Genomic DNA, 52,139 nt, shown 5'->3' on the forward strand with positions numbered 1-52,139 from the left:
CCCAGCTCTCCCCATGGAATCCCGGGGACGTTCCCCCCTCCTGTCCCCATCCCGGCATCGCCCCCGCGGGTGGGCGCGGAGCTGCTCCCGCCGCTCTGCCCTTGTCCCCCTCCACCTCCCCCCATGCTCGGGGACATCCCTGCTGTCCCCACCAGCACCCACCCCCCCTACTCCCCACTGGGGTCCCCCCCGGGGCTGTGGGCGCTCCTTTGGGGGGTGCTGGGACACCCCACAGCCCGCACTGGGATCGGGGTGCCCCTGCTGGTCCCCAGAGCCCCCAGCTGGGTGGGGACACGCTGCCGCCACAGCAGCCGGACCCCGGGGCTCGAGGGGCAGGGGGACACCCCAAGTGGGCAGCAGATGTGCCCGAGCCATGGCAGAGGTGGCCGGGATGTGTTTTCCCTGGCAGCCAGGCTCCGGCAGAAAGGGATAATGGTCCCCCCTGGAATCCCAGCGCCGCTGGAAAGCCACGCCGGGAGGGCCGTGGGTCACAGCTGTGGTTTGGGTTTAGCGGTGGCAGAGATTATCCCGAGATTATGAATCCCAGAGCATTATCCCGGCCTTCCTCAAGACTCCCCAGGGGACGGGAGGGTGGAGGTTTTGTGGGATTCACCAAAAACAAGGAGATGCCGGAATCTGGGGGTCCCCGGGTGTGACCCCATGTCCCAGCAGGCCCCAAGCAGCTTTGAGTCCAGGGACACTGAAACATTCCCTGTCCTGGCATGGATCATTCCCTGTCCTCCTCTTCCCTTTGAACCCCACACTTTTCTCCAGCGCACCCCACTTTGCTGCAGGGAGAAGAGACGGGGGACCCCCAGAGCTGGCAGTGGAAGCCCCCTGTTCCCGACAGCCCACAAGGAGAGGAATGCGCGGGATGAGCCTGGCGCTGGTTTTTTGGGATCCCGAGCTGTGCCAGAGCCGTGGCATCGGCCGGCAGGGAGAGGCCGTGGGGCTGAGGGCTGCGGGGGGCTCGGGAGGCTCGGGGGACAGGCAGTGGGGGCAGGCCGGGGGGGAAGGGGTGCAGACAGGGGAGTGCAAATAGCGGGGTGCAGATAGTGGGGTTCAAACAGGGGGTGCAGGCAGGGGGTTAAGGCAAGGGAGGGGCAGGCAGGAAAATGCAAATAGTGGGGTGCAGATAGTGGGGTTCAGGCAAGGGAGGGTTAAATCAGGAGGTGCAGGCAGGGGGTTAAGGTAGTGAGGGGTAGTACGGAGGGTGCAGATAGCGGGGTGCAGATAGCGGGGTGCAGACGGGAATACACGGAGAGAAGTAGCGGCCACCACTCTCCCTGTTACAGCGTCATATTCCGGCCGTGCGCCGCTTCGCCCCAGAGCCCGGATAGCTCAGTCGGTAGAGCATCAGACTTTTAATCTGAGGGTCCAGGGTTCAAGTCCCTGTTCGGGCGGATCTCCTTTTTCCACAGATGAGTTCCTTTATTTTTTATTTCCTGCCAGGATTCCCCGCGGGCGCAGCCGGGACCCTCCGGCGGGCAGCGCCGGTCGTGCCGCGGGTGGAAAAAGGTTTTTTTTGAGGGGTGAAAAAATTGGGCCGGCCAAAAAAAAAAAAAAAAAAAAAGAAAGAAAAGCAGATCCGCCCGAACAGGGACTTGAACCCTGGACCCTCAGATTAAAAGTCTGATGCTCTACCGACTGAGCTATCCGGGCTCTGGGCAGCGACGTTACCCACCGCACTTATCAGTGTACAGTGCGGAGCGGCCGCTCCCGGCTTTTTCCAGGAAATGGGATCCGTTCCCGGCGTGCGATTCCCTCCCCCCGGGACAAACACGGCTCGTTTCTGTCCGAGCGGTGCAGCCTGGGGTGCTCGGCCACAAACCCAGCACATCGCACCGGATTTTGCTGTTTACGCGCAGCGGTTCCGCTTTGGTCGCTTCCCAAGGCTCTGACAGGATTAGTTCGGAATTTTCCAAACATATTCCCTGATCCCAGCTTGGGCGTGAGCTCTGGAAATCATTCAGTGCAATCCCCCTGACACGGCAGGGTCACCTGGAGCAGGTGAAAGGGGGAAGTGTGGGTTTTATAATGAAGATAGATGGATATTCTAATATCCAGGTGGATATTCTAATATCCAGGTGGATATTCCAGTGGATTGTAATGTCCTGGGGAATATTCTAATGTCCAGGTGGGTATTAAAATGAAGATAGCTCAGCTCTAGGACGCAGGGACCTTGACTATTTTGCCGAGTCAGCGATGTCTCCATAGACACACATCGACATCTTGATTTATTCCATCCTTAAGGCTTGATAATTCCAGGGTGTCCTTGAGTCAGGGATGTACCTGCTGCCTGCTCCACTGAGCAGCTCTCCTTTCATGCTGATTAAGCTTGAAAATATACAAAGATCTTGCATCAAAGAGCTTGAGATAACATTTATTTCCCCCCCCTCCATTTTTAAATTTTTATTGTTGTCATTATCATTTATTACTAATTATTTATTTTTATTTATTACAATTTGTTGTGTCACGTAATATAGAATAATATACTTTATTATATACAATATTGGATCCGTATTCATGACTTAGTACTACTTTATGCATTTATTATTATTTTTTAATTTTTTAATTTTTAAATTTTTTTTTTTTTTTACGTTTTCCACCAGGGCTGAGAGGACGCATCGCCGGGGTCCTCCAACCCGCTGGGCGGCGCCACATGCCCACGACGGCACCGCGTCCTTTCCAGCAGCACGTTCCGCTCCGCTCTGGGGCTTCGCCGCCATGTTGGCCGTGAGGGGAAGCGGCGGCCCGGACCCCGCTAAAATGGAGGCGCGGAGCCCTCAGGGGGTGTAGGGGCTTCGTCCCCTCCCCGACCCCCGGCCCGGAGCCCATGGAGCGGCTGTAGGGTGAGCACGGGGCTGAGGCGAACGCGGGGGTTCCCGGGGGCGTAGGGCTGAGGGGGGCGGTGAGGGGGCAGGAGGCGGTGCCGGCGGGAGGGACCTGGGGCGGTGGGAGCGTCAGTGAACTTTTATCTCTTCCCAGGAAACTCTGGGACAATTGGGATTGCTCCGCCTGGAGAAGGGAAGCTTCGGGTTGATTTAATTGTGGCCTGAAGGGAGCCGGCGAGAAAGATGGAGAGGGAATGTTTACAAGGGCCTGCAATGACAGGAGAAGGGGGAATGACTTCAAACTGCCGGAGGGCAGGGATAGGTGGGATATTGAGAACAAATCCTTCCCTGCCAGGGTGGGGAGGCCTTGGAATGGAATTCCCAGAGAAGCTGTGGCTGCTCCTGGATCCCTGGATGCATCCCAGGCCAGGCTGGAGCCAGCTGGGATAGGGGAAGGTGTCCCTGCCCATGGAGCTGGATGAGCTTTAAGGCGCTTTCCAACCCAAACCACTCTGTAATTCCATGATCCCAGGATTTCACCCTCATAAACACAATCTGAGGAATGGATCCCACAAACACGAGTTTGGTTTACTTAAGGAAGTGTCAGCTGTTGGGGGAAAAACCCTGAGAAAAGCCCATTTTTTTTTTCCCCCTCCTAAAATAGAGATAAATGCAAATCAGGATGTTCAGGGTGGTGGAAGTGCTTCCCCACCCCAAATTCATGGAGGGATTTAGGGGGATTTGCAGAACAATTCGCTCTTTGTGACTTTAATCGAAGTGATCACTTTTGTTTTTCCTTCTCCTTTCCCACATTTCACAACGAAAGGAGCGTTGCACAACATTTTTTATTTGTTATCTGCTCTTATTTACCGAAGGTTTGGGTGGCATTTTGGGCAGATCTTTGGGGGAGCAGCCCAAAATTCCTGCCAGATGCATCATGCCAGCCACAAAACTCATCCCAGGTACAAATCAGTATTTTAAATGGTTGTGGGTTTTTTTTTTTTTGTTTTTGTTTTTTTTTTTTTTTTAATTAAAAGGTCTGAATTTGAGGCGTGAGATGCCCCCAGGGACTCTGATGGGGACAAATTTAATTATCAGTAATGTGATGATCACATCAGTGCCTGTTTAAAGCCTCCCCTCCGGGGCTGTTTTACCTAAAATTACCTCAAATCCCAACTTTGTTTTCAGTATTTTGCTTTATTTCAAAGCTGGAAAAAGCGGTCACACCTGAACCCAACCCCTGTTGTGTTTCCACTTGAAATAGAACTTAGAAACTAATTTTTTTTCCCCTTAAAACGGGACTTTCAGAAACCAAAACTGGGCTTGAATAAGTTCGAGCTTAACTTTTCAGCCACTTGAGATCTTTGCTTTCAAAAAAAGCTGCGGTCTCGTGGGGTTTTTGGTGTCTCGAGGAGGAACTTTTAGTCACAGAAGAGGCAAATGACCGCTTCCCGTGGCGGGGGTGAAGTTCTGGAGTGGAAAAATTGCTCAGCTCATGACTCCTGTGTGATTCACGATTTCCTCTCGAGACCTTGCTCTGCTCCAGGGACATTTTCTGCAGCTCCCAACGACCTGAAATCCGCCGGAGATTCATTCCCTCGGCTCCAGGTTAGGGGTTGTGAGGTGAAATATGGGATATTTCGAAATAGAGCTGGGCGGGGAAAGTGAAACTGCGCTGGCAGAGCGTGAAATTCGCCCGTTTTTTAGGAGTTTCCACCACGTGGGAGCACACGGAGCTTTTCAGGAGGCTGCATCCCTAAATTTTGTGGTGTTGGCAGCCTGGAAATGTTGTAGAACTCAGGAACAAAACCTTAATGAACCCCAAGATTAAATCGTGGTGAAATATGAGTATTACCGAGAAGCAAACTGCCTAAACCCCATCATTTATCTGTAAAACCCGGAGGCTTTGAGTGGTAAAATCAGTGCTGAAACGGTTAAAACTCATCTCCCATTGCCTCCCTCAGCCCCTGGGGCAGCAGAATCCCTTTCTCGGAAAGGGGGTGGAGAGGAAATCCGAATTTTTTCTCCTCTTTGGGGCTGATTTTCACACCAGCCCAGCCGTTATCGGCCACTTTGGGTGCCTCCCTCCCTGCCCTGCCCCGGGCGAGGTTTGAAAAAATCGACTCACAAGAGTCCGGAGCATCCTCGGGACGTGGCAGAGCCTTCCCCGGGGGCTGTCCCACCCAAAAATCCCGGGATAACGATCCCGGGATATTCCTGACAGGCAGAGAAAGTCAAAGCCGGTAAGTCTAGCTCGTTTTAAGGGTGTTTGTGTTCAGTATTTTGGTTTTATCCGCCAGAAATCTGTTAAAATTTAGGGAAATTATAATTGGGAAGTGATTGAAGCTGTTAGAATTTGAATTATTATCGGGTCGCTGTCAGTGCTGTTTAGAAATTTGAATGTTTGATAGGCTTCAATCAACTCTGTCCAGCTCCTCTCGGGAAGATTAAGAGCATTTTTTGTTCAGTGTTTTTGGTTTTATCCACCAGAAATCTGTTGAAATTTAGGGAAAATGATAACTTTACAGTTATATTTAAAGCTGTTTTAATTTGAATTATTATCTGGTCACTGTTTGGAAATTTGACTAATTGATTTGCTTGAATCAGCCCTTCCTAAATATTTAGAAGTGTTTGATTTTTGGGAATGATTTTATTCCATGTAGTGCCTCACAGAACTGCTGTAAAAACCCTCAGAAGCCTCTCCTAAAATCCCTAAAAATCCTTTTTAACAGGTGGGGCAGGGATTGGAAGTTCCCAGCGCTCAGAATTGGTGCTAAAATTCAGATTTTTGTCGTGTTTTGAGGTTCCAGCCTGTTTTGTCTGCAGCTGCATTCCTCAGGCAGGAGCTTGATTATTTTCAAAATACTCATTTTAAGCTCATCATGTGCCTCACATCCTGATAACCGCTGTGGGAATAAATTCATTTATCTGGGAAAATTCAGCAAAAGGCGATTTAGATTTTACTTTGAAAATTTTGTGGCATTGCAATTTCAAATCTCATTACTTGACGTTATAATTCAAAGAATTAAATTACTGCACGGATTAAAAATTGACTGAAAACGTCCCCAAAGCTGCAGCTCACAGGCAAATTGAGGAGTCCATTTTGGGAGTTAATTTCCTGCTTTAGCCTAAATTTTACCGAAAAGGCTCTTGCAGGGATTATTTGCAACCAGATTCTTGTAAAAACTGAGATTTTAATCTCAATTTGAGAGCTGGGAACACATAAATTCTGACACGAGGTCAAGACTTTGAGCCAGTTCAAGCTGCTTTTTTTTCCCCCACTATTTAATTGACATTAATTCCTTTCTTTTCCAAGTTTTCCAGCCCGTTTTGAGGGAGGGATGAAAGTGGATTTGCTGAGTGATTGCTGAGGTGAAGCTGCTTTTTGGGAGGATGCCAAAACTGAGAAAGGGCCCTGAAACATTCGAATTGTGCAGGACTTCCCCTTGTGGCCCTTCCAGGAAAGGTTCTGGCACCTCCTTCCCCAGAAATGCTGTTAAAATTCATTTATTCCCTGAATCCAGGTGTTTTTTTGGGAGGTTGCAGCAGCTTTGGGAGATTTTGGGTAATCAGGGAGGTGGGGGATGTGCCGATTGTGGCTTCTCCTTTGGGAATCAAATCAGGAGCTGCTGGAATGGGGAGAATTCCATTGGGTTGTGACTCAGTTGCTCATTCCCCACCTCTGAGTCAGGAATTTCACCCCGTGGAATTGGAATGTTTCCTGATGGAGATTCCCTAAGTTCCCCACTGTGTGTCACTGCCGGAGTCAGGGCATGGAATTCCAGAATCCCAGGATCATCCAGTCCCACCCCCAGCAGTGGGCAGGAACACCTTCCCCTACCCTGGGTTGCTCCAGCCTGGCCTTGGACATTTCCAGGGATGGAGCAGCCATGAATCCTCTGGGAATTCCATCCCATCCCCTCCCCACCCTCACAGTGAGGGATTCCTTCCCAATATCTCCCCTAAATTTCCCCTTTTTTCAGTCTGAACCCATTCCCCCTTCTCCTGTCACTCCAGTTCCTGTGGAATCTTTATTATCCCGACTAGGAATCCCCCTGGGAATGAGGGAATTGCTCCTGAGGTTTCACTCACATTCCCAAACCAGCTCTGAGCTCAGATGAGCCCCCTGATCCTCAGTGTTCCCTGTGATTGATGTGGATAAATCCATGGATAAATCCCTGCCCTGAGCAGGGTGGAACCCATTTGTTCCCAGCAGGAATCGGAAAATCCGGGCTGCTCCGTGGGAATGTCCCATCCCTGCTTCTCTGGCCAGTCCTTCCATGGCTGTTTGCTGGATGCAGCTTGGAATCATGGATTCTTTAGGGTTGGAAAAGCCTTTTGGGGTCAGGAAATCCAGCCCAGGGATCTTTAGGGTTGGAAAAGCCCTTTGGGATCAGGAAATCCAGCCCAGGGATCTTTAGGGTTGGAAAAGCCCTTTGGGATCAGGAAATCCAGCCCAGGGATCTTTAGGGTTGGAAAAGCCTTTTGGGGTCAGGAAATCCAGCCCAGGGATCTTTAGGGTTGGAAAAGCCTTTTGGGATCAGGAAATCCAGCCCAGGGATCTTTAGGGTTGGAAAAGCCTTTTGGGATCAGGAAATCCAGCCCAGGGATCTTTAGGGTTGGAAAAGCCTTTTGGGATCAGGAAATCCAGCCCAGGGATTCTTTAGGGTTGGAAAAGCCCTTTGGGATCAGGAAATCCAGCCCAGGAATCTCTAGGGTTGGAAAAGCCCTTTGGGATCAGGAAATCCAGCCCAGGGATTCTTTAGGGTTGGAAAAGCCCTTTGGGATCAGGAAATGCAGCCCAGGGATTCTTTAGGGATGGAAAAGCCCTTTGGGATCAGGAAATCCAGCCCAGGGATCTTTAGGGTTGGAAAAGCCCTTTGGGATCAGGAAATCCAGCCCAGGGATTCTTTAGGGATGGAAAAGCCCTTTGGGATCAGGAAATCCAGCCCAGGGATTCTTTAGGGATGGAAAAGCCCTTTGGGATCAGGAAATCCAGCCCAGGGATTCTTTAGGGTTGGAAAAGCCCTTTGGGATCAGGAAATCCAGCCCAGGGATTCTTTAGGGTTGGAAAAGCCCTTTGGGATCAGGAAATGCAGCCCAGGGATTCTTTAGGGATGGAAAAGCCCTTTGGGATCAGGAAATGCAGCCCAGGGATTCTTTAGGGTTGGAAAAGCCCTTTGGGATCAGCAAGTCCAACCCAGCTCAACCCAACCGTGTCCCCAAGTGCCACATCCACAGGGACTTTTGAACACTTCCAGGGATAACAACTCCACCCTGAGCAGCTCATTCCAACCTTTTCCATGATAAATTTTTCCTGCTGTTTAATCCAACCCCCCCCCCCCGGAACAGAACAAAGCAGGAGGGGCCCAGAACAGGATTTAAAATGGGATTTTAGGGCTGATTTTAACTCCTGGATCCATTTTTAGGGCGGTGCTTGAACAGCTCCTCACTGCCAGGATGAGCTCCCCAAGCTCTGCCCAGCATCCAGCAGCCGAGAATTCCTGCAGGATCACCCTTGGACAAGCTCATCAGGTAATTAGCAGCTAATTACCCCTCATTTCCACCACTTCTCTCTGTTATTTTCTCCTCAGAGCAGTGATTTTTATTAAACCCAAGCAATATTTAAATCAGGAGAATTGATCCTAAAGGATTGGGCTTTATCCTGAGGAGTTTGTTCTCTTTCACATCACTGATTTAGGAATATTTTAAAGGGAAAAAACAGTAAAAGTGGGCGTAAAAAAAATGGGATAATGCATATTTTTGTGCTGAATTTGTACTTAATTCCACTCATCACCCTCACAGTGAGGAATTCCTTCCCTAAATTTCCCCTTTTTTCAGTCTAAACCCATTCCCCCATTTTGTATCACTCCAGTTCCTATGGAATCTTTATTATTATCCAAATCTTTATTTATGATCCATAATAGGAATCACCCTGGGAATGATGGAATTGCTCCTGAGGTTTCACCCAGATCCCAGAGCAGATGAGCCACAAGATTTGATGTGTTTGATGTGGATAAATCCATGGATAAATCCCTGCTCTGAGCAGGGCAGAACCCATTTGTTCCCAGCAGGAATCAGAAAATCCAGGCTGCTCCATGGGAATGTCCCATCCCTGCTCCTGGGAGTGACTCCGAGCTCAGTCACCGCCCATCCCAAGGCTCTGCATTCCCAGTCTGGGCTCTGCATTCCCAGTCTGGGCTCTGCATTCCCAGTCTGGGCTCTGCATTCCCACTCTGGGCTCTGAATTCCCAGTCTGGGCTCTGCATTCCCAGTCTGGGCTCTGCATTCCCGCTCTTGGCTCTGCATTCCCGCTCTTGGCTCCGCATTCCCACTCTGGGCTCTGCATTCCCAGTCTGGGCTCTGCATTCCCAGTCTGGGCTCTGCATTCCCGCTCTTGGCTCTGCATTCCCGCTCTTGGCTCCGCATTCCCACTCTGGGCTCCGAATTCCCACTCTGGGCTCTGCATTCCCAGTCTGGGCTCTGCATTCCCGCTCTTGGCTCTGCATTCCCGCTCTTGGCTCCGCATTCCCAGTCTGGGCTCTGCATTCCCAGTCTGGGCTCTGCATTCCCAGTCTGGGCTCTGCATTCCCGCTCTTGGCTCTGAATTCCCACTCTGGGCTCTGCATTCCCACTCTGGGCTCCGCATTCCCAGTCTGGGCTCCGCATTCCCGCTCTTGGCTCCGCATTCCCAGTCTTGGCTCCGCATTCCCAGTCTGGGCTCTGCATTCCCAGTCTTTCCTCACAGGAACAGCCACATCCAAGTGTGAGGGGTTAAATCCAAATTCTTTGGATTGTTTTTTGGTGGGTTTTTTCGTCTTGCCAAGGACTATTCCTGGCTGGAATTCCAACAAAACTCTGCTCTGTGTTCCAGGTGAGACCCAAACTGCCCCTCCTGAGGATTCTGCAGGCTGCAGGTGCCCAGGGCGACACCTTCACACTCAAAGAGGTGGGGTCACATTCCAGCCTTTATCCCTGGGCTTTTTTGAGAGGTGGGATGGGACTGACTCTTTAATTTCCTCTAGTTGAACCCTCGTCTTTGAACTGGGAGAGCCCCGTTTTTAACTGGGAGAGCCCTGTTTGAACTAGGAGAGTCCTGTTTCTAACTGGGATGGTCCCATTTTTAACTGGGATAGCCCCATTTTTAACTGGGATAGCCCCGTTTTGAACTGGGAGAGCCCTGTTTGAACTGGGAGAGCTCTGTTTCTAACTGGGATGGTCCCATTTTAACTGGGAGAGCCCTGTTTTGAACTGGGAGAGCCCTGTTTGAACTGGGAGAGCCCTGTTTGAACTGGGAGAGCCCTGTTTCTAACTGGGATGGTCCCTTTTTAACTGGGAGAGCCCTGTTTCTAATTGGGATGGTCCCATTTTTAGCTGGGAGAGCCCTGTTTTTAGCTGGGAGAGCCCTGTTTGAACTGGGATAGCACTGTTTGAACTGGGATAGCACTGTTTGAACTGGGAGAGTCCTGTTTCTAATTGGGATAGTCTCATTTTTACTGGGATAGTCCCGTTTTTAGCTGGGATAGCCCTGTTTGAACGGGGATAATGCTCTTTTGAACTGGGATAGCGCTGTTTGAACTGGGATAACACCATTTTAACTGGAATAATGCCCCTTTAAACTGGGATAACCCCATTTTAACTGGGACATTTCCATTTCCCCACCTTCACCTCAATCTCCCTCCTTGCCAAGGATTAACAATTCCAAACCTTCTGCTGAAACACAACCCTCCCTTGGCTAAAAGTGCCAAAAATCACCTGTAATTTACCTCCCACAACGCAGGCCAGCAGGATATTGTAAATCCAAGGAAATTTCCCAGGATTTTGGTGGCTGAGGCAGTGTCCTGTCCCCCACAGGTGATGCATTTCCTGGGCCAGTACATCATGGGGAGGCAGCTCTACGACAAGAGGCAGCAGCACATGGTTCATTGTGGAGGGGATCAGCTGGGAGAGCTGCTGGGACTGCAGAGCTTCTCTGTCAAGGATCCCAGGTAGGAAAAAAAATTCTCTTTTCACCAGGAAAAGCTCCTGGAGTCACTGCTGGGTTGAGGGGACAGCTCTGTCCCTTTTGTTCCTGCGTCCCCTCAAGCCTTGGGTGTTAAATGTCAGTGAAAATCTTTGTCCTGCACTGAGTTTGAAGGTGAAGTTTGTAATAAGCAATTAAAAAAAAAAAAATCCTAATTGGGTTTTATGGGGGCTTTCTAGGAAAAAAATTCACTGTGGGTTTGGGGTCTCTCTAGAAAAAATTCGCTGTGGTTTTTGGGATCTCTCTAGAAGAGGTTTTTGGGATCTTTCTAGAAACACACACACACCCCCCCCCAGCCCAGAACTCATTGTGGTTTTTGGGATCTCTCTAGAAAAAAACCTCAGTGGTTTCTGAGATCTCTAGGAAAAAAAACCTCAGTGGTTTTTGGGGTCTCTCTAGAAAAAACTCACTGTGGTTTTGGGATCTCTCTCGAAAAAACTCACTGTGGTTTTTGGGGTCTCTCTAGAAAAAACTCACTGTGAATTTTGGGATCTCTCTTGGAAAAACCTCAGTGGTTTTGGGATCTCTCTAGAAAAAACTCACTGTGAATTTTGGGATCTCTCTAGGAAAAACCTCAGTGGTTTTGGGATCTCTCTAGAAAAAACTCACTGTGGTTTTGGGATCTCTCTAGAAAAAACTCACTGTGGCTTTTGGGGTCTCTCTAAGAAAAAATGTCAGTGGTTTTTGGGGTCTCCCTAGGAGAAACCTCACTGTGGTTTCCAGGGTCTTTAGGAAAAAAACCCTCAGTGGATTTTGGGATCCCTCTAGAAAAAAAACCACCTCAGTGGCTTTTGGGATCCCTCTAGCAAAAAATTCCCCGTGGTTTCTGGAGTCTCTCTAGAAGCACTTTTTGGGATCTCTCCAGAAACAACCCCCCTAGCCCACAACTCACTGTGGGTTTTTGGCATCTCTCTAGAAAAAAAATCACGGTGTTTTTTGGGGTCTCTCTAGGGAAAAAACCTCACTGTGAATTTTGGGATCTCTCTAGGAAAAACTTCAGTGGTTTCTGGGATCTCTAGGAAAAAAACCTTAGTGGTTTTGGGATCTCTAGAAAAAATCACTGTGGTTTTTGGGGTCTCTCTAGGAAAAAATGTCAGTGGTTTTTGGGGTCTCTCTAGGAAAAAACCTCACTGTGAATTTTGGGATCTCTCTAGGAAAAACTTCAGTGGTTTTTGGGATCTCTCTAGAAAAAACTCACTGTGGTTTTTGGGGTCTCTCTAGAAAAAAATCACTGTGGTTTTTGGGGTCTCTCTAGAAAAAAATCACTGTGTTTTTTGGGGTCTCCCTAAGAAAAAATGTCAGTGGTTTTTGGGGTCTCTAGGAAAAACCTCACTGTGGTTTCCAGGGTCTTTAGGGAAAAAATCCTCAGTGGTTTTTGGGATCTCTAGGAAAAAAGATTCCCTGTGGTTTCTGGAGTCTCTCTAGAAGCAGTTTTCGGGATCTCTCTAGGAAAATCAATTCCCTGTGGTTTTTGGGGTCTCCCTGGACGCTCCAAGGGGATTTTTCCTGGCTCAGGGGGTGACGGTCGCTTGTGTCCCTTCCCCACAGCCCCGTGTACGAGATGCTGAAACGGAACCTGACGGCTGCTGCCCTCTCAGGTAGGTTGGTCACAAACCCATTCCATAAATGTTGCAATAACTGGGTAAGTACTGAAATTCAGGAGCAGATCTGTGGCTGAAGGAGGAATAAACTTCTCTCGAAGGCTTTGCCAAGCAAATCTCTCGGAGTTTGTGTCTTTTCTGTGTGTCAGGAGCTGTTTGAGTGATGTGGCTGCCAAGAAAAGCCAAATTTTGGGCCAAAGCTAAATCCTGAGCGTGGCTGGAATATCCCATCCTTTATTGAAATCAATCTTCAATCAATTGAAATCAATCTTTATTGATTTCTCAATATTTTTTCAGCTTCGGAGCTGCAACTTCTTGCTCTCACCTCGTTTGATACTTTGATGATCTCTAAGAGTTGCTAAAAACTCTGCGAGGCTTTAATCAAACACTGGAACCTTTAAAGGTCATTTCAGCTTCCCCAGCTCATGAGAGGAATCAAATCAAACTCCATCAAAATGAAAATTCTCAAATTAATCTGAGCTGGTGGCTTCCTTGCAGCCAGTTCCTGTTGTAGGGCTGGGAACGTTCACTGGGAAAAAGAAACTCCACTGGGAAAAAGAAACTCCACTGTGGAGTTTTGTGCTACATTTCCTGAGGTTTTTAAACAGATACAATGGATTTAATCCTTCAGAAGGGCTCAGGCACATGGAGAGAAATTCAAAATGAAAACGAACACTTAAAATATGGCCCTAAAGGGTTTGGTTTCCTACCTTGGATTTATTTTTACGGAAGATTCTTTTCAAGAATCTTTGGATTTATTTTCTAGAAGAATTTTTTGAATTCTTTTTGGACTCTTAACCTGTAGGATAATTGTGTGAGTGCTGTTCCCTCTTCCCAAGAAAAGCTGTGTGTGTGGAGAGCAAAGGATTCCCAGCCAAACTCTGTCCTCTGCTGCCTTTTTCCTTGGAATGTGGCCATTCCTGGTCCACTCCTGGTGTCACTTTAAGCCTGGCTCAGGAAATGCTGTCCTTAGGACTGAGTTAGGCCTGGCTGTGTGTGAGTGTGACCCAAACGAAACAAGCTTGGCAGACCAGACCTTGGAATGCACAGGGAGGGAGACTCCAGCTGTTTTCCTTCCTTTCCAGCTGTTGGGTTTCCTTCAGCTCAGCACAGGAATTACTGGATTTGGTGATTTTTCCCCCCTTTTCTCTTCTAATTTTTCCCCCCTTTTCTCTTCTGATTTTCCCCCCTTTTCTCTTCTAATTTCCCCCCCCTTTTCTCTTCTAATTTCCCCCCCCTTTTCTCTTCTAATTTCCCCCCCCCTTTTCTCTTCTAATTTCCCCCCCCCTTTTCTCTTCTAATTTCCCCCCCCTTTTCTCTTCTAATTTCCCCCCCCTTTTCTCTTCTAATTTCCCCCCCTTTTCTCTTCTAATTTCCCCCCCCTTTTCTCTTCTAATTTCCCCCCCCCTTTTCTCTTCTAATTTCCCCCCCCCTTTTCTCTTCTAATTTCCCCCCCCTTTTCTCTTCTAATTTTTCCCCCCCTTTTCTCTTCTGATTTTCCCCCCTTTTCTCCTCTGATTTTCCCTTTTTCTTTTTCTTTTTCTTTTTCTTTTCTTATGTCCCCCCCTTTTCTTTTCTAATTTTCCCCCTTTTCTAATTTCCCCCCTTTTCTTAGCCAATTTTTCCCCCCTTCCTTGTCTAATTTCCCCCCCAAGTCTGTCTCCCACGAGATGCATTTAGGAATCCCTCACCTCAAGGATGTTTTTTATGGAATATATTGGCTCCTAAAGGAAGCCTTCCAGCACCTGGAGTATTTTCACTCCCTGAAAATCCAATTTTGGAAGGATGATTCTTCCCTGTTCTAACATCCCTGCAGAGCCCAAGCAGTGATGGATGGGCCAGCTGGCGTCTGTTTTCCATCAGGGATTAAAAAATCAGCAGCTGGAAGGTGATGGAAGCGGGAAAGGAAAGCAGGAATATGGGATAGATCCCTGTCGTCTCTGATCCTGGCTTTTGCTCCATTTAAAGGCCACTTGGAGGTGGAATTTTCTGCCTGTATGTGTGATTCCTGGTGGGAATCAGCCTCATCCAGCAGGGAATTTCCCTGCTAAATTGCAAGGGGAGCAGGCAGGAGCCAGCCTGGCATCTTTTGTTCTCCCTGTTCAAAGCCAGACTCAGGAAGATTCCCATTAATTGGATTGTTCCTGTTATTTAGCTTGGCCTTTTAATTAACTCCTGGGAGCAGCAGAATCAGCTGGATTCGGGTTTGTCCAGGACGTGTCCACGCTGTGTGTGCATGGAATTTTCCCTTCTTCACTCTTTATTCCTTGTGTCCACACCCTTCAGGAAGAGCTGGAATCCTCAGGATTCCAAAGAACAACCTTGCTCTTCCCTGTTGACCTTCCAGGTGGGATTCCCCACCCTCTGGAATTTGAGCAGTGCGATGTGGCCCGACTGCCATGGTGCTTTTTAGGCGACCTCAGAAGCAATTCCAAGTCCGAGGGTAACGGATCCACAGATACTCAGACTAACCAGGAATTCTTGTGGCAAGGAGCTTGGGATGGCTGTAGGAAAACAGGAATCATTTTTCCCTTTGAGAAGATCCTGACTTTTCACCCAGCTGCTTCTCCAGCAAGGCGCAGACCCCAAAATCCATAAACTCATCCCTGAGGAAGCCAGGCCTTTGCTAATAAGGAATTTTCCAAGGTCTGCCAAGCGTGGCTCGTTGGTTGCTTGCTGCAGGCCCTGCGTGATGTGAGAATGGCTATTTCCGGGGAAGGTTTTTCCTTGTGTTTTACCTGCCATCTGCAGATGCTGCACAGACTCTCCCAAAGGAGCAGAGCGTCGCTAAGCCCAGCCCAGACCAGCTGAAGGTAAACCCCACTGCCTGGTGGTTTCTTTTCTTGTACAGAGTTGCCCCTTCTCTGTACCTGTGCATGGTGGACTGCCAGAACTTTTTTGTTGTGCCAGCTCCTCACCTTCCTGAGAGAAAAAAAAAAACCAAAAACGATCCCCAAAAAGAAAAAGTTCTTGGGAGTCCACAGAGCAGGGACAGAGTGACCCTTCTCTGTTCTCCTCGTGACAGAGTGCCAGTCTCTGAGCGCGTTTCTCTGGGGTGCAGCACTTCCAGGCCTCAGCTTCTCCAGCCTGCTCCGTGTTTTCCTGCTTTTCCCCCTTCTATCCCACCCTTTCTCCGAGTAGGAATTGCCAAATCATTCACTGAGCCAGTTTTGTGTCTAGTTAGGATTTGTTTTCAGCAGCTTTTCAGGCAGAGGTGAAAACCTAGGAAAAATCTTGGCGCTTCCAAAGTTTCCTGGTGTGGTTTGGGATGAGGGCGGGTGGAGCTGGGAGGTCTCAGAGAGCCACAAAATCCCGGTTTTACTGCATGAAAAACGGCAACTTTGGGACTTTTGCCAAGCTGAAGATTTTTCCTAGGTTGGTTGTGCTGATTCCAGAGGCTTTAGGCTGTGTATGAGGTCAATAGTTTGTAGTTTTTATTCTCAGTTATTCCTCTTCCTGCCTGCTTGGTCTCATCCTGCAGCTGGTGCCTGGGAATGGAAGTGCTACATCCCCTTGTCCCTGCAAGCTCTGCTGGGTTAATTCCTGGATTTTCCTTCCTGCAGCTCAGCCAGGAGGAAGGGTCTGACTCTGGAATCGTGGAGGGTGACAGCAAAGCCTCTGCTCTGGCTACCTCAGAGCCCAAAAGTGACTCTTGTGAAGGTGAGGGACAATTTTCTGTGTTACCACAACATTTACAAATCCTGTGTGGGACACATAGCAGCAAAATGCTGGAGGAGGGAGTTGGGAGACTCCAAAAAAATCCCTGGTTTGGAATGAAATCATTCCAAATCTTCATGCTAAAGATGGAGAGATTGCAAATGTTCACCACAGGCGTTGTCTGGCTCACAAAGAACAAAATGCTCTGAGTGCAGTGGCAGGTAAAGCCCCCAAATCACATCTCTCACTGAACAATGCCATGAAAAAAACCTTCCAGACCTTGCTGGAGGGTGTTTTAAATGCTGGAATTATCCTGGGATCCATTCCCCTTCCCAAGGGATGCTCCTGAGCACACAGAACCCAGCCTGGGCTGGCTGCAGTTGTTCCCTGCAAACCAAGCAGGGAACTGAACAACAATGGGGTTTTTTTTTTTGTGGATCTGTCATATTTTGACATTTCCCCATGGGATTTCTTGCTGGGTCACTCATGGAGATTTCAAATGTTTTGGGAGCAATTTTCCTGTTTTTCCACTTTGTATTCTCTCGTATCAAGGAACCTCAGTTGGAAAAGCAGCTCTTTGCAGAATGTGGGTGTTCCCAGCTCGAATGGGAGTGGTGGAAATTCCCTGGATGTACAAAACAGCCTTGGCTGTGCCTTTGAAACTCCAGGCACTGGAGGGAGGGAGATCCAAGGTTATCCTGGAATCCGGAGCGCTCAGTTTGGGATCCCGAGCTGGAAAGGAGGCTGGAGCACAGGGAGGATGGATCCCCACTTTTGTTTGAGCCTGGCTTGAGAATTCAGGAGCTGCAAACTGAATTCAAACCGGTCCTTTCTGCATTTTAAATCACTCAAGAACTCCACTCAGGGCTGGCTCGGGAAGTGTTCGTGTTTCTGTGGTGAAACTTGAGATGAAAACTCAACCTGTCCCAGTACAGGGACACTGGGAACACTGGGATGTTTCCTGAATTAATGCAGGGATTTCTGTCAGATCCAGCAGCACAGATGGGACATCCAAACCCTAAAGCTCCCAGCCTGATGCAAGAAGGACAAAATAATCCAATTTGGGCCCAGTTTTTCTCTGCTGGCCTCTTAACCAATGACTTGAACTCTCCTTGGCTCTTCCAGACAAAGACTTGATAGAAAACCTCTCCAAAAGCAAGAAGCCGAAGCTGGACCTGGTGTTTGAGGAATGGGATGTGGCTGGGCTGCCTTGGTGGTTTTTAGGCAACCTCAGAAGCAATTACAATTCCAGGAGTAACGGATCCACAGATATTCAGACTAACCAGGTGTGGAACCACTTTAAAGTGTCCTCTCCCTCTCCTCTTTTGCCTCCAAGGCAATCAAATATTCCTGGTTTTTCTCTCTTTCCCCTTCCCACTCCAGGATTTTCAGCCTCTCCCCCTGTGTGGGCCTGTCCCAGCCTTTCCCATCGGGTGGTTGGTGATTTTTAGTGGTTTTAAAGCAACCAAACTCTCCCTCAAGGCCCTCAGAGGTCCCCGGATTTCAGGAGTTGCCCTTTTTTATTGGGATGAACGTTGTAGGGTGGTGGAAGGGGAAGCAGGACAGAGGTGGAAGCTGGAAAATGAGGAGCCTGTGAGGTGGAATTTGGAAAAAGGGAGAGCCTGTGAGGTGGAAATTGGGGAAAGAGGAGCCTGTGAGGTGGAATTTGGAAAAAGGGGGAGCCTGTGAGGTGGAAATTGGGAGAAGGGGGGCTTCTGAGGTGGGATTTGGGAAAAGGGGAGCCCATGAGGTGGAATTTGGAAGAAGGGGAGCCCATGAGGTGGAAATTGCGAAATGGGGGGCCTCTGAGGAGAAGATTGGGAAAAGGGGAGCTTGTGAGGGAGAAATTTTAAAAAGGGGGCCTGTGAAGTGGAAACTTGGAAAAGAGGAACCTGTGAGGTGGAAATTGGGAAAAGGTTGGAAAAAGAGGAGCCTGTGAGGTGGAATTTGGAAGAAGGGGGCCTCTGAGGAGGAAATTGGGAAAAGGGGAGCCTGTGAGGGAGAAATTGGGAGAAGGGGGGCCTCTGAGGAGGAATTCGGGAAAAGGGGAGCCCGTGAGGTGGAAATGGGAAAAAAGGGAACTTGTGAGGTAAAAATTTTAAAAAGGGGAGCCTCTGAGGTGAAAATTTTAAAAAGGGGAGCCCATGAGGAGGAAATTGGGAAAAGGGGGGGCTTCTGAGGAGGAAATTGGGAAAAAGGGAGCCTGTGAGGTGAAAATTTTAAAAAGGGGGGCCTCTGAGGTACAAATTGGGAAAAGGGGAGCCCATGAGGAGGAAATTGGGAAAAGGGGGGCCTCTGAGGAGGAAATTGGGAAAAGGGGAGCCTGTGAGGTAGAAATTGGGAAAACGGGGGCCTCTGAGGAGGAAATTGGGAAAAGGGGAGCCCGTGAGGTGGAAAATGGGAAAAGGGGAGCCTCTGAGGTGAAAATTTTAAAAAGGGGAGCCTGTGAGGAGGAAATTGGGAAAAGGGGAGCCTCTGAGGTGAAAATTTTAAAAAGGGGAGCCTGTGAGGAGGAAATTGGGAAAAGGGGAGCTTGTGAGGTGAAAATTTTAAGAAGGGGAGCCCATGAGGTAGAAATTTTAAAAAGGGGTCTCTCAGGGTTGTGAGGTGCCCCAGGAAGAAGCTGCCCAGAGCATTGGAGGTTGTTGGAGAGGAAAATGGGATGGTGATGGATGTGGAGCTGCTCCTAAAGGGCTTTTCCTGTTTTTTTTTTCCCTCAGGACATTGACACTGCCATAGTTTCAGACACCACTGATGACCTGTGGTTCCTCAACGAGTGCCCCTTGGAGCAGGGCAGTGCTGGGCTCAAGGTGGAAGTGCTGGACTGTGAGGAGGTTACAGGAAGTGCCACAAAGGTACCACAGTTAGGCCTGGTTTAACTCATCCCATGGTGCTCTGCTGCCCTTGGAAAAGCTGGATCTGTTCCCATCCAGAGGCTAAATCCTGTTTAGAAAAGGCTGTCACTGTTCCTCACATGTTGGGTGGTTTTCCTGTTTGGGTTTTGGTTTAAATCCATATTTTCAAGGCATAAAATTTGATTTAAAATGAATTAAACCTCTCCCAGCAAGTTAACTGGGTTTCTAACCAGGATCTGCAAGAATTACAAATCAAAAATCATGGAATTAAGGTTGGAAAAAGCTCTTAGAGTCCCGCTAAAGACTCAAAGAGGAAAATCTGATCACAGTAAAGCAGGACTAAACCAGGAAGAGTCACCAACGTTCTGCAATAAAAACACTGCAAAAAATGGCTTTTTTATTCACTTACAGAAGTGGTTTAATTAGCAGGGTGATTATATAATCGTTTAACTGGGGTGTGCAGTGCCAGGAACACGATAAATAGGGATCATTCCGACATTCCCACTCTCTGACAATGCTTCCTGGAATTCCAGGTGCCTGAGGATGTGTGCTTGGATGAGCTGGAGAATTCCCAGTGCCTGACTGATGACACGGACACAGAGGCTGCTTCTGAGGTGCGAATTCCTTGGGATCAGCATTCCCTGGGGCTGGAAGGACTCATCCCACATCTGCTGCTGGTTTTGGGGTGGGAAAAGCTGATTCTCTTGTGGGTTTCCACAGAAAAAGGGGCTGGGTGAAGTTCTATTGATATCCAGGCATAGTTTAATAAGGTTTTAATAAGGTTTTAATAAGGTTTTTAATAAGGTTTTCATTCCATGTTGCCCTCTGGATGGAAATCTAGAGGATTGTCCTTGGAAGGAACCTGGAAATCTCAGGTAGCACTTTGGAATCACTGAACCCATACTCTAAAAAAACAAAAAAACCACCTTTTTAGTGGACAAAATCCCTTTTTCTGTGACAAAATCAGGGATTCTCCAAGTCCAGTGGAGCTGCCTCCTGTTTTGTGCTCTCTGGGATGGGAGGAGGATCCACTTCTGGAAAATTCCATATTTCCATGACACTGGAATGGCCTTTGTGGTGTCATTTGTCCTCTGGAATTACAAACCACAGCTGCTTTTTCCCTGTTTTAAGGACAAAACAAGGTGGGAGGAGAACCAGCAGCAATTCCTGGGCTTTCACCCTGTTCCTCTTCCCAAATCCCAAACACCAAATTCCTTCTTTCAGCTTCTCCCAATCCTGAGGCTGCCTTGGAGGGTGGTTTGAATTCCCCAAAGTGCATCAGGGGACTTTTTACAGCTGGTGACACCAAAATAAGAATTGATTTGAGGCAGAATTTTAATAATTTTAGGCAGAATTTTAATGGTTTTAACAGAATTTTAATAATTTTAGCAGAATTTTAGTGGTTTTAGCAGAATTTTCCAGCCTGGAATAAATGGGAATGTCCCTGGTTTTGGATAGCTGACTCCTGGCTCTGCACTTGGGCAGCTCCAGCCCTTTTATGTGGGATAGTTAATTAATAAATCCATTAATTGTGCAGATTCCACAGCTCTAAGTGAGGGGTGAGCCTGGAAAACAAATTCCTGCCAAATTCCAGGAGCTCTCCCCTTGAATTTCGAGGGAGGAATTGAAAATTCTGTTGAAATTAAATGAAAATAAACTGTGCTCCAGCTTGGATTCTTCCAGGGGGCTGAGAGAGAGGAAGGAGAGGAATTCATGAGGGAGAAATCTGTGGGACACACAGGGAGAAATCAATTCCAAGCCACAAAATGTTGATTTTTTCAGCTTATAAATCACTCATAAATAAAATTTTCATCACGAGCCTTCCTTGCTGCTTTTCCCACATGGCTAAAACGAGGAATACCCAAAAATACACTGATTTTTCTGCTGGAATTTTTGCCTTAAATCCCTCAGGATTGCTGGCAATGCTCCAAGTGCAGGAAGTTCAACTCTCCAGGGAAAAGGTACTGCTACCGCTGCTGGGCCCTGCGCAAGGACTGGTACCGGGACTGCCCCAAACTGCCCCATTCCCTGTCCCTCTCCAACATCAATTCCATGGAAAACCAGGAGCAGGATGAAGGGATGGACGTTCCAGACTGCAGGAGGACAATTTCAGCCCCAGCTGGCCAACCCAAACACCTTTTCCTGGGAGAAACCAAACCCCACGTGGATCCCGGCAGCTCCATCGAGTCCTTGGATTTGGCGCGGGATGGGAAAAACCGGGATTTTGCCGAGCTGAAAAAAGAGGAGGAGATGGAATCTTTGGAGAGCATCAAAACCCTGCTGAATCCCTGCTTCCTGTGCCAGCACAGGCCTCGGGATGGGAATATTGTCCACGGAAGGACTGCTCACCTGGTGGCCTGCTTCAGGTGTGCCAGGATGCTGAAGAAGAAGAGATCTCCGTGCCCCGTGTGCAGGAAGGAGATCAAGATGGTCATCAGGATCTTCATGGGGTAGTGAGGCTTTCTGCCCCTAAAATAACCCCAAAATGAGGAGGGGTTTTTTTTTGCACTCAAATCCCAGTTCCGGGGCTCAGTGTGTGCAGATCACAATGGTCGTTGGGTTATTCGTGGGTTAGCTGAGCCTTCTGACCCTAAAATAAGCCCAAAAAGAGGATTTTTTTTTGCACTCAAATCCCAGTTCCAGAGCTCAGTGTGCAGGATCAGGATGGTCATCGGGATCTTCACGGGGTAGCAGGTTCACTTGAGCCCTTCTGCCCCTAAAAATAACCCCCAAATGAGGTTTTTTGCACTCAAAATCCCATTTCAGTGTGTGCAGGAAGGAGATCAGGATGGTCATCAGGATCTTCGTGGGGTAGCGTGGCCTTCTGCCCCTAAAATAACCCCAAAACGAGGTTTTTTGCACTCAAATCCCAATTTTAGAACCAATTGTGCAGGATCAAGATGGTCATCAGGATCTTCATGGGGTAGTGAGGGTTTCTGTCTCTAAAAGAACCCCCAAAAAGAGGATTTTTGCACTCAAACCCCTATTCCAGAGCTCAGCCAGTGAAACCAAAGAAAATCAGGATTTGAATCCCACTAAGAATCCTCTGCAGGATCCACTTTTCCATGGAAATCAAACACCTTGGGATCAAAACCCCAGCTTGGAAATTTTCCCAATTTTCCGACTTCAGCCCAATTTTGCCCCTGGGATTCTTTATCCTGACCAAGAATGGAAGATTTGGGAAAAGCTGTGACTTCTGGAATGTTTTTTTTTTTCCATAAATCCAGACCTGTGCAATTCCTTTGGAGCTGAGAGATAAAAAATAGAAATAAATATTTATGGTGGGAGGGTGGGGGGTTTGTTTTGCATCAGTTTTCCTGAGAAGAAAAATAACTTTATTCCTGATTTTTTTTTTTATTGTTTAAGGCAGGCAGGGTGAAGATTTCCTTGCTCCCAGATGGGAAGTAATTCCAGATTTTTAATCCACAGCTCTCAGGTCACAAATCCGATGGAAATAATAATAATAATAATAATAATAATGGTATATTTTGCTTTTTTTTTTGGACTCTTTAATTTCTTTTTTTAATATATTTAAATCTATTCTCGGTCACCCTTTCATAGCTCTGTCCAGCAGGATTCAATGCCAGAAGCTTTGGGGTATTTTGGGATGTTCCACCTGCCCTCACCTCATCCTTCAGGCTAAAAAAATCCTCATTTTTGAGGGAAAAATGGCTTTAAAATCAAAACATGAACCTTGAATTCCTTTAAAGCCCCGTTTGCACTCCGAGGGCTGTGTTGGGTGTTGATTTTTTAAATTTTTCCTGATTTTTTTTGAGATTTAACCTCAAATTCTCTGGGAATCTCTCCCAGGTGCAGAATCCCACTCCAAGCCCCATTTTCCCTGTGTTGCTCCCCAAAATCTCCCTCATTTTTAGGAATTCCTGCAGATCCCAAAGGATCCCCCCCTCAGTTCACTCTTTCCCAGCTGTCCGAGCCGGGTGACCTCGTGTGGCTTCACCTCTGGATTGTCCCCCTGGCCCCGTCCCCCTCTGGACACAACTTGGGATCCTCCTCATGTCATGGAATACAAAATTCCACCCCAAAAAAGGCACATTTTGAGTTAAACCCATCCCAAACCTCCCCTCTGAGTCGGGATTAAGTTTAGGCCCAACCAGGGGTGGCTTTGTCACCTTCACCACGAGGGGACAGCAGTGTCCCTTGGTTTGGTGCCCACGGCTCCCTTTTATCCCAATTTTAATTATTGACCCCAAAAAGAAGCTCCAGCTCCCCGAGTTTTCCCCCCCATCCCAAATCCCAGCGGTGCCCAGGGACTCCTCCAGGTGCATCCCCAACATTCCTTGGGTTTTTTTCCTTGTTTTTTATACAGAAAACCACAACTTCCTCCCCTCTTTTCTTCCTGTTTTTCCTCTTTTTTTTTTTCTTGTTTTCCCTTTTATAACATCCACAAAAATTTTGGGATCTTGTGGGATCCAGGATGCACCCAGCCCTGCAGGGAAGTCACCGTTTCCCATTCTTTTACCCCAAATCCCTTCCTGCTTCCCCTCAGGTGACAGCAGTGACAGAGCAGGAGGTGACACCGGGGCTGCTTTGTTTGATGATCCCAACGCTCCAAAAAAACCCCAAAAAAGAACCCAAACCCCCAAAAAAGAACCCCAAACTCCACACAGATCCCAAAGGGAAAAGCCTTTTTTTTTTTTTTTTTAGGGTTTTTTTTAGGTTTTTTTTCTTGTATTTCCAAAGCAGGGACCGGTCCAGCGAGGGAGGTGACACCTCTGGGGTGTCCCTGGGGCCAGGGGAACGCGGGTTTGGGGTGATCTGATCGTCTTTATGGCTCTTCACCCACTTAGGGCATTGTCCCCACGGGGCTCTCGGGCCCCTCCCGGCTGTCCAGCGGGGCTTTTTCAGGAGCCACGGCCAAATCCAGACCCTCCACATGGATCCAGGGCCACCAAAAGCTCCTCTCCTCAAACTCATGTCCACGACATCCCGTTTTTTCCTGCTGTCCACTTCGCAGCTCCATCGTTTTTTGGTAAAAAACACTTCCCCCCCTCCCCACCCACCCCAAAATCCCGCTGAATCCCCCCAAAATCCATCCTCCCTCAGCAATCCGGGGGGGCTGCCTGCACCTGCACGGCCAGGAGGTGTCCCCGGGGCTGCGCCAGCGGGGGCTGCGCGGGATAAACCACGCGCACGGCCCCGCCGAGCAATTCCCGCTGGGATCCGGCGCGGGCCGCGAGCCCGGCGGTGGCCAGGAGCAGCAGGCAGAGCAGCAGCGCCGTCACCAGCATCCCCTGTCCCCACGGCAGCCCCTGGGCGGCCTCCTTAGTCCTGGCGGTGACACAGGCCACCCTGGCCGGCGAGGCCACCAAGGCCACGTGCAGACACGCCCAGTACTCGGTGTCGGGGCGCAGCCGGGTGATGTTGAAGCTGTGGGTTCCCGACGGGATCCGCGCCGCTCCGGCCGCGTCCGTGCGGGATCCGAGCGCGGAGCTGGCCCAGGTGAGGTTGGAGGAGACGGTGTTGAGGCGCGGCTGCCACGCCAGCAGGATGTGGTGGGGCTGGACGTCCACCACCAGCAGCTCCAGCGTGTCCTGGCCCAGCGGGAAGGAGTGGTTGACCAGCACGCGGACGCTGCGGGTGTCGGCACCCAGCAGGTTGTGAGCCACGCACGTGTAGAGCCCGGCCTCGCGCGCCGCGATCCCGCGGATCTCCAGCGTCCCCTCGGAGTGCACCTTGAATTTTCCATCATCCCCAAACGGCAGCAGCTTCACCCCCGCCGGCGTCACCCAGTAAATCTCCGGCTCCGGCTCCGCCAGCGCCCGGCAGTGCAGCGCCACGCTGTCGCCGACCTCGGCCTCCAGGCGCGCCGGGATGCTCTGGGCCGAGATGAGGGGCAGGCACTTCTCCGTCATGTCCCGGAACGGGACGTCGCGGATGTGGCGGCGCTGGAGGTCGGGCGGCTCGGCGCAGAGCGTGGACTGGGGCTCGATGAAGCGCACGCGGGGCCGGGTGCTGTTGACCCAGCGGATGACGCAGTCGCAGCGCAGGGGGTTGCCGTGGATGCTGATCTCCTGCAGGTTGGGCAGCGACTCCACCGTCTGCCGGTGCAAGGCACTTAGGGCGTTGTTGTTGAGCATCAGCGTCTCCAGCTGCGGCAGCTGCTGGAAGGCCTTGGGGTGGATGAAGGACAGCTTGGGGTTGTTGGTTACGTCCAGCTTGGTCAGCTCGGGGAGGTTGATGAGGGCGAACTGGTCGATGGACACCAGCTCGTCCATGTTGTTGAGGCCCAGCTCCTTGAGGTGCAGCATGTTGGTGAAGTCGCTCTGCTTGACCCTCTGCAGAGGGTTCTTGTTGAGATCCAGGAATTTGAGGCCGGGCACCTGCTGCAGAGCCCTCTTGGGGACATCTGCCAGCTTGTTGTCGTAGAAGGAGAGGCTCTCCAGGCTCTTCAGCCCTTCCAGGGCGTAATCCGAGATCTCCCGCAGGTGCATCCCGGCCAGCACCAAACTCCGCAGGTTGCCCAGGGGCCGGAAATTCATGTCCAGGATGGCGTCCACCTTGTTCCCGCCGATCATGAGGATCTCCAGGCTGGGCAGCATCTGGAACCAGCGGCTGTCCAGCGTCCTCAGCAGGTTGGAGTTGAGGTGGAGCCTCAGGAGGCTGCCCAGGCCGGCGAAGGCGCGCGGGGCGATGCTGCGGAGCCGGTTGTGGTTCAGGTAGAGCTCCTGCAGGTTCCCCATTCCCGGGAAGCTGCCGTCGGGCAGCTCGGAGAGCAGGTTCTCCTCCAGGTGCAGGCTGAGCAGCTGGGGCATGTTCCTGAGCCCGAAATCCCAGACGTCGGAGAAGCTGTTCTGCGACAGATCCAGCTCCGAGAGGTTCCGCAGGTAGCCCAGCTCGCCCTGCTCCAGCCGGGCGATGTTGTTGCTCTGCAGCAGCAGGGTCTGGGTGCCCTCGGGCAGCTCCGGGGGCACGGAGGTGATGAAGAGGTCGTTGCAGTCCACCGTGGCCGCCTCGCGGTAGGCGGAGCGGGGCGTGTACCAGGGCCGGATCTGGCACACGCAGCGCGGGGGACACGCCACCCTCCAGGGCACCGTGGGCATGGCGCTGGCGGCCACCACGCACAGCAGGAGGCAGCAGGGCTGGAGGCCTCTCATTTTGGCCTGGGGAAGGTCACAGGGAGCATCCAGAGCCGGCCACGGGGTGACAGCGGTGACAGCAGGGTGGGGACGGCGCCCGTGGGGGCGGATGCTCCATGCGAGCCCCTGGAAGCGTCAGCCCCTGCCTGGCGCCCCTGAAATGGGAGCTCATAACACTGGGAGCGCCTCAGTCAGAGCTGGGCCTCTTCTGCCTCCCCAAAGGAGTCGTTCCCGCGCTCGGCTGCATCTTCCAGGCTCCTCCTTGAGGTCATTCCTGAAAAAAACAGCGAAGTTGTGTTAGGGGAGGGTTTAGGATCCTGGGGAACAAGGGGCAGGGACAAGGAATAGGTTGGAGAGGCAAAAACCTGAGCATGGGACCCCCAGGACCCTGCCTGGGACCTCCAGTGCCCTCAAGACCATCCAACAAATCCATGAATTCCATTTTATATCCATAGTTTAGCTGTGGCCTCCCATCCCAGAGGATCTGGGTGGAATTATCCCATGGAATCTGCCCAGGACCCTCAGAAGCTCCTGGATCTGTGGCTGAGCAGTGCCAGAGCTGCAGGTGTTGGGAATAATTCTCCATGGGGATAATTTTCCTGCGGGCTCTGCTCCCTGCCCTTTATCCTCCCACATCCAGGAGCTCCAGCCCCATTCGCCTCCCTCCAATAGATTATTCCTTAGGGAGAAACATCCCCCAAACAGCGGGAATGCTCAGGGAGGGGCTGGGGTGGGTTTGAACCCCCCGGATCCGGCCAGAGCCGCAGGATCCAGCCACCATCCCACCTTTGATTCCGTTATTTCCTCCGGCCCTCCCACGCTGACCCCAACCCAACCTTTTCTTCCTTTAAAAGCCTCTCACCGGGCAGGAAAAAAAAACATTAAAAGAGTGGGAAAAGAAAAGTTTGTGTTTTATCCCCACCGTGCTCTCCCTGGAAAGGGCTCCCGAGCCAAGCTTATCCCGCATCGACTCCTCCCGGATCGATCCCGCTCTTTTCCCTCCTTTCCTGCTGCTTTTAAAGCAGCTCCTGGAGAAACAGCTTGAAAGGAAAGGATGGATCCATCGATTCCCACTTCCCTCTGATGGATCCACACCTTTCCTTTTAAGTGCTCCGGCATTTTCGGGTCCATAAAACTCTCCAGCTGTTCAAATACCTTGGGAATCTTTTCTCCTTAAAAAAAAATATATATATTATGGAGGAATTGGAGGGTTTTAATTTATTTTCTTCAAGCTGTGAAGCAAAGTCCGGCTGCTCTTCCAGGCTTTTCCTCAGCTTGGGATGCGGCACAACGGGAATGACAGCAGGGAGACAGGGAGGCTCCTGCTCCTGGTCTGTGTTTATTCCTAAAATTCTGGAGCCAGGAGGCCGAAACAGTTATTCCATGGAGATGGAAAACCCCACTTTCCCATTTTTCCCCCACGCCAGGAATGCTGTGTCTCTCCCATGTTTTTCCCAGTGTTCCCCCAATTCCCTCAGGAATTTCTGCGCCATCTGGATTTCTCCCAGGTGCAAATTCCCATCTCCTCTTCCTCACAGCAGCGGGGTCGGGTGCTGCTGCCAAGGCCTGGCTTTGCTGGGGAGAGCTTGGAGCGAGCTGAGCTCAAGGCTGCTCTCCGGCTTTTCCAGCTTCTCTGGATCCTCTGGCTTCCCCATCTTCCCCAGTTTCTCCAGCTTTCCCAGCTTCTCGAGCTTCTCCATCTTCTCCATCTTCTCCAGCTTCCCCATCTTCTCCAGCTTCCCCATCTTCCCCATCTTCTCCAGCTTTCCCAGCTTCTCCATCTTCCCCATCTTCTCCAGCTCCTCCCAATCCACCGCACCAGACGGGAAGTGGCCATTGGATGCTGTGGGAAAACCTTCCCCTCACCCATTCCCATTTTTCCATCCCCATCCAGCCCGTGGGGGAAGTTGGGGTGCTGGCAGCGGGATCCAGCCTTTCCCCTGTGTGGGGCAGGAGAGAATTACCATGGAATTATGGAATCCTGGAATGCTTTGGGATCAGAAGGGACCTAAAATCCCATCCAGTGCCATGGGCAGGGACATCTTCCACTATCCCAGGGTGCTCCAACCTGGCCTTGGACACTTCCAGGGATGTGGAAGCTTCTCTGGGAATTCCATCCCAGCCTCTCCCCACCCTCCCAGGGAGGGATTTCATCCCAAAACCCGGGACTCCCCAGCATCTGCACACCCCTGGCCCTTTGTATCCCATTTCCTCAGGGAGAAAAATCCATCTTTTCCTCAAGATTTTGCAACTCCGATCAAACCCTCCCCAAACCCCCGGGGGTGGGAACGGCGCCGTTTTCCCCGAGCGAATCTCCCGGCTCAGAGCTCGGCAGGGAAAACAAACGGGAGAAATAAAGGGACAAAGGGCCCCGAATGTCGCCGGTACCGTGGCAACCGCCCCCGCCAGGGTCCCCCCCTCATCTGTATGCCCGGGCTCAGCCGGAGCTCCATGGCAACCCCGAGCTCCCGAAATCCCGCAAACGGCAGCGGGAGATGGAATTCTGCCGCTGGAGAGGGAAAACTTTGTGTCTTTGAGGCGTTTTCTCAAATTCCGGGAGGGGCCGGTGGGTTTGGTGCTCAGTGGGTGGGGGGAGGGGGGTTGGATGTTCCCGGGGTGGATGTTGTCGGAATGGGAGGGTTTTCCTGGGATACGAGGGTGTTCCTGGGATGGAAGGGGTTTTCCTGGGATGGGAGGGTGTTCCTAGGATGGAAGGGTTTTCCTGAGATTGAAGAGTTTTCTTGGCATACGAGGGTGTTCCTGGGATGGGAGAGTTTTCCTGGGATGGGAGGGTTTTTCTGAGATTAAAGGGTTTTCCTGGGATGGGAGGGTTTTCCTGGGATGGGAGGGTTTTCCTGGGATACGAGGCTGTTCCCACCTCCCTTTCCAGCAGCTTCACGCCCCTAAAGCCAACACCCCTCGAGGGTGACGCACCGTGGGACAGCGATGTCCCCCCCGTGTCCCTCACAGCAGCGCCGTGCTCCAGCCTCCAGCTGGAATTTCGGGATGTTATTCCCTGAAAAAATATTTACACAAGGAGGGGAACACCTGGCAAAGGCCCTGCCAAGGTTTGAGCCGAGATTTTTGCTCGGGAAAAGCGGCTTTGGAAGTGTTTGCTTGGAGCTTTTACCACCCCCCCTTGTCCCGGTGGAAGGAGGGTGGGTTTAGAGGGGATTTTGGGGAATAAATCCTTCCCTGCGAGGGTGCGGAGGCTCTGGCACAGCTTTCCCAGCCCCTGGAAGTGTCCAAGACCAGCTTGGACAGCGCTTGGAGCCGCCAGGATCAGCAGAATCCGCTCCAAACCCATCAGCGCCGCGCTGCTGCTCCTCCACCTTTTGCAGCGATTTCTTCCCTCACTCAATCCTTGTTTTGTGCACGGGGATGGGATTTTTTTTTTTTTTTTTTTTCCTTTTTATTTTTTTCCCCCGAGCCTCCTGCATCTCCGCCGCCAGGGAGGGCGATAACGCTATTCCTGTTGTGTTCCTGCTTGGCTGGGAGGCAGCCAGGAGATAAAAACGCAGCCGGGAGCAGCAGCAAAGAGCTCGGCTCGGGCTCGGCAGCCCGGGGGCAGCAGCGGCCGCCTCTTATCTCGGAGCTTCTCTGCCTCTCTCCGGCTGCATTTTAATGAGGAGGGCTGGGAATTCAGCCGGCTGTTCTCATCCAGGCTCTGGAATTGTTGTTTTGGCTCTGGAATTGTTGGTTCATTTGATCTTCCCCCCCCCCAAAAAAAAAAAAAAACGCTCCCACAGGTTCCCGTGGCTTCCCCGAGGTGCTGCTGGGGGATCCAGGCGCAGCTTCCAACCTGGAAAAAGGGGCAGGATTTGACCCTCTCGGCCATAAACTGCCCATCCCAGAGGTGTTTGGATCCCACAGCCATTCCCTAGGGATCGCACATCCCATCCCGCCGGGACACAGAGGCATCGGGAGCTTTGCAGATGCTCAGCTGGGTCCCTTCTCCAAAATTCAGCTCAGCAGAAGCAGCGGCCGCCTCTTATTTCGGAGCTTCTCTGCCTCTCTCCGGTTGCGTTTTAATGAGGAGGGCTGGGAATTCAGCCGGCTGTTCTCATCCTGGCGCTTCCAGGCTCTGGAATCGTTGTTTTGGCTCTGGAATTGTTGTTGTGGTTTGGTTTTTCCACACCAAAACTCTCCCACAGATTCCCGCGGCATCCCCGAGGTTCTGCTGGGGGGACCCAGGCTCAGCTTCCAGCCTGGAGAAAGGGGCAGGATTTGGCCCTCTCGGCCATAAACTGTCCATCCCAGAGCTGTGACGAAGGGCGAGCAGCTGCGGTGACAGGCTGGGATGCGCGGACACGGCCCTTAAATTAAACTTTTATCGGCTCCGGAATCCGAAACGCGCCCGGAATTAGCGGCTTTCCCGGGAAAAGGGCCGCGGGATGCCAGAGGGGCCGCGGGGCCGGGGGAGGAGGAGCGCGACGGAATCACTTAGCCTTCATTAGGGCAAATTAAAACCGGGAGTGAGATGACAATTGCAATTTGTGACCCGCTAATTGTTCTCCTCAGAAGCCGATCGCTCTGCAGATTGGGGCAATTAACTGCTCTCGCTCCCAGGTGGGGCGGCTTCGAACCCTGCCCGAGGAATTGGAAATGGAGCTCGTGCCGGCGGTGCTTCCACGCTCAGCGCCGGGAATTCTGTGTGTGCACCCCAGGAGTGCCCAGCCGGGGGTCTGGGAGACCCCCAGAGCCTTCGCTGTGCCCACATTAACACCTGGAGAGGGTCAGAGCCCACCCTGCTCCAAGGATTTGCTCATCCCGGGGATCGCCACCGCCCTGCCGCCGCACGGTGACACCGCCCGTGACCCCCCCTGTCACCAAGGAGGGGTCCAGGGGGCTGCACAGCCCGGGCTCACCCCGGCCCCGCGGCCGGAGCGGGATGGGCTTTCCCTTGGGAAAGAGAGGAATCCCTCTGCCAGCCCCTCTCCATCGGCAGGGACCTCTTCCGTCTCCGCATCCATCCCCCAGGGTTAGCTGAGAGATTCCCGGTGTCCCTCTGGAATGAGGGGAAGGCTCAGCCGGATTTTCCTGCCCCTGTTACGCCAGGCTGGGGGTCCGGGCAGGTGGGCAGTGCCGGGTGGGCAGTGCCGGGTGGGCAGTGCCGGGTGAGCAGCCCCACCCGAACCTCTGAGCCCAGCACAACCACCCCAAACCATTCCCGCAGCTCCCCTCCCTCAGGGATGCTCCACGCCGGATCCCCGGGATGCGGAGCGGCGGCTCCTTTCCCGCTGTGAAATGCCGATCCGCATGGATCGGGCGTGGATCGGGCATGGATCGGGCATGGATCGGGAAGCGCGGCAGCTGCCAGAGCTGCCAGGGGCTGCACGCGCCCGCTGAGCTGCGACAACACGACAGCGACAGCGGCTCGTCACCCGCCCGAGCGTCTGTGCCTGGCAGCGCTGGGAGGGCGCTGGGAGGGCGCTGGGAAGGCACAGGAAAAGCTGATCCCGGTTTTCAGAACGTGCCGGACCCCTCGGCGATCCAGGGAAAGACCCCGCGCCCGCAGCTCCTCGGGACAAGATGTTCCAAGGGTTCCTCTGCCCTGCGCCTGTCGGGAAGGATTTGGAGAGCTCTGGATGCTGAATCCTTTGGAAAAATCAAGTCAGTCCCGCCGAGGAGCTGGGAGTGACGAGGGATGCTGGGATCGCTTCCCGTTATCTCTGCGCGCTCTGATCAGACAGACGAGCGGAGCTGCGGCCTCTCCCAGGAGGAGAATTCCCACAGGGAATTGTCCCTCTCCCCGCCGCTCCCGCCTGCCGGGAGCCGCCAGCGTCCCCATCGCATCCAGGTGTCCCATCCCATCGCATCCCATGCCCTAAAGGAGCAGAAGGATGGTCCCAGGGCACGCCAGGGACGCTGCTGCTCTGCCGCGTCATTCCCAGTGACCTTCCCAGGGATCGGCTTCCCGGCGGGAATGATCCATAATTAATTCCTCGTTAACGCCGCCTCATTTGCAGAGCAGCTCCCCCCAAACCTCCCCCTCTTCCCACGCCAAGGGCAGCGGGATGGGGCGGGGACGCTCCCGGGAATGTCAAAGCTCCCATATCCACGTGGTTTTCCATGAACTGTGGGATCCGAAGGACACAGAGGCCGAGGAAGGGCATCCCAACCAATCCGCTCCCCGTGGGACACTGGAAACGCTGGAGAAGGCGGCTCCCGGCATCCCGGGATGCTGGATCGGATGGAAAACCTCCCAGCCCCAGCCGTGTCCCGATCCAGAGGCTGGGAATAGCCGGGGGCTGCTCCAGCGCGGCCCCTCGGGGTATTTTGGGAAGAAATATTCCTCCAGTTGGTGCGGGATTCCCTCCGGAGGGATAAATCCCGGCTCTTTAAACTCCCCCAGCCACGGAAGGGAAATCCAGGCTATTAAAGCTGGAAAAAAAAACGGGAATGGATCCCTGGGTGTGATTAAAACCCAACCCAATATGGGAGCGCTCCTGGTATTTCTCCAGAGGTTCCTGTGGTTGGAAACAACATTCCTGCGGCTCAGGATAGTGCTGGAGACGGGAATGCTGCACAGGGAATCTCACTGGAGAGCCGGGAATCTCGCTGGAGAACCGGGAATCTCGCTCAGGCCGGGCCATTCCCGCTTCCAGCTAATTCGTCTCTCCATCCATGGATGAAACTGCTCCTCTGGGAGGGAAGGGAGGCAGGGAGAGCCGGATAGGAACAGGGGGTCAGCGATTCCAGGGAATTCCAGCGTCGGGAATGGACGCTGGGATAGGGTCACGAAGAGCAGGGAGACCCCCAGGGCTGCTCCCACGGAATTCCAGCAGAGGAAAGCTCGGGATGGCACCTGTGGGATCGGAGCCGTTCCCAATCCCTGGGAAGGCTCTCCCTGTTTTTTCCCTGGAGCATTCCAGCCTCCTTGGATGCCATAAAGGCCTGGAGTGACCAAACCCATCCCGACCCCATGGAATGACATCCCAGCCGATCTCCTGGGGAAGCTGATCCCGCCCCGTGGATCCCTGGATCCCGCAGCTGCTGCTCCATGGCCGGGATACCTCTGGAATTCCACAAGGACACGAGGTCCCGCTGGCAGGGGACGGCCAGAGGTGTCCCAGATCCCCCTTCCCGAAAAATTCCAAGCCTGGAATCGCTGGCCGCAGCTCAGAGCAAAAAGCAGGGAAGCTCCAGCAGTAAAAAAGCCGGGAATGAGCAAATCCAGGCTTTTTCAAGCACGGATCCAGCGGATCCAGCCCCTCCGAGCAAGGGGAACAACCTCCAGCATCCCAAAAAAAGCCGTGGATCGGTGCGGATGCCAAGGAGTCATTAGGAATCCTAAGGAAAATGTACGGTTGCCATGGCAACTGCCAGGCACGGCTCCGGGGCCGCCTCAGCCCTCCCCGGGCACGGAGCGGATCCGTGGGATGGAGGCAAATCCCTCTGGAAGCGCCGGGAAAGGCTCGGGGAGTTGAGGAGGGGGGTGGAGCAGCGCTGTTTTTATGGAATTTCGGGGGTTGAGCGCCTCCCTGGGTTCCCAGAGAGGGATTTTCCAGCGGGATGTGGATCCTGAGCATCCCCCCCGTGCCCACCGGGTGGAAAAACCCTCCCTCATTCCCGGCAAATTCCACTTCCAGCTTATCTGGGATAAAATCATCCCACTGACGGCTGGGAGGGGAGGAAAAAGGGAATTCATCCGTGGAGAAAAACTGGGATGAGCCAGAGTCACTGGCACTGCTGGGTTTGGAGCTGGAGCTGGAGCTGGAATGGCCTTGGAGCACGAAGGAAGAGCTTTGGGGATCCAAGGAACATCCCAGTTGCTCATTCCCATCATTCCCATGGAAAATCCCTCCGTTTCCAGGGATTCTGCAACAGGAAACAGGAAAGCCTGGAAAATGCAGCAGGAAAAGCTGATCCCTGTCCTCCCATTCCCAGCTGTCGCCTGTCCCGGTGAGAATTTCCCTGCCTCGTTCCTTTTCCGGTTTATTCACGGACTGGGATCTTTGCTGTGCGGGAATGGGATTCCATAAACCAGGAATGGGATTCCACGTGCCAGGGATGGCATTCCATGAAGCAGGAATGGGATTCCATAACCCAGGAAGAGGATTCCATGTCCCAGGAATGGCATTCCGTGAAGCAGGAACGGGATTCCATAAAGCAGGAATGGGATTCCACGTGCCAGGAATGGGATTCCATGGACCCAGGGGTGGCTGCTCCATGAAACCAGAGAGATCCCAGAGATTTTCCAGAGATATCCCATTCCCTGAAAAACCCACCCCAAAGGCAAAGGCAGCTCCTGGATCCCTGCTGCCAGCCTTGGAGGGGAGATCCCAGCGGGATAAGGGGTGGATTTGAGATATAAACAGCCCTAAAACATGAGGAAAACTGGGAAAATCCAGGGAGGACAACTTTCCCAAGGAAGGATTTAACCGGGGAAAAGGGAGACGAGAAATTGTTGAAGAGCCATAAAAACAGCTGGAAAATGTCCCTGGAATCCCCTTTTTAAACAAGAATTCCATGGAAAAAAAAACTCAGAGGGGAATTCCAGCGTGGATGGAATCCCGGGACCTGGAATTCTGATGGATTCACCCTGATCCTGACCCTCGGTGCTTCCAAAGGGATGAATCCTGCCCAACGCCGGGAATTATGGAATGCGGGAACTTCCCAGAGCCAGGATTGGGACAACTCATCCCGGGAGCAGCAGCGGCAGCTCGTAGGAGTTGGGAAAAGTGACTCAGGAATTGGACCGGGAGCAGAATTTTCCATGGGAATCAAAACATTCCCGGAAAAACCGCGGCTCCGCAGCAATTTGCAAATCGGGATCAAAGCCGCCGCCCTTTTTCCTTTTTTTTTTTTTTTTTGGAGGGGGGGAATTTCAAGGCGAGGGAGAGGCTTTGATGAGACGTCAAACTCCGCTGGAGCACCCAAAATATTCCTTAAAATTTAAGCATCATCCTGGGAAGGGCGACAACCACACGATGGAAAAGCTTTGGAGAAGCTTCTCCCAGCACAGACCGAATCGGGGAATTTTTAATGGATCACAAATAGGAAAAATCCCATTTTCCCCCCTTTCCAGCTATCCAGAATTTGTATTTTTAATCCTTTTTTCCCCTCTTTATTCCCAATGGTCCTGCTGGGAATCAGGGAAGCAAAGCTGCTTTTTTCTCCCCCACTTTTTTCCTTCCTAAAAAAGCTCTGGAGCCTGTTAAGATCCAAACCCCCTTTTCCTGCTGATTACAAATTCCTCACTGACGAAGGACTTAAAATTCCTTATTAAAGCCTCTCTCTTCCCAAAAAACCCCATCTTTTCCCAGCCTGGAATCTCCTCATTTTGGCCACCGGGAAGGACAAAGCCCCGACCCTCAAATTTCATCAGGGACTGATTTTTTTTTTTTTTTTTTTTAGGATGGGCTTTAAATTCCATTAAAAAATGGGATTTTAACAGAGGTTGGGAGAGGCTTTGGATCATGGAGAGGGTCAGGAAGATCCGGGATCATTCCTGGAGGGAAAAACTGGCCTTAATTCCAAACAGAGCTGGTGAATAATTTATCCCGAATAATTTATGGATCGAGTTTGTCTGGGTGAGAAGAGCCCCAGACTTCAGTCCCAATTAAGGCCTTTGTGAATTGTCTGGGAACGGATCCCAATTTTTCCCATATTTATTTGTTATTCGGGATCGCGCTCCAAGCAGAGCCGCCACATAATTCCTGCTTTCTCCCGAGTGTTTGCAAACAGCTCCCGCTGCCAGGATGTGGAGTGGGAATGGGGCTTTTTCCAGCCCCTTATCCCATATTTTCCATGGAAATGATCCCCAAGAGCTCCTGGCTGGATGGAGAGGGGACAGCAAAGGTTCCTGGGGCTGCACCTGGAGCGATTTTCCCAAAAAATCCTAAACCCCAGCGGCTGGAACAGCCTTTTCCAAAGCCCTCCATAAATAAATTGAGGTCCTGGAATGCTGGCGGGCATGCCAGAGGCTGCCTGGATCCTGGGAAAAGGGATGCTGGAAGCGACCGGGATAAAGGGGGAGCCCCCGACTCAGGAGTAGCGATCCCGACCCCAAAATTCCACCCCAAAATCCCAGAGCGGGGCTTTTTCCACAGGAGTTTTAAACTCATCCCATTTTCCTGCTTCTCCCGGTGCCCTCGCGGGAAGCAGCGGCTGGGGTTGGAATTCTCCTTCCCGAGTTTCTGCTCTCCGTGCGGAGCCGGGAATTATTCCCTCGGGAATAATCCCATAAAACCAGAGCCACGGGGGAGAGATCCCAGCGCTCATTCCAGGGTCTGGAAGCTTGGATTTGGGAAAGGAGCAGCGGGAACAGCTCCTTCATGTCCTGGAAAAGGGATGGGAGAGCAAAAGGAGGAATGGTGACGAACTCCCGTGTCCTGGAATGGCACTTTGGGACCCCGGGAATGTTATCCCATGGAATCTCACAGGGAAGGGAAGAGGCGTTAATGACCAGGGTGATCCAGGAGAAAAATCTGGGAATAACGGGCCAGAGCCGCGTGCTTGGCGTTCATCTGGACAGGTGACATTCCCAACCTTCCCCATCCAGCTCTGGACCTTCCCAGCATCCCCCCATCCCTATCGCAGCCAGGAAATCCAGGATCATGTTCCCGAAGGCAGGGAAGTGGGAGTTTTTCCAGCTAAAAGGGGGAGCAGGGATGATCCCTGGAAGCCATCGGGAGAAGGAGCCGTGGCTGCTCAGGGCGGCTGGAGCGCTGCTCCACCTCTGGAATCCGAGCTTCCATGGGAATCGGAGATTCCATGGGAATGGGAGCAGCTCCTTCGAACCCCCGGGGAGGCAATTCCAGCTCAGTGCCCGAGTTTTTGGGAAAAAACGAATTCCTGCTGCTTCCCAGCCTCGCTGAGGCCGGATGGGGTCGGGATGGGGCTGGATCGGGGTCCTGCGGAATTCCCGGCCCTTTCCCGTGTGCCAGAGGGATCCTGCGGGCTCTGCCAGGCCTCCTGGCACTGCTCAGCTCCCGGTTTTCCGCTGCGGAGGGGAAGAGAGATCCCACCCAAAGGAAAAGGTTGGGAATGGCCGAGGAGCAGCGGCCGAGCCCGGCCCTCGGATCCTGATCCCGCTCTGCCACTTCCAGCGGTGCCAGCGGGTGACAAAGCTGTCACAGAGGGGACACAGAGAGCCGGGAATGCCAGGAAAAGCCTCAGCAGAGCAGGATCGGGATCCTCCGGCACAGGGAGCCAGGGCTGGAGCCAGGAGATGCTGCCCCATGTGCCAGGAGTGACCTGAGGGACATCCCAGGACAATCCCCAGGACAGGGAATCTTTCCCTGAGCCCCCTCCCGTCGCCACAGGCTCGGGATGAGGGAGACAGGGATGAGACATTCCCACCCCAGCCTTTCCAGGGGCTCTGCCCGCATCCTGCAGGATCAGGGCTGCTCCAGGGAAGGCAGGGCTGGGTCCTGGCTCGGCACCAGCGCAGCAACCCCCGGAGGGAACAGGGAGGGGACACGGAGGGGACACAGGTGGCAGCCGTGCGTGGCTCCCGAGCTCCCAGCCTTGGCACATCCAGGATTGAGGAAGCAGATCCCGGCGCCCAGAAGCGATGGCAGCACCCACCTGCAACTTCCAGCCAAAGCATCCCTGGAAACGCCGCTCCAAGGGGCTTTTCCCGGCCCCGAGCATCCCTGCGTGCCCAGCGGCTTCTCCCGCTCCTCCTGGGTGTCTCCAATCCCTTTTTCCAGGCGCTGGGAGAAGCCAGGGGAGGCGGCCAGGGCCGGTCTGGGCACTGGGAGACGCGAGGGCAGCGCTGGCTCAGCCACACACGGAGCGCGGGGTCCCTCCCAGCCCCGATTCCATTCCCGGAGCGGCTCCTGGGGTGATCCCGGGGCTCTCCAGGCCGGCAGGGCACAGCCCGGGCAGGGCTGGCGCCTGGCACAGGGACCCGGGCACTGCGGGCGGGTGCGCGGCTCCGGTGCAGCCGCGGCGGGGAGGGGCAGGGCTGGGCGTGGGGGGGGAGGTAAACACGGAACAGGCACAGAAAGCAGGAAAATGACATTAAAATGCCACCAAAAATGCCACCGCGGCTGCTCCCGACCTGTCCTTTGCCATCACCTTTGCTGTCGCCACCTCCCTGCCAGGCTGTCCCCTCGCTGGGGTGGCCGAGGTGGCGCCCGCAGGTGAAGGAGGCTGAAGGAGCCCCAAGGACCGCGGTGTTTATTTATTCCTCAGCCGCTTTCCCACACTCTGTGTCCCTCCTGCCACATTTTCCGCGTCGCGCAGGCACCGAGGGGTTAATGCCCGGGAAGCGCCGCTCCCGCCTGGATCTCATCCTGCCAGAAGCATCCCTGGATTCCAGCCCCGCCGGCGGCTCCGTGCCCAGCGCATCCCCCCGGGCTCCGCCGCCGTCACCCCCCGTCCCCATCCGTGCCGGGTGAGGATCCGCTCGATCCCAGAGGAGTTTCCAGGAGCGGGAATGCAGCTCCCACCACCTGGGATCCATCCCTGGCTGCCTCCCGCACCCCTCATCCCCTCCCGGAGCACCGCTCTCTGGCCATTCCCGATTTTTTTCCCCACCCCTTTTATTTCCGAACGCACCATTCCTCCTCAAATCCACCACTGAGCAGGGAAAGCAAAGCTCTGGAATGGGGGAAAAAACAACCCCGACCAAACCGCCGAGGCGCCGGCTCGGTGCTGCAGAGCTCAGGAGCCCCCCCAAAGCCACCCGACCGCCCAAAACCCAAATCACGGGGGTCGCCCCCAACTCACCCTCGGTGTCTGTCCCCGTCCCCCGGCGCCGCTGTCACCGCCTGCCACTCCCCGCCACAGCTGCCCGCACATCTGGCTGGGCTGGCAGACAAAGGGCCGGGTGGCTTTGGAGCTGCCACAGCTGGCGGGCTCCGTCCTTGTCGCTTAGGATGGGGACAGGGGCAGCAGGACCCTCCGGCCACGCTGACCCTCAGGGTGGGGAGAGCCCTTCACCCTTCGCTCGCCCGGCGCCTTTGCAGCAGCACAGTCCCCGCTCCCCTCCTCCTCCTCCTCCTCCTTTTCCTCCTCCTCCTCCTCCTCCCTCCTCCCCTCCCTTCCCAATCCTCCTCCTCCTCACTCCAGCCTTGTCGCCACGACGTGCCACCCACCCGCAGCAGCTCCTGCCGGCTGCGCCTTAACCCCTGCGGCTCTGGCAGCACCCTCGGGGCTCTCCGAGAGATGTTCCCGAGGGATTAAAACGCTCCCGGGAATGCTGAGTCCCCCTCGGTACCCGCAGCGCATCCCCGCTCCCACTGCGCCACCGCCGTCCCCTCCCCGCGGCCGGGGGTCGCCGAGCCCGGGGGCTGCGGGGCTGGGTGGGAGGGGAGGGGACGCTCGGTGTGTCCCAAATCCCCTCCTGCCCACCAGGATTTCTTGGCCTTTCCAAAGATCCGGCCGCGGGTGGCCCCGCCAGTTCCTTGTCATCCCCTCAAGGGGACGGCGCGACGCCCCGAGGCGTTTCGCAGCTCGGTCCCCAAGCAGGACGCGCTGCCAGTGGCTCATTTTCCCCCAAAATGGGATGTTCAGGGACTCTTAACCTTGGAAAAACCCGGGAAAATCTGCCTTTTGCTCTGGAGAGATCTGGGGTCCCAGCTGTGTCACTCCGAGGTGGGGATGGACACCCCCACCCACCCTGACCCTCCAGCGGGACATGGGGACAAGGATCTGTCCGCCGCAGCTGCGGGGCTGGACAAGGGCGGGATTTGGGGTGGGGGCAGCAGAGCACCCCCAGCTGTTTTTTTTCATCCCAGAAAAGCCTTTCCCAGCCCCATCCAGGGCCCTGGGGAGTGACAGCGGCCATCGAGTCCCCATTTCACGCTCGGGTTGACGAGCGGAGCCGAGGGCTTGGCTCCTTCCCAAAGCCACCGCCCGGGGCAGGAGCGGGGCCGGAGCGGGGATGGAGCGGGGCTGGAACGGGGCTGGAGCGGGGATGGAGCGGGACTGGAGCGGGGCTGGAGTGGGGCTGGAGCGGGGCTGGAGCGGGGCTGGAGCGGGGATGGAGCGGGTATGGAGCGGGGATGGAGCGGGGATGGAGCGGGGATGGAGCGGGGCTGGAGTGGGGCTGGAGCGGAGCTGGAGTGGGGCTGGAGCGGGGCTGGAGCGGGTATGGAGCGGGGATGGAGCGGGGATGGAGCGGGGATGGAGCGGGGCTGGAGTGGGGCTGGAGCGGGGCTGGAACGGGGATGGAGCGGGGCTGGAACGGGGCTGGAGCGGGGCTGGAGTGGGGCTGGAACGGGGCTGGAGCGGGGCTGGAGTGGGGCTGGAGCGAGGCTGGAACGGGGCTGGAACGGGGCTGGAGCGGGGATGGAACGGGACTGGAACGGGGCTGGAACGGGGATGGAACGGGGATGGAGCGGGGCTGGAACGGGGCTGGAGTGGGGCTGGAGCGGGGCTGGAACGGGGCTGGAGCGGGGCTGGAGTGGGGCTGGAGTGGGGCTGGAGCGGGGCTGGAGTGGGGCTGGAGCGGGGCTGGAGTGGGGCTGGAGCGGGGATGGAACGGGGATGGAGCGGGGCTGGAACGGGGCTGGAACGGGGATGGAGCGGGGATGGAGCGGGGATGGAGCGGGGATGGAGCGGTGCTGGAACGGGGCTGGAACGGGGCTGGAGCGGGGCTGGAGTGGGGCTGGAGCGGGGCTGGAGTGGGGCTGGAGCGGAGCTGGAACGGGGATGGAGCGGGGCTGGAACGGGGCTGGAACGGGGATGGAGCGGGGATGGAGCGGGGATGGAGCGGGGATGGAGCGGTGCTGGAACGGGGCTGGAACGGGGCTGGAGCGGGGATGGAACGGGGCTGGAGCGGGGCTGGAGTGGGGCTGGAACGGGGCTGGAACGGGGATGGAACGGGGCTGGAGCGGGGCTGGAGTGGGGCTGGAGCGGGGCTGGAACGGGGATGGAGCGGGGCTGGAGCGGAGCCGCGCACACGCCGGGGAGAGAGAGAGAGCGCTCGGAGAGAGAGCTCGGAGTGACCTGATTTAATTGGCAGCGCTTCAATGGCATCGAGTCCTGCCCGGCCGCGTGCCCAGCCCCGATGCGCCCGCGGCTCGGCCCCCCCTCAGCAGAGCCCTTCTGCAGACGCTCAGCGGGATCAGGGCTCGGCTTTAGCGTCACCGCCGGGCTCTGCAGCGCGTCCCCGGGGTCAGGGGGGCTCAGCTGCGCCGGCCCCTCGAGGCTTCTCCAACAGCGAAAGGAGAAATCGGAGGTTTCAGCCAGCGCTGGGTCATGCAAGGAAACAGCCATTTATTTTTCCCAGATCCCATTAACATCCCGTGGAAGCCCCAGCGGGTTGGAAAAGCCTTTCCAGGTGGTTTTTGTGCCCGTGCCTGCTGCCAGGGCTGTGGGTACTCGAAGCAGGGTCTGGTTTGCAGCCCCCCCCTGAGCTGTGGGGGTGGCAGGGACAGCTCCTGGCAGCTCCCTTCCCGCTGAACAGGGGCTGAGCGGCCTCTCTGATCCACCCCAAACCATTCCATGCCCATTCCCGGTGCTTCCCATGGAGCAGGGGGCAGCTCCAGCCCGGTCCCGGTTCCCGAGGGAACCTCTCATCACTCGGAGGTGCCACCTGCGCCCTCTGCCCCAGGGTTCATCCTCATGGCACAGCCTCGTGCCAGGGCCACCTCCAGCTCTGGGGACAGCAGGAATTTTCCTGCTGGATGCTCCTGCTCCTGGCTGGGTCCCGCTGCACAGCCTGGAGCTGCTGGGGGGTCTTTTTGGGGCACCTATCGGCCCTAAAGGTGCCCCTGGAGGCACTGGGGTGGCAGCAGCTCCATCCTTGGCTTCCTCCCATCTCCAGCAGGGTGAGGACACTGCTGTCACCTCACTGGTGCCATGGCACCCTGGCAGAGTCCCTGCTGCGCTTTAGGATCAGCAGGAGCATCCCCATAACCACAGATCCGTCTCCAGGCTGATTTGCTCCTCCCTGGCCTCAGAATCCCTGTGCAAATCCCCTCCTCCGTGATCCCCTTCCCGTCTCCAGCAGGGCGGGGACGCTGCTGTCACCTCGCTGGTGCCACGGCCTTGCAGAGGGCACACCCCGGCAGCGTCCCCCCACTGCTTTAGGATCGGCAGGAGCATCCCCACAACCGCATTTCCAGCCAGCCCCTGCTCCAAGGGGAGGGAAGGAGCTGGAATCCGGCATTCCCGCTGCTCCAGGCATTCCTTGGCCGATGGAAAAGCCGCTCCCAGGTATCCCGGAGCGCTCTCCACGCCCCACCTCGCTCCTGCCGTGCTGCTGCAGAGGCTGAGTAATTCCTGTCGCTCCCGAGATGCTCCTCAGGCAGCCGAGCACATCCCGAGCCAGGTTTTAATTGCGTGGGATCGCAGCCGAGATGGCTCTGATTTATCTTCCCTGCTGCACCAGCACTTCTGCCTGGCCGGCTCCAGGATCCACCTGGAGAATATTCCCTGGGAATGGGGTTGAGATTTTTCCTTGCTGGAGCCTGGGGTGGGTTTTTCCCACTCACATTTGTAGGGTTGGAAGGAGATTCCCATCTTTTATCCCGTAGGACACGAGGTGATCTCCTCAGGGAGATGCCCTGAGGCATTTTCCTGGAGAATCAGGAGGTTTGGAGGGTTAAGCCAGGCTCAGCAAAGCTTAGCTCTACCAGACCTGGATGAACAAAGGGCTCCAGCACCTTTTATTCCTTTCTGGATTAGGAAAACCTCACGGATAGAGGATCCCTGCAGGCTTGGGAAAGTTTTGGGGGTGATGCCTCCAATCCCAAAGGCAGGAACCTTTGGATCCTGGGATAGACAGGATCCATTCCCAGCTGTTTCCCTCCTCCCTCTCCCTTCCCACATTCCAAGCTGTTCAAAGAATTCCCCACATTTTCACCCCTTCAAGACAAGGATCCCAAATCCCATCTTTAACTCCAATCCCAAATTCAAGCAAATCCCCCAAATTCCCACCTCCTTCTTGTTGCCATGGAGAGACCCCAGGATCCTCCGGAGAACCCTTCCCACGATCCGGGAATGGGAAATGTTCCTCTGCTTCCTTTATTCCCTGCTTTGGGGCTGCTTTACGGTTGCCATAAAAGCTGCCCATAAATCCCATAAAACCCAGGAATAACCGGAATTAGAGCCCAAACGGGACCGGCTCCCTCCGGCAGCGCTGGGAATGTGGTGGGATTTATCCTTTCCTCATTCCCGGACATCTTTGCATCCACCTTGGGAAGCAATTCCGGGGTTGGACACCCTGATGGAGTTCCCCTGTTTATGGGGTTTTTTGTAATGGATAACGTGGGGGTTTTTATGGATTACATGGGATTTTTAAATGGGTAACATGGGGGTTTTTCATGGATCACGTGGGGGGTTTTTTTATGGATAATGTGGGCGTTTTTCATGGATAATGTGTGTGGGGGGGGTTTAGGGATAAGATGGGGGGTATTTTTATGGATAACGTGGGAGTTTTTTATGGATAACATGGGGATTTTTTAATGGATAACGTGGGGGTTTTTTTCAGGATACCGTGGGGGTTTTTAATGGATAATATGGGGGTTTTTTATGGATAACATGGGGATTTTTTAATGGATAACATGGGGGGGTGTTTATGGATAACGTGGGGGTTTTTTATGGATAACATGGAGGATTTTTTTATGGATAATGTGGGGATTTTTATGGGTAACGTGGGGGTTTTTTACGGAATGAGCTTTGCCTCGCAGGAATTTTCTCTGCCTCTCTCCCGCTGCCGTCTCCTACGCCCACACGTCCAACCCCGAGGCAGGAGATTGGTCCGGAGGGAAAGAAACTTCCTAAAAAAAAACCACGGGGAGGGAAAAGCTTGGAAAAGGCTGGGAATGCTGCTGGGCGTGTTATGGGGAATTTGTTTCTTTTATTGCCAGCCACGAACGGAATTCAAACCTGCAGCGTCAGCGGTGGAGCTCTGGCTTTGTGGCAGGGCCATTTAACACCGGGCTTTATCCCGGGATATTTCCCCCCTCCCTCTGCCTCCTCCCAGGTGGTGACAAATCCTGGGATGCTCCTGCAAAAGGGCGCTGCTGGTTGTGAGCTCAATTCCCACAAACCCAGCGGATTTTCCAGGGCTCCGATCCCTCTCCCTGCCCGTTGGGATCTGCCTTCGGCGCTGTGGGGCCGGGAGGCAAAACCCGTCGGGATGGAGAGGATGGAGAAGGGAGAATAATCCACAGGAACTGGAAAAACGGGAGGAAAAAAACTGGGATCTGCTTTTTTGGGGGGTACTGATCCAGGGGGATTGGAGCCCTGGAAAGGCGGTGGGAGATCAGGAACGCTCCCGGCTGGAGGAGGAGGAGGAGGAGGAGGCCTGTGGGGTTGCCATGGTGATGGAGCATCTCCAAATCCTCGGATTATTTATCCCTGGATTTGTTTAGGCTCAGGGAAAGCCTTGACGGTGGGAAGAGGGTTGGGATATGAGGAAGAGGAGGGTGAGAGCCCAGGGATGCTGATCCTAGAGGAGAAATCCTAAAATTCGAGCTCTGGGGCGCAGCTCCACAAAGGAGACCTTTGGAGCAGCAGAAAATGGGGATTTGGGGATGGTTTTTGGGGCTTCTGCCCTCGCAGGGGTCCTGTGATCCCAAATCTGCCCCGGATTCCCACTGAGCTGCCACTGTGGGACCTGACCCATGGAATCCAGGCTTAACTGGGATTCATTTGGGTGTCTGGATGGATCTGGATCAGGTCCTGATGCTGTCCGAGGGGCCTGATGGATGCTTGGAATGCTTTCCAAAGCCATTTCCAGAATTCTGGAGGAGCTTGATTGACTGATCTCCGATTTCTGGGATCAAACTTCCCCTCCCTCCATCCCTTCCTGTAGCACTGGAGCATCCCACGCACTTCCAGCCGTATCCAGCTGCAAATTCCCTCGGGAAGAGCCACCCCTGTGTCCCCTCCTTGGGGCTCAGCCCCCTGTGCTGGGTTGGCGACACTTCCAGGAATTCTTCCAGGAATTCAGGATGCTCCTTCCTGATGTGTCCCTGCACATCTGCTGCCACTCCTGAGGAAAACCGGGACACTTGGGGATGTTTGGGGTTGGAATTTCGGGATAAAACAGGACAAGTGGCACTGAGAGAGCCAGGGACATCCCGGTGTTTGCCGTGCCCCCCTTCCCATTCCCGCTCCCTCCTTTCCATGGGATCTTTAATTGCTCCTAAAGCTCATCTCCAATTCCTTTTGATGCCTCCAGTGTCCCTGTTATGTAAATCCCAGCGTGGGAACGCCGTGGATTTTATGGATGCAGCATTTGCGCGGCTGAGGGGACACCTTGGATTGTCACATCAAAGGACGAGGAAAAAAACCTCTGGGAAATCGGGAGCCCCGTGGATAAATCGATTCCGTTTGATTTTGCCAACAGAGGTCAGCGGGAAGCGTGCAGGAAGCTGGAATTGGGCGAAGAAATCCCGGGATCTCATTGTTCCGGGAATGTTTTCAGAAGGGAAGGGAAGGGAAAAGGGGAAAGAAAAGGGGAAGAGGGAAGAGGGAAGAGGGAAGAGGGAAGAGGGAAGAGGGAAGAGGGAAGAGGGAAGAGGGAAGGGAAGCAAATCCCTTTCCCAACTCTTGAACTATGAATTCCCCTGCTTTGACCTCCTCTCCAAAGGGCTTCGCCGCCCTTCCTTTATTTCTCGGAGCAGGTTTTGTTTTCCCTGGGCATTCCCAGGCTCCAGATGGTGCCAGGCTCAGCCATTCCAGGCCCTCAACCCCCGCTGCCCACGGAGCCCCAGCTGGGATCAGAGCCCGTCCACCCAAGGCCCCTCCGGAGCTTTTCCGCAGCTTTTCCGCAGCTTTTCCGTGGCTCTAACCGGGAATTCTTTGGAGAAACGTGACACAAAGGAATAAACAGAGCTGATGGATCCCATTCCCTTCCTAAGGGAAGGCCAAGGAGCATCCTCAGGGAATAAGGGTCCCACCGGAACTGTCGCCCATAGGTGGGATGGGAATGAGGATTTTCCCTGGCTGTGGATGCTGAGGGAGCCTTGGATGAAGAAAATATTCCCCAAATCATGGAATGATTTAGAAGGGAGGCCACTGAGTCCCTGAGCAGGGACATTCCCACTAAACCTTATCCCAGAGCCAGCAGGATGACATTCCATGGAAAACAGCACAGCCAACACTCCCACACCTCTGAAAAATCTGGGAGAAAAGCAGGATTTGGCTAAAAACACCCGAGAGAAGCAAACAACGTTTCTTGGGAAGGGAAGGAGAAAGCTGGGAACGTTTTCCAAGAACCCCCCCGCTCCAGCACGGGGAGGACAATGACAAACGAGGTGAACTCGGAGGCTGCGGAGAAAATCTTGGCAGCGGGCGGAAAAGGCGCTGCCAGATTCCGGGGAATTTTAACTGGCATTTCATTAGCGGCACTCAGGTGGTCACAGGACCCGTGGCAGTGCCGCAGTTCCTGGGATTTGTTAATTAAAGCTGCTCCTGACAGGAATTAACGAGTTTTTAATGAATCTGTTGTCTTAATTCTTATTAAGTTTTGATTTTCCCCCTCCCGCTGTCGATTTTCCCGGGAATAGCAGCATCCAAAGGGATGGGAGGCGTGAGAGGCAGAGGGGCAGCATGGCTGCTTCCAGACTCCCCAAAAAAATGGGAATGCGTGGATTGAGGTGGGGGACAGGGAGAGGAGGCGGCGTGGCCACAGAGCCAACGTTTTGGGAGATGCTGCTGGAAGAAAATGGGAATCAGGGAATGTGTGGCAGATCCCAGTCCTGCTGATGGAGAACAATGGGAATCAGGGATTGGTGTGGGAGATCCCAGTCCTGCTCCTGCATCTCCATCTGAAAGTCTCCAGGAGGACTTGGAAAAGGGGTTTGAAAAGGGGGAGCAGGGAATGAGGAGAGCAAGGAATTCTGCCAGTCTGGGACCCCAGAAAGAGAGAAAAATGGATCCATGGTTTCCTATGGATCCTCTTCCACACTGGAGCACCGGGCAGGATTCACCCCATCCCATCCTGAGGTGCCTTTGGACACGGCGCCGTCGGAACGGGGCATGGAACAGGTTTTCCCCAAAAATCCACATGCGGAATCCAGCGGGATCCTCATTCCACTAATTTCCCAGGCTTTGCCGCATTCCGACATTCCCAGGAGCTCCTGGCGGGAGCCCACGGAACGCGTGGCTGGCGCTGCTCCGCCAGTCCCCGGTGTTGACATTCCTGGGAAGAGCGGGAGGCAGAATCCGTCGCGGGGAGAGCGCGAATCCCCCAAAATAGATCCCGGTGCTCTGCTCCGTCTAAATTTAACATTCCATGTTCTCCTCGGAATGGGCTCGGCTCCGGCAATTAAGGAATGATGGGGATGATTAAGGATCGCTCCCGCGCTTTGCGTTTCGAGCCTCTCTCCCACTCCTTCCCTGAATAATAATTCCGTGCTTTTGCAACGCGGGCAGAGCATTCCCAGGAAAGCCGGAGGTAAAAGGAAGGGAAATGAGGGGAAATGGATCGGGGAGAGGGATAAATCCCCTGTTTGCTTATCCCAAACCCGGGATGGGGTTGGGATCCCGGCTGGGGTCATCCTGAGGTCTCAGCTGAGAGGGAACAGCTCCGGAATGGATGGAAACACAGGAATGCCGCTGCTGGAACTGGGATGCATCCAGACTCCATTCCCAGGCTGGAATGGTGTTATCCCAGGATGGTTTGGGCGGGAAGGATCCCAAAAACTCATCCCATTCCACCCCCAACGCCTTCCACTACCCCAAGTTGCTCCAAGCCATGTCCAACCCAGCCTTGGACATTTCCAGGGATGGGGCAGCCATGGATTCTCTGGGAATTCCATCCCAGCCAGGAATTCCTTCCCAATATCCCATCCATCCCTGCCCTCTGGCAGTGGGAAGCCATTCCCTGTGTCCTGGCACTCCAGCTCCCAGTGAAGATTCCTTTTCCAGCTTCCAGGAGTTATCCTGGGAGGCAACATCCCCGACCCATCTCATCCTTCCCATGGGATTTTCCTGTGCCTGTCCTTGCCCGGTATTCCCAACACCGCCACAGATCCATGGCCTTCGGAGACTCATTCCCGCTGATCCATGTCCTGTCCGTGCCTAACCAGATGCTAATTTATCAATTAAATGCTGTGGTTAATGACAGGGTGAGAATTAATGAGGGCCAATCCCGCAGAGCATTCCTTGGGAAGAGACAGCTCCATGCATCCAACGCTGTCCCGGGATGTTTGGGAAGCTCAGGACTCATGGAAAGTTCTTGGAGATGCTCCAGGCCAGTCCCAAACAATTTAGGATGGAATTATTCCCATGGAATTATCCCGTGGCTGGTGCTGCTGGAAGCAGCTCCGGGCGGGAGCATCGGGAGCACCGGCTCGGATTTGTCGGGGCAAGGCTGGAACGGAGAGAATTCCTCCCAGAAAATAATTCCGTGGACAAATTTGGCCTGGAAAAGTTCCTTGTGAGCAGCTTTGGCTTTTCCTGGCCAGATAAAAATAAATGATGGAATGACTCCTGTGGCAGCTGCCGGGAGGAGATTTTCAGGATGAACTCCGAGCTCTGGCTCAGTTTTCCTTCCATCCCTCGCTCTTCCCAGCAGGATGGCTCTGGGATTGCTGGGGATGGGCAGCTCCGGATGCGCTTTCTGGAAAGCTCTCTCTGAAAGTTCCTTTGGATTTGGCTGTTGGCTCCAGCACGGGAGTCAAGGAATCCATCAGCGAAATATTCATGGAAAAAAACGGAGCCTGAGGAGCTCACGGAGGAGAAATTTGGGATTGGTTATGAGCAACTCCATGGATCAGCTGGAATGAAATGATTTGGGGCTGCAACGAGACCTTTAAGACCCGTCCCAACCCAAACGCCGTTATAATTCCATGAGAAGCAAGTTATTCTCTGGATAACGATGTTCGGGGGGCTGCCGTGGTGCAGGAATTCCTGGGAATCGTTCCGAGAGGAGAAATCCAAGGATTGCAGCAGCTCCCTCCTCACCTCATCTAAAATTAACTCCACTCCTGAGCTGCGTTTAAGCAAAACCAGTTGCCATGACCACACCGGCAGCTCCAGGCTCCAGGAAAACCGGGAATTCCGGGATAATGAGCAGCCCTGGAGGATCCTCAGGAAGTTCATCCACCTGTTAAACCCGCCCAGGAATTGGGAATCGAAATTCCCCCTCTCTTCCCGTGGTTGCGATTCGGGATTAGGTTGGGCGAGCTGGAGGAAAATGTGGAATGAAAAGAGGTGGATACTGGGAGGCTGGGAGGGATCCGAGGGGATTTCTGGGAATGTTCAGATCCTGAGGTTTGCTGGAAGGCACCGGAACAGGAGCAGAGCCTGGGAGAGGGATGCTGATATTTATAGAACCTGATTAATCCTTGATTTGCTGCCGCTCAAATTCCGGTTAGGAATCAAATCCGTGCTCCAGGCCTGCTGGGGGCTCCAGGAGAGGCAGGAAAAGAGCCCTGATCCTATGGAAAGGCAGGAAAAGAATCCCAGTCCTACAGGAAGGGCAGAAGAGAGCCCTGATCTTATGGGAAAGGCAGGAAAAGAGTCCTGATCCTAAAGGAAAGGCAGGAAAAGAATCCCAATCCTATGGGAAAGGCTGGAAAAGAGCCCTGATCCTAAAGGAAAGGCAGGAAAAGAATCCCAATCCTACGGGAAAGGCTGGAAAAGAGCCCCTGTCCTACAGGAGAGGCATTTCCAGGGTGAAATGTTGGATTTATTTCCAATTTCTCTCCCAAAGTCACTCCCGACCAGCCTCCCCCCAAAAATGGGAATATTTTACCACCTCAGGGCTGGAGCAATGGGAAAATCCCACTCTCCTGCTGGTTTGGGACTTCGGATGCGCATGGAACTCATCGTGAAGCTTTTCTTTATCGGGAATAAAGTCTCAGGAATGGTTTTGCGTGGATCTGCGTCCATACGGACAATCCCAGACCCCTACGGACATCACGGATCGGCTCCTCCCGCGCCATAAATCCCCGAATTTGAGCTGCCCCATTCCCTGCCGCATTCCCGCCGATTCCCATCCATGCTTTTAACTCCAGTTGTGACACCGAGCCATCAAATCGGGAAAAACGGGCTTGGCTGGGACACGCGGCACAACCTCCAGGTCCCCAATTATTCCTCTGGCGAGGCGGGAGAGGCGGTTCAGCCGCAATTTTCCCTCGCCCTTTGGAATATTCCCGGCAATTAACGGCCCTGATGGGTGTGGAGTCATCGGGAGGAGCGGAAAGAAGGATTTTTATTCCTTCAAAAAGCGGCTGCCGGGTCAAAAATCCGCCGCGTGTGCCGTGACCGGAATTGCAGGCGAGGGCGGCATTTGTCATTCCAATGTTTTTTTGGAGCGGCTCTGGCACGAGGACAGGGAAAAAACAGGGAAAACAGGGAAAATATCAGCCATGGAACATCCCAGTCCCAGCCCGGATCCGTCCTGTGCTCCACAGGGTTGGGATTCGGGTGGATGAATGTTTAAAGCGCGTTTGGGGCAGCGGGAATGACTTTGTGCCGGTGCTAGAGCTGGAATATCGGGATTTCCAGGGATTTTAGGAAAATTCAGCTTTCCCCGCCACTGCAGCCGTGGATTTGCTGGCTGGGATGGGAGATGGGAATGATCCCAGTGGGAAAAGGTGAGGAAGTGGAAGATGAAGAGGAGGATGAGGATGAGGAAAGGGAGAGGAAAGATTTGTCCGTCGCTGCTCCCTGGCAGTTTGAATTCCTTGGAATGCTGAGTTCCAGGTGGGATTTGGGAATCCTGGAGCTGTTGGTACCCAGAGCACAAACAGGGAACGACCTCAGTTCTATTTTTATCCAGACCTTTTCTCTCCATGTCTTTTGTATCCCTTTTTTTCCCCCCTTCCCAATCCCTCCCCCCTCTGCTCTGTCTCTTCCTTCGCCTCTCCTTCATTTTCCTTCCCTTTGGAGCATCCCGCTAATTAGCGCTGCTAATTAGGGCTGCTAATGAGTTCGTGTTTGTGCATCCAGCAAAGGAACGTGCCGGGCTCCGAGGGCTCCGTGTGGGATGGCGGCGTTGGAATCTGAGAGAATAGGGGCGGGCATGGATGGGAATGGATGGGAATGGATGGGAATGGATGTGGATGGACGGGAAAGGGTGGGAAAGGGTGGGAATGAGAGGGAATGAGAGGGAAAGGGTGGGAAAGGGTGGGAATGGGTGGGAATGGGTGGGAATGGGTGGGATTGGGTGGGAATGGGTGGGAATGGGTGGGAATGAGAGGGAAAGGGTGGGAATGGGTGGGAATGGGTGGGAAAGGGTGGGAATGGGTGGGAATGGGTGGGAGTGGGTGGGAGTGGGTGGGAATGGGTGGGAATGAGAGGGAATGGGTGGGAATGGGTGGGAATGGAGGGGAACGGAGGGGAACGGGTGGGCACGGGTGGAAAAGGGTGGGAATGGGTGGGAATGGGTGGGAATGAGAGGGAGTGGGTGGGAATGGGTGGGAGTGGATGGGAATGAGAGGGAGTGGGTGGGAATGGGTGGGAATGGACGGGAAAGGGTGGGAATGGGTGGGAATGAGAGGGAAAGGGTGGGAATGGGTGGGAATGAGTGGGAATGGGAGGGAGTGGGTGGGAGTGGGTGGGAACGGAGGGGAACGGGTGGGAACGGGTGGAAAAGGGTAGGATTGGGTGGGATTGGGTGGGAATGGGTGGGAATGAGAGGGAGTGGGTGGGAATGGGTGGGAGTGGGTGGGAGTGGGTGGGAATGGGTGGGAATGAGAGGGAATGGGTGGGAATGGATGGGAATGAATGGGAATACATGGGAAGGAGGGGAATGGAAGCGCTGGATGGCTCCTCTGGGAATAACCCCGGCAGCCTTGGAGCCCCGAAACTTTCTCAACCTCATTCCTTAAAATATTCCAATATTTGGGAACAACATCCCAAAAAATCCCAGCTCCAAACAGGAGGAGAAGCTCCAATAAAAGGTGAATTTGAGGGAGAAGTGTCCGAGCTGTCCCCAAACGCTCCAGGAGACTCCGGAGCCACTTCCAGGGAAATATTTCAACAAATTCCTTTAATTTCTTCATCCATCTTTTTTTTAAGAGACGGAACAACTCCATCCCGAGCTGGAGGTTCCCGGAGTAATTCCAGTGGGAGCAATTCCTGCTGATGAGTTTGGGCTTAATTTGCTGAAGAAAGGGAGGCAGGAAAAAAAAAAAAGATCAAAAGGAATTTTTTGCAGGAAAAGCGGCGAAAAAGGCTGGGAATGGTGGGGGGAAAAGCTATTT

At 53.6% G+C, this 52,139-nt stretch overlaps 2 protein-coding genes and 2 non-coding genes across 6 annotated transcripts; 2 read left to right on the forward strand and 2 right to left on the reverse strand.

Moving 5' to 3' along the window:
- Positions 1-1,330: 1,330 nt before the first annotated feature.
- Positions 1,331-1,403, forward strand: TRNAK-UUU. Its single transcript has one exon. It is a non-coding gene; the product is annotated as a tRNA-Lys (tRNA).
- Positions 1,404-1,589: 186 nt separating this feature from the next.
- TRNAK-UUU lies at positions 1,590-1,662 on the reverse strand. The gene has a single exon. It is a non-coding gene; the product is annotated as a tRNA-Lys (tRNA).
- Positions 1,663-2,703: 1,041 nt separating this feature from the next.
- On the forward strand, positions 2,704-22,467 carry MDM4 (MDM4 regulator of p53). The gene is made up of 11 exons (XM_032132834.1): positions 2,704-2,852; positions 8,264-8,369; positions 9,709-9,783; positions 10,689-10,822; positions 12,406-12,455; positions 15,210-15,271; positions 16,022-16,118; positions 17,241-17,401; positions 18,836-18,970; positions 19,504-19,584; positions 20,882-22,467. The coding sequence occupies exons 2-11, from the start codon at positions 8,295-8,297 to the stop codon at positions 21,422-21,424; spliced, it is 1,413 nt and encodes a 470-aa protein (XP_031988725.1). The 5' UTR covers positions 2,704-2,852; positions 8,264-8,294; the 3' UTR covers positions 21,425-22,467.
- Positions 22,468-23,367: 900 nt separating this feature from the next.
- On the reverse strand, positions 23,368-39,203 carry LRRN2 (leucine rich repeat neuronal 2). Of its 3 annotated transcripts, none has more exons than XM_032132831.1 (2): positions 39,120-39,203; positions 23,368-26,341 (listed from the first exon to the last, which is right to left on the reverse strand). In XM_032132831.1, the coding sequence occupies exon 2, from the start codon at positions 26,083-26,085 to the stop codon at positions 24,031-24,033; it is 2,055 nt and encodes a 684-aa protein (XP_031988722.1). In that variant the 5' UTR covers positions 26,086-26,341; positions 39,120-39,203; the 3' UTR covers positions 23,368-24,030. The 3 variants fall into 3 exon arrangements, with proteins under 3 accessions (XP_031988722.1, XP_031988721.1, XP_031988723.1); XM_032132830.1 differs by lacking the exon at positions 39,120-39,203 and adding an exon at positions 38,752-38,994; XM_032132832.1 differs by lacking the exon at positions 39,120-39,203 and adding an exon at positions 37,603-37,934.
- Between the last annotated feature and the right edge of the window lie 12,936 nt (positions 39,204-52,139).

Source organism: Corvus moneduloides, chromosome 24 (assembly GCF_009650955.1).
Source record: "Corvus moneduloides isolate bCorMon1 chromosome 24, bCorMon1.pri, whole genome shotgun sequence".
NCBI lineage: Eukaryota > Metazoa > Chordata > Aves > Passeriformes > Corvidae > Corvus > Corvus moneduloides.

What these genes read in the sequence shown, in the direction of transcription:
- MDM4 (XM_032132834.1), top strand. Translation starts at nt 8,295, where the DNA reads ATGAGCTCCCCAAGCTCTGCCCAGCATCCAGCAGCCGAGAATTCCTGC. An exon ending in GACGGCTGCTGCCCTCTCAG is followed by an intron (nt 12,456 to 15,209) that starts GTAGGTTGGTCA and finishes TGCCATCTGCAG; the next exon opens with ATGCTGCACAGACTCTCCCA. An exon ending in CAGATATTCAGACTAACCAG is followed by an intron (nt 17,402 to 18,835) that starts GTGTGGAACCAC and finishes TTTTTCCCTCAG; the next exon opens with GACATTGACACTGCCATAGT.
- LRRN2 (XM_032132831.1), bottom strand. Translation starts at nt 26,085, where the DNA reads ATGAGAGGCCTCCAGCCCTGCTGCCTCCTGCTGTGCGTGGTGGCCGCC.